The sequence below is a fragment of the Euprymna scolopes genome, chromosome 19 (genome assembly GCF_053919585.1).
Source record: "Euprymna scolopes isolate OS-2025 chromosome 19, ASM5391958v1, whole genome shotgun sequence".
NCBI lineage: Eukaryota > Metazoa > Mollusca > Cephalopoda > Sepiida > Sepiolidae > Euprymna > Euprymna scolopes.
Window position 1 is genome coordinate 144616793 of NC_136500.1, and position 72089 is coordinate 144688881.

General features: G+C 34.0%; 1 long non-coding RNA gene across 1 annotated transcript; it reads left to right on the plus strand.

The window, feature by feature from the left end:
* Positions 1 to 25257: 25257 nt before the first annotated feature.
* LOC145240029 (uncharacterized) lies at positions 25258 to 45441 on the plus strand. Its single transcript, XR_013862473.1, has 2 exons — positions 25258 to 25506; positions 38567 to 45441. It is a non-coding gene; the product is annotated as an uncharacterized LOC145240029 (long non-coding RNA).
* Positions 45442 to 72089: the final 26648 nt, after the last annotated feature.

A 72089-nucleotide genomic window follows, 5' to 3' on the forward strand; every position in this document is an offset into this window, starting at 1 on the left:
ATTTTTCAGCATTTTTCTACACTACTACAAAATTAAATGCTCAATTTTCTGTTCAAGATGGGAATCTAATTTTTGGTATATGTTCTTATCACATCAAATCCCAACTATCATCACCAGTGCCATGTTGATTTTCTGAAAAAATTTGCAAATCGACCTGCCCTACTGTGTCATCCCCAGCTAATAACAGTTGTCTCCAGTGGAGGCTATTGATGCTTTAGCAGGATGTCCGGTGGTGAGGAGACGAGAGAGGATAGGTGTTGCTTGGCTGAAGATCTGGTTCGTACTGCCTGACGTTCCCTCAGAACTTTAGGGAGAAAATGAATTAATGCGCCCTGTTAGCTGAGAGGCCAACCTGTGGTCGAAGAATTTAGAGGGGGGCATTGATTCAATAAGAAAATAGTTCTCTGTGACTGCTACAAATATAATCAACAAGAAAGTAGAATTTATTTTAAGAATTTACCAACAACAACGATTGAAATAATAAATGAATATTTTTAGTTGTTGAAATATAATCTGCAAAAAACGACATTTATTTTCAAGAGTTAAACAACAGGTGAAATAATACAAAAATATTTTTCATATTGTTTTAATATAATCGGCAAAAAATAGAATTTTTTAGGGTTAAACAACGAGTGAAAAAATTAAAATATTTTCATGTTATTGAAAAAATCAAGGTTTAATAGAAATTATTTATAAGGTTTTTACAGCAACGAGTGAAATAAAAATATTTTGTATGCTGATTAAATGTAATCAGCAAAAATAGGATATATTTTTAAAAGTTACACAACAATAAATGAAATAATAAATATATTGTCATGTTTTTGAAATATAATCGGCAACAAATATAATTTATTTTTAAGAATTAAACGATAACGAGTGAAATAATATAAAAACTATTATAATAATCGGCAAAGAATAGGATTTATTTTTAAAAGTAGAAATTATTTTAAGAGTTAAACTCCACCGCGTGTAATAATCTAAAAATAGTTTTATGTTGTTAAAATATAAAAAGCAAAAAGTGGAAAAAAAATACCAAAACAAATAGTGTTGAAATTATCAATTCTTGAAATGACGTCAATATTTTTTTCTATTTTTACAGGATTAAAAAATTAATTTAATAAAATTTATCAATTCTTACACTTTTCAATCTTATATTTTATAGTAATTAAGCTTTTACTGAAAATCACCTACAATTGGCTCAACATTAAATCTCTCACATTTTAAGCAAAGAAAATATAAAATTGAATCGGTTACATGTCCTGTTTTACAACTAAATGGCCACAAAGGGGGTCTGTATGATACGTTAATTTGTGCGAAAAATTATGATTTTTCTTTGCAATTACTGGCAAATCATTATGCCCCATTTTGATTCCTCTTCAAGGCTTCATTTTCTCTCCCTTACTTTTATATGTTCCATTTAAGTGGATCCTCGTTTTACGTTACATCTATGAGGAAAATTATTTCCACTCGAAAATCTTTAGTATTTAACTTTTATAAATTCTATGTTTGCAGAATTTATCAGATTCATAAAATATAATAAAAAAACAACGTTTTTTTTAAGTTAACCGGGTAAATTATTTTTTCCCTAAATAATTATATTTTAATACTTAAAACTGGGTAAAGCAGCTTCACCTTATAAAAAATAATCAAGTTTTTAAATCTACTTCAATTAACATTAATGCAATCTTCTAATCAAGGGGTCTGCGTATGAATTTGTAAGATAGATTTTTCTTAAATTTACATATAATTTTATTAATACAGACATATATTTAAATATGTAATGCATGTAAACATCAAATAAATAAACGTTGCTGAAGTTACTGAATTATTGAAATGATGACGTCCATATTTTATCTCGTTTTAAAAACGATAAAGAAAAAGCACAAGCGACAATCTTTAAAATGTTTATTGCATTTCAATCTTATCTTTGCATAGTTTAAACGGTGTTAAGCGTTAACCAAGTTGATAAATTATATTACAAGTTGTAAACGCTTGTTTACTTTACACTAATTAAAAGAAATCAAGTTACAATGCTAATTAATATTCTAACAATATTCCTCAATAGATTTGTCAACGATAATGATATTGCAAATAGTAGTTTCTTCATTATTTGACTTCATTTATTTAAAAGCTAATTGCTGATATTTTCCCGGTGAAATATAGTTTTATCGTTTTTATTTAGTCATTTGATTATTAAATATTATAAACAAGTTAATTAAATCTCCCTTTTCACCTCTTTCCATGTTTGCTATAAATCCATAAGTGCCACACCTAGAAGCTTTGACTGTTTTTTGGGTGTTTGGATTTCGATCCTGGCCATACTGATGAGCTGTGAAACAACGAAAAAGTACTTATATGGATTACTATATATATATATATATATATATATATATATATATATATATATATATATATATATATATATATATATATATATATATATAACGCATTGTTTCTCTTTGGGGAACTGTCTAACGCATTGTTTCTCTTTGGGGAACTGTGAATCTTTTCTCTCATTTTTTTCTCTTTTCCCCCCTCGTTGTGCCATCATTTTAATCGTTTTTTAAACGTTAATAAACTTTATTTTAGTGTTCCCGTAATTTTTGGCACATTCAATAGTTCCCCATCAGAACTCTTTACTTTCGACATAGTATTATTTTTATGCTATCGATTTTCTCCTGATGAGATGATAGCTGAAAGAGCTCTCGAGAGACTTTCGCCCATTATATTTAAAACTTTATTTAAATTCTGTACCTCTAAACATATATATATGTATATATATATATATATATATATATATATAAGAGCAAATAGTTAATAAAACATGTTAAAAAACACTTTGAAAAGAGTTAAAAACATATTTAATCTGAAAAGGAAACACTTAATAAGTGGATAGTCCTTAATCCGCGGAGTTTCGAAGAAATACTTTCCATCTCATCAGAGGGTAGGAATTAGCAAAATGCGGAATCGAATTTTGCATACAAAAGTATTTGATGAAACTGCAAGTAAGTCAAAGATCTTACTTGATAACAAAAAGTGAAGCAGAGGGAATATGGTGAAGAAAAGGGTGATTTCACGTGAATGGATAGTCTGGTGAAAGGTTACTTTATAAATATTAATTCTTTAATATTTATAATATACTCTAGTTTTACCATCTTGGATCATTTTGGTAAATTTAATTTTAATTTCTATTTCATATATATATATATATATATATATATATATATATATATATATATATATATTAGCGCTTTATACTAAATAAAAAAATCAAGGTATTATTCAGTTTATTTTAATTACAAATAAACAGCAAATTGAATGAAAATGCAAAAATGAAAAAACAAAAAAAATGAATTTCATTTTTTTTTTTTTTTTTTTTGCAGATGTTCCTGCCAGAAGTCCTTTAACGAATTGAAATTGATCAATTTTTTGTTTAGGATTTATTGGTGAAAAGATGTATTCTTGTAAAGTATGTGAATATTCTTGTTCTGTTAAATCAAATTTGGTGAAACATATTAGAACTCACACTGGAGAAAAGCCATATTCTTGTAAACAATGTAAATATTCTTGTTCTCAAAAACAAAACTTAGTGAGACATATGAGGATTCACACTGGAGAAAAACCATATTCATGTGAAGTATGTGGATCTTCTTTTTGTGATGAATCAGGTCTAGTGGCACATGTGAAAACTCACACTGGCGAAAAACCATATTCTTGTGAAGTATGTGATCATTCTTTTGCTCAGTACGAGCAGTTAGTGAGGCATATAAGAACTCACACTGCCTTATTCTTGTGAAATATGTGAATATTCTTTTGCTCTTAATGACAGTTTAATTAAACATATGAGAACTCACACTGGGGAAAAGCCATATTCTTGTGGCGTATGTGGATATTCTTGTACTCTTAAATACAATTTAATGAAACACATGAGAACTCACAATAAGCAAAAGCCATAATCTTGTTAAGTGTGTGAATATTCTTGTTCTGATAGGTTATGTGAAACATCTGAGGTTTCACACATGAGAAACTCTGGGCAACAATTGTGAAAACCAAGCAATATCTGATAACCTCTTAGAACCCAAGCCTTCAGATAGTATGTGCACCAATAAACAAGATCCAGCGGAACAACCTTCATAGAGAATGAAAACTCTCAAGAAACAGAAACAGATCTGTATATTGTCAGCAAAATAAACCCTAAATCCCAAAAGCAAAACAATGGGAGTTTGGAAGTTCAAACAAATCACCATGCCTTTGGCAGAATGAAATTTTCAAACGATTCCTATGGTGTCATGAAAGCAAAACGAACATCAATGTAAAATATTGCATCAAAGAAGAATCACTGTAAGCATCGCAAATCTATTATTCTCAGACGGAATTATTGTGACATAACACGCTACTAAAACATTCTAAACGTTTGAAAATGGTAACAATTTTTTGTAGTCACTTTCTTGTACAATATATTCTTTTAATAGAAACACGCTGTTTTAATCTTTCAGAGTGACTGTTTTATAGGACTCCAAACTGCCCACAAGGTATTTAAACTAACAACATAGAATTCAACATCAACTTTACTATGAAGTATTAGACCAAGCAGACAGTGCTTAAAAATACTAACGACAAATTATCTAGAGAGTTTCTAGGACCTAAATGTTGAATATAACACCACAAGATTCTGTAACAGTATGTTTTCTAGCAATGCTTTAAAAAATAAGATTGTTCAATAGATAAAAAAATCCATATTTTTTCGTTGAACTAAATTGACTTCTCAATTTTTGTTTATTTAATTTTGTGTTTTCTCTCAAAAAGACAAATGTTGTGACCAATAACATTGATTTCAACTTTTTAAATAATGTCATAGTAATTGCGTGACAACGGTGTGATTTTTTACATCGTATTCATGATTAAAACAAGTTTAGATGAAAATACTTTTACACGTTCAAACTCGTATTTAATTTTTCCTCTGAAAAAAGAAACAATAAGAAACATTGGATGAATTTAAATCAGCAATAGCATAACTATTGAAATACCGATTTATAAACAACAGGAGAACACGAAAAAAGATGTCAAAAATTGATACTGGAACAGCAAGAGTAAACAATAATTCAAAGAAAACTCATATGTGATATGTTCTTCGGGGATGATGGAGCACCGATAAAACACTCAGAATAAACATTGCAATCTTAAAAAAAGAACAATGTTCTTTGCCAAGATGTAAGAAAACATTGCAAGCCTTCATACACTTCTTTGCAAATGTATACAGAGAGTTTGGCATGACTATAACCCTAAAAAAAGAATAATTTTCTCGGTCAAGGTGTAAACATGCTTGCATCTTGCCCGAGACCATCATCATCAACAGGGATTTATGAGTTCACAATTTCTAGTGATATATTACTGGACGCTGAACTCCAAAACCTACTGGAAATGTGACAACGGCCATAGATACTGACCAAAAGTGTACTGCACATATATCCTCATCTTGCTGTTCTATTACATTGTATAAGGAACCTTCTAACTTAGCAACTGAATAAGACTCGTCTTGTTCATTTTTACCAACGTAAGACTCATTTGAGTTTTTTTACTTCATTATTTTTAAATCTATTGTTTAACTGTTTCTTCAGATTGGTGTTTACTTATTTCTCAATAGATTGGAAATTAAAGTTAATTGATTTGCTTCCATGCTGAAAACAATCATAATTTTAATTTGCCATTCATGGGCCATCATGTAAAACTTTTCTAAGTATTAACCTTTTTTCTAAGCGTTTTACATATAGGATCGTAGCATTCAAGAATATTTTATCAAAATGAAGATTAAAATCTAATTGGAGACATTTTCTGAAACATTTTAAAGATATTGGAATTTCCCTTGGGTGGCATGTAATCCTTGTCGATAGGTATCATTCAATAACTTGAGTGCTATTTCTTCTGCCCGTCACACCAATAATTTCCTGGGTAAGTTTGACACTGTTGTCCAAACTTCCAACTTCACAACTTCAGTATATGTAACGTACCTTCTCTCAACTCCAAACGAACTTCTGCTAAATCAACTTATTTCTTTAAAATCCAACTTCAAAATGAACCTCCCTCTAAAATATCAACCCTCTTTTATCTCCATCAGGAGCATCTCATTTGCATATCAGGTGGTCACATTGCAGGCATATAAAGAGATAAGACAGCCATTTTTGTTTCTTTCTTCTTCATTCATTTCGTTCCACAACCGACCCATTGAATTATGCCCACGTGCTAGTTAGGTAAGTCACGCGTTTCCCTAAGATATGTAAATAAATATGGTCGCTGTTATATATATATATATATATATATATATATATATATATATATATATATATATATATATATATATATATAACAAGGACATTTACTGCATGATTGTTTGAAGGACTTCCGTTTTCTGCGGACTGGAAAAGGCACTTCCTGTAATGGCGTCCTGACGAAATAAACATGCTTGCTTTCTCAGATTTCTATCTTTTTGTGTCATCGCTTTCTCCAGTCATCCTGGTTTCTACTCATGTGCCTCTATCAACTAAGCACCTCTTCCTATGGTAAGACGCTTCATTTTATCTTCATCTAGCTTGTAACTTTAATATTAAGACACATTTACAACCACGTGTTCGAACAACATAACATGGTATCAGACGTGGCCTAACATATCCACACTATCGTCTACATACACTTACATACTACAAGCAGAATGGACTCTCACTTTATTCCGCCACCTCCGCCAAATTTCTCATCTGAAAATCTTTCTGAAGAATGGAAGGAATTCAAACAAGACCTGAAAATATACCTAACTGCCACGGAAAAGGTAGAAAAAAGTGACGAGGTAAAAACAAGCATTCTTCTTCAATGCCTCGGAAAACAGGGCCGGAAAATATACAGAAGCTTTGCTTTTCAGTCCGAGGAAGACAGCCTCAATTTTTTCAACAGTCTTCGAAAAAATCGAAGAACATTGTAATCCCCAGAAAAGTGTAACTCTCTCCCGTTTCCAATTTCATACGGTGCGTCAGGATGATGGAGAACCATTCGACGAGTTTGTCACCAAAATAAAAAACATTAAGCCAGGAATGTGAATTTGGCAAACTCGCTGACAGCCTAATATGGGACCTAATAATAATAGGCACGAACGAACCCCGTCTGCAGGAAAAACGTCTTGCAGAATCCAACGTGACCTTGGAAAAAGCCATAAAAGCAGGTCGAACCACCGAGCGAACCAAACAAAGAATGGGTATTTGCGCATTTCAAGCTATATTAATTGTCATATACATACGTGCAGACAAACATACGCAATAACGCCCACACACGTACACATATTCACGTTTGCGTACATACACTCACATTCATGTGTATACACACACACGCTAACGCACACACACATACTCACATACGCACACACGTACGCACACATGGCCGACGTCACTTCCCCTTTCAAAGGAAATCCACGCATGCGCAAAAGACCAACGGAAACACCTATAAAAGCAAGAACAATGAGCAGCTTCTCCCTTTTTCAGACCAGCCTCCTAGCTGGACGGTCTACAGACCGACAGTGTGCCTTTTCAGGATGCACGCACGCGCGTACCTCACTCCACTTGCTACTATATGGGACAACAAGCTAACAAACAGTACGTACACTTTATACACTTTCTATCTCCATAACCTGGATTGACTTTCTCACTCTATCTCCCCTTCGGCTTTGTTCATCAACACAGACATGTGCGCGACTCTCTACTGAGCTTAACCCTCTCTTTCTACAGACCGGTTTGCAACTTCATGTTTCTCTATTGCCTTCCCCTTTCCTTCCACGTGCGTAGTCGTCAACGGCCGAATGAACATGTGTACACCAAAGACTTTAATTTCTCAACAGAAAATAAGCAACATGTTTATTTTATTCCCACATTTGAATTCTTTGTTTCCTTCATTCAATTCGTTTCATTATTTTTTCTTGTAGCGAGTTAGGGTATTTATACCCTGGTCTGCAACATGAAATGGTGACCCCCTTATTTTAAAATTAAATGGATGAGTTTGAACGAAACACTCATGCACGCACTCACTCTCTCTCTACAACAAACTTTCCTTCTCACCAGCTAACAACGAGGATTGCACGGCAAACTATAGACTCTTTCTCGCCAGTTAACAGCAAGAGACGCATGCCAAACTAAACACGTGTAGTACCCTTTTCTTTCATTTGTTTCTTCACGAAATAAATCCTAGTTTGTTTAATTCAATTTAGCACGTACTTCGTCTCTTTCTAAATTCAATTCATTTTCCCTATTTTTCACCACCACCACAAATTGGTGACACCCGAACGCGAGAGGAACACGCATTTCCTTCTATACCCTAGACCGCTACAAAATGGTGACACCCGAACGCGAGAGGAACACGCATTTCCTTCTATAACCTTGACCGCTACAAAATGGTGACACCCGAATGCGAGAGGAACACGCATTTCCTTCTATACCCTAGACCGCTACAAAATGGTGACCCCCGAATGCGAGAGGAACACGCATTTCCTTCTATACCCTAGACTGCTACAAAATGGTGACACACAAATGTGAGAGGAACACGCATTTCCTCCTATGCCACAAGTTCACAACAAACCACCGACCGCGACGAGACATGAAACGAACAAGCATGGCGACCCTACCTTTTTGTAATTAATTGTTTTGAGCGATATGCGCGTTTTATTTGATAAAGAAAAAAACGAACTTTTCCACAAAGAAAAACAAGTGAACCACTACCGACAGGAATAACTACTACAAACAACAATGACTAAACCCCTCGTCAGACTCGGCAGAAAACAAACACGGAGCTGTCGACTTCATACCGAATTTAAAAAAGAAAATTCGAGCTCGACAAACATTTTTCATGGTTTCCTGACATTATCCTGCAGCAAACGCGAGGAGCAAAATCACATAGGCCCATACACATTCTCTTCCGCACAGCAGATGCAACAAGAAAGAAACAATTCCAGGACATCCCTATCAACACATAGGAAGAAGTTGAATCAACAATACGAGTTGAGATGCACCATGCACGCTGATAAACTCACAACTTGGAAGTTATGTTAACAGCCGGCGACCACTCTCACAAATGCACAACAAGTGCCCGTACAGACAATGTACACACTCTACTGCAGATTCACTTGCAAGGATACCGTCAACTTGACACACAACGTCGATAACGAAACAAAAATCTTCCTTCCAAACGAACAATTCCCTTCACTGTCCAAGCAACTCGTTGCACATGTCAGCGCACCAAAAAACAACCAAACAAATATCAAGAGTAAACGCCATTCCACGTGTAAGTGAATACTTTTTTTTACGAACACACTCCGTTATTGACGTTTTTTTAAACAACCACACCAACAGCAAAAAAAAAACAAAAAAAACAGGACGAAAGGTAAATTGCCAAAAACATTACTTACAAAGAAAAAAATATGTATATATATAAATATATATACACTGCATATATTTTTTTCCTAGGAAGGGGAGTATTGCTCAAGCCTTTCCTAGTCTCACACAAAAACACGCGTTCACATTTCAAGCTATATTAATTGTCATATGCATACGCGCCCACGCCCACACACGTACATATATTCACGTTCGTGTACATACACTCACATTCACGTGTATGCACACACATGCTAACGCACACACATGTACTCACATACGCACACACGTACACACACATGGGTGACGTCACTTCCCCTTTCAAAGGAAATCCACGCATGCGCAAAAGACCAACAGAAACACCTATAAAAGCAAGAACAATAAGCAGCTTCTCCTTTTTTCAGACCAGCCTCCTAGCTGGACGGTCTACAGACCGACAGCGTGCCTTTTCGGCATGCGTGCGCATGTGCGTACCTCACACCACTTGCTACTATGTGTGACAACAAGCTAACAAACAGTACGTACACTTTATACGCTTTCTATCTCCATAACCTGGATTGACTTTCTCACTCTATCTCCCCTTCGGCTTTGGTCCATCAACACAGACATGTGCGCGACTCTCTACTGAGCTTAACCCTCTCTTTCTACAGGCCAGCTTGCCACTTCGCGTTTCTCTATTGCATTCCCCTTTCCTTCCACGCGCGTAGTCGTCAACGGCCGAATGAACACGTGGACACCCAAGACTTTCATTTCTCAACAGGAAATAAACGACATGTTTATTTTATTCCAGCATTTGAGTTCTTTGTTTCCTTCATTCAATTCGTTTCATTATTTTTTATTGTAGCGAGTTAGGGTATTTATACCCTGGTCTACAACATGATATTCTACAAAGGGACGTAAAGTCGGTACATTTGACTAAAAAGAACCCAGAAAAAAAATATATAGAACAAGCACCCAGAAGCGAGTACAACCCGTCAGACCCTAACTTCAGTAACGAAAAAGTAAAAAACTGTAAGTACTGCATAATCATACTCCGAAACCGCAAACATCTACTGCTAATACCTCGGTCAACTCAACCGAGCAGAATCATCGACGAAGAACAGAAGCAGCAAACCCAGCAACCCCAGAAGCAGGTCGTCGATCAAGATCAGGACGACTAATACATCAACCTAGATGGATGCAGGACTACACAAGTTAGAACCCGGCTTTCATCATCAAAGAACTGGGAAAGGGGGGTACGTTATATATATATATATATATATATATATATATATATATATATATATATATATATATATATATATATATATATAACAAAGACATTTACTGCATGATTGTTTGAAGAACTTCCGTTTACTGCGGATCGGAAGAGGCACTTCCTGTAATGGCGTCCTAACGAAATAAACATGCTTGCTTTCTCAGATTTCTATCTCTTCGTGTCATCTCTTTCTGCAGTCATCCTTGTTTCTACTTATGTGCTTCTATCAACTAAGCACCTCTTCTTATGGTAAGAGGCTTCATTTTATCTTCACCTAGCTTGTAACTTTAATATTAAGACACATTTACAACCACGTGTTCGAACAACATAACAGCCAACGAGGGAGGAAATGAGATATACCACGCGACGCGGTATCTAGAAAAAATAAACCATGCACAAGATGCGGTAGACATCACAAAAATAGAACAGAAAACTTCTATACCTTCAAGAAAACGTGTAGAAGATGCAATAGCTTACACCACTATGAACAATACTGCCTAACAAACCTACAAGGTCGGAAAAACCCACAAGAGGCACAGAACTGCAGCGGAACGAGACAGGGTAGCGAACCAAACAGATACAAAAAACACGTTTACCAAAAAAAAAAAAATAAAAAAAAAAGAAAGAAACTCAACATCGAAAGAAGACGAAGATGATGAATCGTACGAAAATACCGAATTATTCTTATATACTATTGGTGCAGAAAATGATAACCGAGATGAGATATTCGCGAATATCGACTGCGAGGGCGCAGGAAATAAAAAACACAAATTAGGGATGAAAGTCGACACAGGCGCAAACGGAAACATCCTACCCGTCCGGATATTTAAAAGAATGTACGAAAATAAATATGGCGACCGAACATTAAATAAACTAAAAAATGGTCCAAGGGAGATAACTCCTGGATATCGAAAACAAGAGTTAACTACCTTGTGGGCTGCGAACGGAACAAAAATTATCCACCATGGATCGATCATCCTAAAAATAAAACATAAAAACTCGGCGACGATAAGAGCAAAGTTTTTCATATGTGACAGTGACACCACAATATTAGGTCTTAGGCCAAGCATCCGACTAGGTCTAGTAACCGTCAACTGCAGCATAACCAAAGGGCACTCACCAAAACAAGTACAAAATATAGAAGACCTCACTGAGGAATACCCTGACAGATTCCAAGGGATAGGGAAATTCCCAGGCGTCCAAAAAATACATCTCATTGAAGATACAATACCGGTAGTACAACCGCCAAGAAATTCCCAGTGCACCTCAGAGATGAACTAAAACAAGAATTAAACAAAATGGAATACATGGGCGTAATAAAAAAAAAGTTACAGAGCTCACAGAATAGGTCAACGCTATCGCATGCAGCAGAAAAAAATGGAAACCTACGGATTTGTCTAGACCCCAAACCGTTAAATAAATACATAATAAGGGCACACCATAAAACGCCAACACGAGAAGAAATCTCAAATTGGTGGGTGCAAAACACTTTTCAAAACGGGATGCAAAACATGTCTACTGGGCAATACAACTTGAAGAGGAATCAAGCCTACACACCTTTTTAAACACTCCGTTTGGGAGATACCGATATTTGAGATGTCCGTTTGGCTTAAAGATGTCACAAGACATTTTCCAACAAAAAATGGACCAAATATTGGAGTCATGCAAAGGAGCCATAGGTATATCAGATGATATATGGGTGTATGGCCAAATAATACAGGAGCATGATCAAAACCTGTTAGAGACAATGGACACTGCCCAAAAATATGGCCTAGTCTTCAACAAAGAGAAATGCACCATCAGGCAAAATAAAATAAAATTTTATGGTCTCATCTGGAACGAGAATGGATCTCACCTAGACCCCGACAAATGCGATAAAATAAAATCAAAACCAGCACCAACTAACAGGGAAGAACTCCAACAATTCTTAAGTATGATACAATACCTAAGCCCCTTTATACCAGATCTCAGCACTAAAACAGCGCCACTGAGGTCATTACTCAAAAAAGGATGCAGAGTATCAGTGGAACGAGACACGTCAAGACGTTCTGAACGATAAAAGACCACATCCACGAAAATACTTTGATCCCAATGCAGACACAACTATCCAAGTGGACGCAAGCATAATAGGACTGGGTGCAACACTCATTAACAAAAACAAAGTTGTTGCCTTCGCAAGCAAGAGTCTGGCCGAAACAGAATCATGTTATGCAAACATAGAACGTGAACTACTAGCAGTAATATTCGGATGTGAGAGATTCCACACATACATATATGGAAAAAATAATAGTGGAAACCGACCACAAGCCACTAGAAAATATTCAGAATAAGAATATAGCGCAGGCACCCCTATGGCTACAAAGAATGTTATTAAGATTGCAACCGTACGATGCACAAATAACATGCAAACCAGGAAAAGAAATGTGTATCCAGACTACTTGTCAAGAAACCAACCAACCATAGGTAAGGAAATCGAATTTGACTTAAACATACACACTGCTGATATTACAGCTCAAAAACAGACTGAACTACAAAATGGAGCTGAAGCAGATGATGAACTCAGAACACTTAAAGAGGTGATACTAAATGGATGGCCAGATGACGTAAATTTTACATGAAAAGGGATGTCCCCTTTTCATGTAAGTATAAAAATAGGGAATTAGTTAGATGTAAAAATGAAATAGAATAGACGAAATTCGAACCGCGTAATTCAGGTTTAGAAATAGATTACGAGAGAGAATTAGAAAATGGAATGTAAAAACAAACCATTGTTTAGCTTAGAGATAAACTAGTTTTAAGAAAAGGAATGTGCATTTGTCAATTCTGTCATGAAATTGAATTGAGGAATGCAACTATAGGATAATTTAATAAACATGTTTTTAACATATTGGAAATATAGGTTACTGGAAATATAGGTTAAAATTCCTTTTGTAAACAAAGGAAAATGTTTTGGACACGCATTTCCAGAACACGTGAAAGAAGACACATGTTTTAACATGTGTATGACGTCATGGGAAATGGGAAGTTCTCGATATAGTTAGAAACTTGAGAGTCAAGCAGAGAGAGTCTGAGGACGACAGACGACAGTCTGGAGTCCAGAGATGGACAGTCGAACGTCTTGAAGCGAGACGGTCACTTTTGAAACATAGAATGTAAAACTTTGAATTCCTGACTAAGAAAACCACCGACCGGTCGAAGAAGAAATAAACGTATCATCATGTGTTTTTATAAACGTCGTCTTTGTGTTGTAATTCTACCAAAAGGTAAAGTGAAATTGTCATTATATGTCTTATATATCCTGTGTTTTAAAATGTCTTCACATACACATGTCTCTACATCTCATATCTACAATGTGAACACGAAGACTGTCTCAACACTGTCTCCTCGCTCTAAGAGCTTCTACTACACTTCTAAGTATGAACATTTTATATATATGAATTTCTTCATAACACGAACACAGAACGCAACATCTCTCTTAATAAGACTCTCTAAGACTCACTTTTAATAAGACTTCCTAACAACGAACAATAACACCAACAAATAGAATAATAATAATAATAATAATAATAATAATAATAATAATGAAACCCCTATATAACATAAAAAGTACTCCTAAAATAATTAGAAATTACCGGTCACTGAAAGAATGCCTATCCGTACAAGATGGTATGGTCAAGGGACAATCCATAGTCATACCCAAAAGTATGCAACATATGGTACTTAAGAGAATCTATGATGCTCATCAAGGCATCGAAAAATGCCAACTTAAGGCAAAAAACAGCGTGTTCTGGAGAGGAATGTTCAAGGACATAGAAGATCTAGTAAGGACGTGGGAGATCTGCAGAGAACATCAAAGGAAAAATCAAAAACTATGATCGTCAAGGAACATACAACGCAACCGTTCCAGTACGTTGCCGCAGATATTTTTGATTTTAACAATCAACAGTTCCTACTGATCGCTGATCAATATAGCAAGATGCCCTTCGTCAAAACGCTGAAAAGCACAACAAGCCTAAATTGCATAGAATACTTCAAAGCAATATTCGCTGTTCGTGGCATACCTGAAAGTCTATACACAGACAATGCAAGATATTTTGTCTCTAACGAGTTCCACAATTTCGCCACAGAGTGGGAATTCACTCATATCACATCAAGCCCCAGGTACCCACAATCAAACGGGTTCATAGAACGAATGGTCCAAACTGTAAAAAGAACATTCACAAAAGCCAAACAATCTCAAATGGATTGTCAAATGGCCCTTCTATGCCTCAGATCAACCCCACTTGACAACCACCTGCCATCCCCGGCAGAAATCCTATACAATAGGAAAATAAGAACAAAACTTCCAACTTTGTTAAGCGCAGACAACCCAAGAGATGAGGGGATCAGACAACAATTGTGTGCAAGAAGCAAAAAAACAGCAACAACAACAATAAATGTGCAAAAGATCTCCCAGAACTAATTGTTGGAAGCAAAGTGGCAGTCCTACAGGAAGATGACACTTGGCAACCGCCGACAGTGGTCGACAAATGCACTGAACCACGCAGTTACATCGTCAAGTTGCATGGGGACGGAAGATTGCTGAGGCGCAACAGACGACATCTGCAAGAAATATATAATCCTCAAAAACGAACTGCTATAAACGTACCCATTCAAAACACTAGTTGGGATGATACAACACAAATGCCCCAACAAAGCCCTGATCACCAGAAGCAAATACTCCGTCCAATATCAACGACAGAGACACGTCACACGACAAGCAAGGACAACCAGTGGAGGCAAACCAACGGTCAGAGATACCAACCCGAAACCGACCAATAAGAACAAGGCGACCCCGCTACAAATACAAGGACTTTATAATGTACAAATAAATAAATAAAAGACACCTATCTGAGAGGAGGGATGTGACAGTAGGAACTCTTCAATTGTAAGAGTTCTCTCCCCTTGTACAGATTCTCTATGCTAGAGAGTTCATAGATGGCTGATGAATAAAGACGTGTAAAAATACACCTCGTGTCTAGTTCTCATTTACTACTAACAAGCAAGTTCGTATTACAGAAGCCAAGTCAAATCACTTGACACATTCAAATTTAAACCAATCACAGACCGGCCTAAAAGAAAGATGGCGGTTGTATGTGGAATTTCCCACAGTTCATTTTATAGTTTAGAAAAAAAACATCAATGATAAAAAACAAACAGTGTGCTGACAGAAAAGAACTCTCTAACTTTTTAAACTTCCATTTCTACTCTCCGGAAGTGAGTTACTTCCCTTGAGTCTTTCCTTCTTTTCTCTTCCTTTCTTGAAGTAACAGGTCTCGTTCCCGGGTCTGTTCTTAGTAAAATAAAGCTTCTTAAAGTTCACTCCGTGTTGAAGTTTTTCATTACAATTTATTTTACTAAGAGCAACTAAAACACAAACAATGGCGAAGTTCCTGAAACCTGAACGGCTGGATTTAGATCCCACAAAAATGGACTGCCGACACGTGGATACACTGGAAGCGGTCGTTCACGATATTCCTAGAAGTGGTTAACGGTTCACCTTTTACGGACGAGTCGTAATTAAACCTGTTGATCAACTTGGTGTCTCCGACAATATATAAATATATCTCGGACATCAACGACTATCGGACAACCATGAACGCCCTCGAGGAGGGTTTTTTTTCAACCCAAAAACGTCATCTTCTGTCGGCATTTATTGGCTACTCGTCGACAACGGACAAATGAAAGTGTGGACCAGTATCTACAGTCATTGAAAGAACTTGCCAAGGACTGTGAATTCCAGGCCGTGACGGCCATACAGGGGAGGGACGAATACATAAGGGACGCGTTCATAAACGGGATTTCATCATCCCACATAAGACAAAGACTTTTAGAAAACAAGAGACTCGACTTACACACGGAGTATGACCAAGCGCTCACGTTGGAGTCGACTCAAAAGCATCTATCTACTTACGCCCACTCAGACTCTTGACTGCGTCCATATCTGCTGCTAAAAATAAAGAGGACAAGAACAACCAGACTGAGCATGAGGAGCAACCCACAGCAGCGGCACTCCCGGGGCAGAAATGCTTCTTCTGTGGAAAACCAAAGCATAACAGGGCGAGTTGTGCCGCCAGAAACTCGATATGCAAAAACTGCAAGAAGAAGGGGCATTTCGCACGTGTCTGAAGATCTCCAACGGCGGCTGATACGAATTATGGTGAGTCTCTTCTTGCTTATTCGGTTCCTTGTTTTAATTCCTCAAAAAGCCTATCTCGTTCGTCCTTATGGGGAAAAATCAGAGGTGAACCTATGTATACTCGTCGATACCGAGAGCTCCGAAAATTTCATCCACCCTGATAAAGTTAAGAAGCTCGGGTTAGCAGTCTTGCCAAGTTTGGAGAGGATCTTAATGGCTAGTAGTTCTCATACATCTACTACTCTTGGACATTGTGTTGTATCTCTCAGTCTGAAAGGAAGGGTGTACAATAATATCAAACTGTCAATTATGGCAGACTTATGCAGTGACATTATTCTTGGGCATAAGTTTTTAAAGCGACATTCGTCAGTAGAAATACCTGCGGAGGACCCCTCCCCCTCTCTCTGTTTGTGGGCTAACCGCCATTAAAAATGTTCCTTACCCCTCTCTCTTTACAAAGCTAACCCCCGACTGTCGCCCAATAGCCGTTAAATCCAGGAGACATAGCCTACCTGATGCCGAATTTATTAAATCAGAAATAACTCGTATTCTAAAGGAAAATATTATAGAACCCTCTCAATCACCGTGGCGAGCTCAGGCTCTTGTAGTATCTCCTGAGAATCATAAGAAGAGGCTTGTTGTGGATTACTCCCAAACGATAAATCGTTTCACTCTCCTAGACGCTTATCCTCTTCCTCGAATGGAGGATATGGTAAATGAGATTGCCACTTACCAAGTGTTTAGCACTCTTGATTTAACCAGTGCCTATCATCAAGTTGCCATCAAACCGGAAGAACGAAAGTATACCGCCTTCAAAGCTTCTGGATCTCTCTACCAGTTTCGTCGGATTCCGTTCGGAGTAACCAATAGAGTAGTCAGTTTCCAACGAGTCATCGATGATATCATCAAACGAGAGGACCTCCGAGGAACCTTCGCCTACATTGACAACGTTACAGTTTGTGGAGAAAATCAGGCTGAGCATGATACCAATTTACAAACCTTTATGAAGGCAGTGGCGAAGTATGGACTAACCCTGAACGAAAACAAGTGTCACTACTCTCTTGCTTCTATATACCTGCTTGGGTACACTATAAGCAAAGGTTCAGTGAAACCAGACTCTGACAGGCTCACAGGTTTGATGGACTTGCCTATTCCTCCAAACCTTCCTTCCCTTCGTCGAGTGATGGGAATGTTTTCTCATTATTCAAAATGGATATCCAACTTCTCTGAGAAATTGCACCCCCTTACCAAAGTTACCAAGTTTCCTCTCACTAAGGAACAAACCAACACCTTTAGAGAACTGAAGAAGGAAATTGCTAAATCATACCTAGTAGCCATAGACTCTTCTCTTCCCCTTGAGGTAGAAACCGATGCTTCAGAGCATGCTATCGCTGTTTCCCTAACTCAGAACTCTCGACCAGTGGCCTTCTTTTCAATAACTTTAACCTCTGCTGATCAGAAGTATTCTAAGGAGGCCTATGCAATTGTAGAAGTGATCCGAAAATGCCGACATTTACTGCTGGGGAAGCATTTCAAATTGATCACTGTTCGAACCCAAGGGAAAGAGTAAAATAAAAAATGAGAAGATTACGAGATGGAAGCTGGAGCTTGCCTGTTTTAGCTACGATATCATTTATCGTCCAGGGAAACAGAATGCCGCTGCAGACGCTTTGTCTCGAATTTGTTCTTCTACCACCTCTGCTGACAAATTACTCTTTGCACACATTCCCGCAACAGATACAACTGACTGTCATTGATGAATACTCGCGCTTTCCTTTCGCTTTCCACTGTGCCGATGTTTCAGCTGCTACTGTCCGGAAACACTTAACTAACTTATTCTCTATATTTGGAAACCCTTCATTTATACATTCTGATCGCGGAACAGCTTTCATGTCGGAGGAACTAAAGGAGTTCTTGCTTTCTCGATGCATTGTTACTAGCCGAACAACTGCTTTCAACCCTCAAGGTAACGGACAAGTGGAAAGATATAACGGTATCATCTGGCTGACGGTAAGTCTGGCTCTGCTGTCAAGAAACCTTCACGTTACAAATTGGCAAAGAGTACTAGATGTAGCCCTCCACAGCATTCGCTCACTGCTTTCCATCTCCACTAATTGTACTTCCCATGAACGCCTCTTAAATTTCCAAAGGAAATCGGCCATAGAAGATTCTATGCCCACCTGGCTTACAAACGCTAAGTCTGTCCTTTTAAAGCGGCATGTGCATGGAAGCAAATATGAGCCCCTGGTCGAGACCGTAGATCTACTTGAAGTCAATCCGAACTATGCTCATGTTCGTTTTGATAATGGACGAGAGACGACAGTATCCTTCCGCCACTTATCGCCATTGGGTGATAGGCTGAGCAGCTTGGAGGCAGAATCAGATCCGGAGATGGAGAACCAACAGCTGCAGAATGCACCTCTGGAATCTAACCTTTCAGATCCTCAGCCTAGCGGGATCGAAAACTTTACCCTAGAGGATTCGGTTTCTACTCACCCCCCTCTCCGATGATCGACAAAAAAGATCATCAGAGGAAGACAAGGCGCTGGGTCTTCGACGCCCTACCAGAGTCCGGCGCAGCCCTCCATATTTAGCTGAAAACTATCAGCTTTAAACTTCTGTTTCTTTTCTCTTTTTTTTTCAGCCTAAACAGACACCCCCTTTGCTGAGATTCCTTGAAGCCTTGTGCCCCCTGAAAGTCATGCGGCCCCGAATTTCACTGAGCGGCGGAGAATGTGCTGACAGAAAAGATCTCTCTAACTTCTTTTAACTTCCGTTTCTACTCTCCGGAAGTGAGTTACTTCCCTTGAGTTTTTCCTTCTTTTCTCTTCAAATTCAAATAAAAGTTACAGGTCTCGTTCCCTGGGTCTGTTCTTAGTAAAATAAAGTTTATTTAAAGTTCACTCCGTATCGAAGTTTTTTCATTACAATAAGAAAAAAGCTTGCAAAGAATTCAAAATTTATACATTAAACGATAAACTTATCAGAAATTTCTGAATAAATAAAATATACAATAAAAAAAATGAACAATAAAAATGTATAAAAAATAATATAAGACTTACCTTTTGTAAAGCAAATAGATTTTTAATAACGAACTAGACAGACGACAAAATTAATTTTAATCTGTTCTGTTTATACATGTCTGCAAATGCTTATCCTTACAGGCTTCCGTATATTTTTGAAAAAAAAACCCGCAAATTTTGATTTCAACCTCTGTCATTTTAAATAATCAAATCGAAACGAATTTTTTTTGGGGGTCGATTTTTCTTTTGTAATTTTTATTATCTCAAGAGCCATATATTATATGAATACATTTTTTTTAATATTAGAAAACTGTTATATAAAAAATCGGTTTAAATTTCAGAACACCTAAAAAAATCCTCTAATATATTTAACGAAACCTACTTTTAATATGTAAGTTTATTTAATAATGAATAAATATCGAAAATTTCAGGTAAATATGACTATTATTTGATTTTTGCTAGATTTTTAAAACATAGGTGTGTCAACGGCTTAAAACACCTTACTACATAGGAACGTTGTTTTAATGCGTCGATAATGTAAACACGATTTTTGTCTCGCATTTTCATTATTTTTGTAAGCTGTAAAAAAAATTTTTAAAATATTAGCAGTTTATTTGAAGCTTCTTCCTTTAAATATTAAAAAAGGTTAGGATGATAATAATAAATTAATGGCGCTTATGTCAACGGATCATCAAATTTAAGGGTGACCAAATTTTGGGTGCGTCACCAAAATCCGTTTTTCATGGTAACAAAAAGGAAAGAAAAAAAGGGGGAAAAAGCATTTATGGCAAATTTCTCGGAAAAGAATAACTAATGGAAATGAGCAAAAGAAATACAAACCCGAATAAGTTTAAAATGATCCAAGTTTATTAAAACAAAAAGTTATCAATTGTCTTTATGTCCCAAGGCTGGGGTTAAAAACCCCTTAAGGAAACATTTAAAAATACATTTTAAAAATACGAAAAAAAAGACGTCAATCCTTACTTGCAAGAAAGGCTGAAAGAAAAGAACATATAAAAAACGGAAAAGAGTTCTTGTTTAGAATTCAGTCCTTTTAACAAAATGTTCAGTCTTTATTTGACAAAATGTTCTTTTTTTTTTCTTTTCCGAAAGGACAAACAAAAGTTTCTTTGACCTAAAATGGGAGAAAGAAATAATTTCCTTTGTGAAGGCTCATGTGCCTTTTAATTCAAAGGAGAGAGAAGACCATAAAGCCGCTTTGGTAGGCTTTATGTGTACAAATACGGGGTAAATTTTTGAATTATGGAAGGAATTTCTGAAGGACACTTCGGTTGAAAAAACTTTCAAAGAGGGGATTTCCTTTCTAGGGGCGATATTCTGCTCGTCTCGGCAGCGAAATTAAACTTTATTCTTCTTAGCAAAGAACTCCTCAACACACGGTAGTTTCCTTCGTTAGTCCTTTGAGAATAATAATTTACCAGTTGTAAGACTCGATTGTCTTTTAATAACCGGTATTAATCTTCCAGTCGTAAGACTTTTTTGTCTTATAATGACTGAGAATAAAATAACGTTAATAGTTTAGTACCAACAAATGAAGTTCTAAACAAACGTCTTTCTCCAAAGGAGGAGAGAAAAAGCCGTAGAATTTAACGTCAAGAATCCTTTTTGACGGAGCTGAATAGCGTCCTTCTTCTTGGCCGGCTAGATTCGAACTGACGAAAACGGGCAAAAACCCTTTCCTCCTCCTCCTCCTCCTCCTCCTCCTCCTCCTCCTCGTCCTCCTCCTCGTCCTCCTCCTCCACCTCCTGAGGGTAGGAGTGGAGCTGGCTGCTACAAAGCGAACTATACCGATGCTGATGATGATGGAAGTGACCTGCCGGTCAAGGAATGCGTTCCTTGACCCAAATGCGGAGATGTTGAATGGGTATAAATAAAAAATAAATAAAAATTATTTCTCTATCAAAAATTTCAACAAGGGAGATAACCAGCAAAAATATAGCAAAAATAAGCATATTTTGCAAGATATAATTTGAGACGCTGAAATAATCAGTAGAACAATGAAAGAATGTTAAATGAGTAAAAAAAAAAAAAAAAAAGATTACACGATTACTGTAGCAGAGTTCCGGAAATTGCTGAAGCAATTTACGAAAAGGAAATAAGTTAGCAAAGTTAATCAACGAACTTAAAAATATAACCATGTTAAGTAGCAAAACAAACTTATTAATTAACGTATTACACAAAACAAAAGTAAACAACCTGTTACAATGAAACTATGTTAATTAATCAACAACAAAAATTAAATAAACTTGTTCATTAATCAAGAAGATGTTGTCCAATTAGCCAAATAAAAATGATTCCCTTATTTAAGACCCCCCAAAGAACACTTTCTCTTGTGCAAAATCTTTGAACGTTGTTATTTTGCCTAATCATAGACAGAAATGACTGATTACCTAAAATAAAGAAAAACAAATTTCTCATTTTTTAATTTTTATTTTCGTTTTTTTTTTTAAAAATTACATTGACGGTTTAAATACTTCAAAATCTACTTCCAAAAAGTTTTCTATTTTCGTTGTTTTGTGTACGTTAATTATTATGCGCCCCAAATTATACCTTGCAAAATGAAACTAGAGAATATTAGAAATAAATTAATTAAATTAAACTTTAATCACTGATGGTTTAAGTACTTCAAAATATCTTCAAAAAAGTTTTAATCATCCTGACGCTGACTGATTACCTAAAATAAAGAAAAACGAATTTCTTTTTGTGTGTGTAATCATTTTTTTTTTTCGTTTAACCTTTTTTTCATTGTTCCACTGATTATTTCAGCGTCCCAAATTATATCTTGGAAAATATGCTTATTTTTGCTATGTTTATGCTGGTTATCTCCCTTAGATTTGATGATCCATTGACATAAGCGCCAATTTAATTACAGTTACATCGTGATTGCGCAAGCCTTTTCTAGTCTCACACAAAAACATGCGTTCATATCTCAAGCTATATTACTTGTCATATACATACGCGCACACAAACATACGCACGCACGTCCACACACGTACATATATTCACGTTCGCGTATATACACTCACATTCACGTGTATACACACACACACGCTAACGTACACACATGTACTCGCATACGCGCACACGTATGCATAAAAGAACAACGTCACTTCCCTTTTCAAAGGAAATCCATACATGTGCAAAAGACCACCGGAAACACCTATAAAAGAAAGAGCAATAAGCAGCTTCTCCCTTTTTCCGACCTACCTTCCGAGGTGGTTGGTCGGCGCACCAGCCACCACTGTTTTGGCAGGCGCGCGCACGCGCGTACCTCACACCACTTGCTACTATATGGGACAAAAAGCTATCAGACCGTACGTACACTTTATATGCTTTCTCTCTCCATGAACTGGATTGACATTCTCACTCTTTCTCTCTATATATATACAACTTGTCCCAGAGAACACCACCGCGTAGCTGACTGCTAACATGGCGCACAGTTTTACTGATGTCAACCCTCTATCCTTTTCTTTGTCTACACGATGGACTGCCATTTCTCGTTCCATTACATTACTCACTTCTCTTCCCATGCGCGAACAAACGATAGTGAGATGAACACACATTTCCTTTTTCTTTCTACACCACCAGTCCCGCAACAAACGATGGTTACACCCGCGCGGACATGAACATGTGTTATATCTAAAACATTCATTCTTTCAACAGTAAATAAATGACACGTTTATCTTATCCATCAATTGAGTCTTTGTTTCCTTCAATTCCATTCGTTTCATTATTTTCTTTTGTAACGGGATTAGGATTCATATATCCTAGTCCTCTACATGTTACATACAGTGGGGGGGGTATAACTGTGGCGCACATTGGAGGTACCTAGTTTTCAGAAAAGCTCTGTGCGATAAATAAATCTACTTCTCTGCACCCCCTTTTTTAAATAGTATTTGTGGATGGGTATGCTGACAACGAATATCAGTTAACTTTGACAAATACCCCATCCCCAAATGGTGTTTATTCCGAAAGCCGTTCTTTACATTTGTGGAGGCAAAATTAATGTAAAAAAACAAAAACATTTACTGATAATTTCTCACTTTTACAAAAAAATTTTATTTACATTCGCTGATGAATTTTTTTTTGTTTTTTATTATTCATGAAAAGAGTTAAGCCACCGCAAGTTAATAAATAAATTATAAATGTTTGTAAAAGTGAGAAATTATCAATAAATGGTTTAGTTACTAAATAAAAAATTAAAAATGTTACATGCGCATGCGTAAGCCTTTTCTAAGGGAATGACTATTAAATAAATATTCTGGCCGCCATGGAACTCAACGCCCAATGAGTACTATTATTCGTATTGTTTAATGTTTTAAATTTTTAATTATTCAATAAGTTTTTTTTAATTATAAAATAAAACACATTTTATCCTTTCAAATTTCTGGATATATACGGGTGACGACCCAACGTGTCCATTTTTTTTTTTATATAACTAGTTTGGAGGCTACTTGCACAACTAAACGGTAATCTGGACCCCCCCCCCAAAAAAAAAAACGGGTTTGTATTACTGTACACATAGATTCGAAAAAGTTGTCAAAAAACAAATATATAACAAATAAATGTTATCAAAGGCAAGATAAGTTACTTTTCTACCAAACTGGATATGTTTTCAGTGTTTTTATTTAATGTAACATGTTTATTTAGCTCGAAAAACATACTGTGTTTACCGATGTATTGGAAAATTCAAGATGGCAGCCGACTCTCTCTTTAACACGGTAAGTTTGGGAAAAGGTGCTATAAATATAAAACTAGACAAAATACTGTTAGAAACTCGCTCAATATATGTTACCGTGACATAGGTTGACATATATTCGGTGGGTTTTTAATAGTATTTTGTCTAGTTTATTATTTATAACACCTTTTCCCAAACTTATTGTGTTAAAGAGAAAGTCGGGCGCCATTTTGAATTTCCCAATACATCGGTAAACACTGTATGTTTTTCGAGCTGAATAAACATGTTACATTGAATAAAAACACGAAAAATATATCCAGTTTGGAATAAAAGTAACTTATCTTATCTTTGATAACATTTCTTTGTTATATATTTGTTTTTTGTCAACTTTTTCGAATCTATGTGTACAGTAATACAAACCCAAAAAAAACTACTCAACGAGAACACGACTGTTTATGTTTTAATAATTTTTTTTTTATTTAAAAATAAATAAACAAATTTCAATTGTTTAAAACATTAAAAAGAAGTTGATTAAAAATTAAAAGAAAAAGAAAATTTAATAAAGAAACCCCAACAAGTCTGAAATATTGTCAAATCAATAACCTAAACTTGGCACGAAAACAATTTAATACACTTTAACGCATGAACAGACATTTTTACACGAGGAACGAAATAATGATTACACCGTTTTACGATGATTAAGTTCTTTGTTCTTTAGCGGTTGATTTTCTTTTTAAGTAATTTCACGTTTAAATCGTGTTTTTCATCATTTAATTTTGATTTTTTTTCTCGTGTATTTTATTTCTTAATGAATTGGACACACAAAACAAAAGTTGTATCAATTTACTAAAGAAATCCTAACAAACAAAACAAATTTTCTGTTTTGAACACAAAAGAAATAGAATTTATCCCGTTTTTTGTTTTATATTGAATTCCTGGAAAGAAAGGTAAGTTTGTATCATTTTCATTTTTACACTTAAATTTTTTTCAATAACTTTAAAAATAATCTTCAACATTAAAATAAATTTATTTTTATTGCAATCCATTAATATATATATATATATATATATATATATATATATATATATATATATATATATATATATATATATATATTGATTCTGCCATGTTTTATAATCAATAATTAAAAAAGTATTAATCTCCTATAAAAAAAAAAAATCTAAAAAGATATTATTCAATCTGACATTGACTTTGTTTTAATTTGGCAACCTCGCTGTTCTGCGAAACTGTTAACATGGCGGTGTATGCGAAAAATCTCCCCGGCAATGTTTTAAGTCAAACATCAATGTCATTGACAAAAAAATAAAATAAAATTAATAATAAAAAAAAAGAACACCTCGTTTTTTATTTAAAATAAATTTTAATAAAAAAAAAAACGATGTGTTTTTTTCACTCATATTACAAATTTCATTTGATCTTTTCAACAAACTTTTACATACTTAAAAATAGACTTTATGGATCTTTTATAATATTTTTTTTAATTTATTGAACAAAAAGATTTTTTTTTTTTTACATTTCTCATGTATTTTAATTAAGAATTTAAAAAAAAAACGTATCCAATACATGAGTGGCGAAGTCACAAATGAAAAAAAAAGTTGATTGAAAAAAATTTCATTTTCAAAAACAAAAAATAAAAATAATTGGAAAAATCTTAAAAAAAAAAAAAAACGGGGAGGATTTTTCATCATATATTTTGGTTAAATAAATTAAAAAATTATATATTATAAAAAGGTGTACAAAGTGTATTTTTTATGTATGTAAAGGTTTGTTAAAATGTTCAAATAAAGTTTGTAATGTAAGCCAACAAAAACATCTCTTTTTAATTAAAAAAACAAACTAGCAATGATGTTTTACTTAAAACATTGCTGGGGACGAATTTTTTTGCATACACCGCCATGTTCACAGTCTAGCAGAACAACAGGGATGCCAAAGTAAAACAAACCAGAACAACGTATTTAATTGTTTTATAATTTAAAAAAACTCTGTCTACACTTACATATTATATCGCTTGAGAATATAAAGTTTGAATTTTTAAAGTTTTATCCAATATTACATATTTTACAATAGGGATCAATTTCATTTATAAAGTTTACATGAACTAAGTCCATATTTATTGGCGGTCACTTATTATCAGTAAGTCAATGTAGAAAAAAAATATTGGCAAATCGGTGAAAGTGCACTGGGGGACCACCCGAAGATTTACCTTTAAAAAGTTGATTACGAGGAGGTTGAAAATGAGAAAATGCCTTTCGGAATAAACACCCCCAACCTCCCCATGTTAAGAACAGCTTTCGGAATAAATACCCTTTGCAGATTGAACAACCAGTGCGGCAACCGTGCATTGATCGTCTTCGGGTGGTCCCCCAGTGCACTTTCACTGGCAAATCTTTACAATTTAAACCTAGCATAATTTATCCCCTAAAAAATAAAAATTGACTTTATTTTTGTTATTCCATTTCAATAACCTTTAAAATATCTGCTAAAGGAGTGAAGTAATAATAAGACATATATAATATTTAAGAGTGAGGATCACTTTCCTATATAAATTTAATGTAAAATGAGCACTCACTTCATGACCAGTTAGCAGTCAATGATACGAGTAATTGTTAAAAGTTTCTTATTTTTGTGGAGAGGAGGGTTCATATCAGTTTTTACTTTCTTACTTTGTTTTTGGATAGTGGTCACATCCAATGCATTGTTAACTATTCTGTACTTTCACTTAACAAGTTAATAAACAAAAAAGACTGTAAGAAATCGTTGGACATAACAAACTTTGCAAAAGGTGTCACGCTCATAGTTATTGAGTGGATTTTACTATTATTTCATTTAATTTTCAATTTTTGAAAGATTATCTGGACTTCCCAGATGACCGTTTATTTTTTTTTCTACTTCTAACATGACTCGATACTAATTTTCTCTAAGTAAATACATTATAATACAACATTGTCCTTTGTATTTAAGAAATTGTTTGGTGAAAGTACACATTAGTTAGCAAATACCTCATTTCTCATGTTAAGAATAGCTTTCTAAATAATAACATTATTATTAATGAGGAGAGGAATTGTTTTATTTAAAACTATAAAAAATAGAATGTACAGGGTAAAATGATAAAATTGTTGCCCTAAAGAAAACAACTCCACAGCTTTATTTTAAAACTTTTATTGAAAAAAATCAGTTCAGGTAACTTGATTATGTAGTAGAAATAACATCTATTCAATGTAGTCTACTTCAACCTCAGTCACCACCCCAATACGGGTCCGAAACTTGGAGCATGCCCTTTCTACAAGTGCCAGTGGAAGGTTGGTTCAGGCCTGCTTTGGTATAGTGAGAGGTCATGTTGGTGATATTCTCAATGTATGACCTAACAAAATAATCCAGCTGGTTCAGGTCAGGGGAGGAGGCATGCCAGTGAGAGAAGTGTACAAAGTCGTAGCATTCCTTCTGAAGTCAAGCCTGAGTCTCTTTGGACTTGTGGGCTGAGACCGAGTTCTGCTGCCACACCCAGGGTTTGCCAGCAGCCACCTGATTGCACCAGGGGATCACCACACACTTCAGCACATTCAGGTACATTTTGGTGTTGACTTTCAAGTCGACTTCAAAGATGTGAGGTGGCATGATGTGACCCTCACTTAAAACTAGATAAGTACAGATTACTTTTTAGTGTGTCACAATGATCAAGGGGTCATTGGGTACCTGGATAATAGAAGAAATATAAAGACATGTTATTCACACGTAGCGAAGATACACATAGTAACACTGCATGCATTACAAGAAAATAATAATCCTCTAGAAACCATACCAAAGCCCATACCTGTGGGTTCTCCCATGTAATGAGCTGTGATGTCGAGTGTTGAACAATCCAAATTGGCATTTTGATGATTCTGGCAATTGTCCTGCTGTCATACCTTGGATAATAAAGAGCATGAGTTGTACAGTGGCGCATCACTGATCTTGCTCGTTGAACCTTGTGTCACTTTCAGACATGATAGATGGCTCCTATCGCTCTCGGAATTTGTACACAACTGGCCTACTAGTAAATAATTTGTAGCAAAAAAAGAAAACCAGTTTGCATCAAATGGAAATGCAATCATGCCATCTTTTCTACGGCGACAATTTTATTGTTCTACCTTGTATGAGTATAAAAATCTCCCCTTTCCAAATTTAAAATTGAAATAAAAATAACATAATTTTTTTATAAGACAAACATATAATATAATATGAAAAAAAATATGATATAAATATAATATGAAAAAAAATATGATATAAATATAATATGAAAAAAAATATTATATAAATATAATATGAAATAAAAATATTGTATAAATATAATATGAAACAAAAATATAATATAAATATAATATGAAACAAAAATATGATATAAATATAATATGAAACAAAAATATGATATAAATATAATATGGAACAAAAATATAATATGAAACAAAAATATAATATGAAACAAAAATATAATATAATATGAAACAAAAATATGATATAAATATAATATGAAACAGAAATATCATATAATATAATATGAAACAAATCTATAATATAAATATAATATGAACCAAAAATATGATATAATATGAAACAAAAATATAATATGAAACAAAAATATAATATAATATGAAACAAAAATATGATATAATATAATATAAAATAAAAAATATGATATAATATAATATGAAATAAAAATATAATATAAATATAATATGAAATAAAAAATATGATATAAATATAATATGAAATAAAAAATATGATATAAATATAATATGAAATAAAAATATAATATAAATATAATATGAAATAAAAAAATATGATATAAATATAATATGAAATAAAAAATATAATATAAATATAATATGAAATAAAAAATATGATATAAATATAATATGAAATAAAAAATATGATATAATATAATATGAAATAAAAATATAATATAAATATAATATGAAATAAAAATATGATATAAATATAATATGAAATAAAAAATATGATATAAATATAATATGAAATAAAAAATATGATATAATATAATATGAAACAGAAATATGATATAAATATAATATGAAACAAATATAATATAAATATAATATGAAACAAAAGTATAATATAATATGAAACAAAAATATGATATAATATAATATGAAATAAAATATAATATGAAACAAAAATATGATATAAATATATGAAACAAAAATATGATATGAATATAAAATGAAACAAAAATATAATATGAATATAATATGAAACAAAAATATGATATGAATATAAAATGAAACAAAAATATAATATGAATATAATATGAAACAAAAATATGACATAAATATAAAATGAAACAAAAATATGATATAAATATAATATGAAACAAAAATATGATATAAATATAATATGAAACAAAAATATAATGAATATAATATGAAACAAAAATATAATATGAATATAATATGAAACAAAAATATAATATAAATATAATATGAAACAAAAATATAATATAAATATAATATGAAACAAAAATATAATATGAAACAAAAATATGATATGAATATAATATGAAACAAAAATATAATATGAATATAATATGAAACAAAAATATAATATGAATATAATATGAAACAAAAATATAATATGAATATAATATGAAACAAAAATATAATATGAATATAATATGAAACAAAAATATAATATAAATATAATATGAAACAAAAATATAATATAAATATAATATGAAACAAAAATATAATATGAAACAAAAATATGATATAAATATAAAATGAAACAAAAATATAATATGAATATAATATGAAACAAAAATATAATATGAATATAATATGAAACAAAAATATGATATGAATATAATGTGAAACAAAAATATAATATAAATATAATATGAAACAAGAATATAATATAAATATATGAAACAAAAATATAATATAATATGCAACAAAAATATGATATAATATGAAATGAAAATATGATATAAATATAATATGAAATAAAAATATGATATAAATGTAATATGAAACAAAAATATGATATGATATAATATGAAAAAAAATAAAATATAAATATATGAAACAAGAATATAATATAAATATATGAAACAAAAAAAAACATAAATATAATATGAAACAAAAATAAAATATTAATATCATATGAAACAAAAATATAATATAAATATAATATGAAACAAAAATATGATATAAATATAATATGAAACAAAAATATCATATTGTGTCTGTACAAATAATTAACAAGGACACGGAAAGTAAAGGTATGATTATAATATATTAGGAAGAGAAGTTGTATACATATTTACATGTCTTCAGATATACTTCAGTTGGAGATATTCCGGCAGGTGGCGTGTTGCATGTCTAACTGGAGGCAACATAGGTGTCTTGCCTATTTGGCGGTCGTTGCAGAACTCCCCTGGTATTGGTGATTTACACTTTTATATATCTCACTCACCCACCTTTATTAATTAGTGGGTGTCTCCACAACAGATATAAATATAATATGAAACAAAAATATGATATAAATATAATATGAAACAAAAAATAAGTAGGTGGCAGGTTTAAAAAAATTTTAAATATCAAATATGAATTTGAATATCAAAATTTAAGAAAACAATGTTTTTCAGTATGTTTTGTTTATTAAATTGTTAGGTAAAGGTACAGAATAGTTAACAGCATGTGGGCTCTTATCTCTTAAACAAATGTAAAAATGACAAATCAAAAATCCTCTCCACCAACTGCTGAAAAAATTTAGACCTGCAACCAGTTACATGTCTGGTGTATCACTAACTATCAATGCAGTAGGTGTTCATTTTATGTTAAATTTATATAGGAAAGTGATCCCCTACTCTAAAATCTTGCATATGTATTTTAATTCCTTCACTGATTAATATTTTAACGTCTGTGTAAATGTAATAGTCAAGAAAAAGTAGATTTTGAATTTTTTTATGCCTGGTTTGTTAGTAAAATTATATTAGAATTTTTTTTCATTTCGATTTTTTGTATATTAGTAACATATTTTTATTTGGTATATGTTTATAACCGTATACTTTTTAGTTTCTAAAATTCGAAACTATTGTGTACCTGTATAATTAGTTTTGGTACAGTTGCATAAGGACCGAAAATTTCAGCTTCAGATTAAAGATGTGTTCAACAATCAACGGTGAATTGTGAAAATCAGTTCCCTGTGTATTTAACACATGTGCAAATCTAAGTCACTACATTTTTTTAATGTGATTTATTTTACTAGAAATTTAAATTTTATTTACATTACAAATATATTTGTTCTTCTGTGTTCACCTTGAGAAAAATCATAGCAGTGGGCCAACGTATGATTCAAAATCCAGAAATGTGACTACCACCGACAATCATCAAAGATAGGGATTCGCTTGCTACTACTTGATTCGAGCTGCTTTTATACAGCCTCTAATCCCCCCTCCATTTGCATGTGTGCAGCATGATCTTGCACAACTTTACAAGACCACAGATCAATAAACTACAGTCGCTATCTTTGATCTCTCCTTCTTGCCTAATCCTGCTCGAAGCACATATGCGGTAAGACTTATGTTTTCCTTTCTCTTAACTTTAGAAAACATGCGCCCCTTATCTCTAGATTAAATTTCGTACTCCTGCATCCACTGTGGCGGTCGTCTTTCCCTCCTTGGCTTCTGATGTGCCTTGCTTTATACTGTTTCACTTTCAACTGACCTGATGTTGAGAACATGTCTTGGTACCCTGTACACCACAATGTTGTTACTCGTATTACTCTTGGTCACGTGTCCTCTGCTCCACTGTGTGGTATATCGTGCCCATGTGGCTTCACCCATTCTTCATCCCAGATTTTGATGGTCCCTGCTGTCTCTGTCTGTCTCCCTAATTGCTACCTCAACCCTGGGATGCATCCAGGAGTACATGAATACCGACAGGTGTGGAACTGTTTCTTGCATTTGTCCCAATCTAGGTGGCATATTGTATGAGTAGACAGCTTGCTCGGGCAAGGTTCTCTCCCTCATTGCCACTGCCTTTATTGTCCAGTGGTTTCTTTCCACAATCCCATTGCAACTGGGTTTATAGGCAGCTCTGAAGAATTGATGAGTATTTCATTTCTTCAGTACATCCACAACTGCTACCAATCAAAATGCTGTACAGTTGTATGTTAGCAGCTCTTCCACAAGACCTCACTCCAGAAACACCATGTTGAGAGCTGCTACTATTTAATGGGCTGTTCTATCTCTCAGCCTTCTCCATAGGGCGAAGTGCCCGGGGCCTGAAGTTGATCATTGTCATGTAAAGCCCACCCCTGTAATAGGTGGCATCAACTGCCAATCTTTCCTTGGTCCCAGTCACACCTAGTTCTCCAGCTACATGCATGCTTGGAGCAGAGTCAGTTGACTGACACCTGTCGCAAGTCCTAACCACTTGCTTTACTTGTATTTTGGCGACATTTGGGTCAACTTTTCTTACCAGGTAAAACATCCTTTCTAATACCATATGGTGCAGATTGTGCAACTCTTGCACTCCAGATTTCTCCAGATCAGATACTGCAGCAACATCCTCTTTTTTTGGCATCCACTCTGTTGTTACACACCCAGCCGGTCTAAACCTCACACCATTGCTGCTGACTGTAAAACCTCCAAATCGATATATTACATCCATTCCAACCATCACTTGGATGCCAGGTGTTAGTTGGTTGGTGAAAACTGCATGAACCTTTATCTAATGACCCTCAATTTTAATCGTGATGATCGTCCTCTCTTGACACTTTACTAGTGACTCATTGAATGCCACTACTTCACCCTTCCTTTTCCATCCTCCAACCAGGCTTGTGTGCACCATAGTAGTGGTACAGACAGTGTCAATCAAGGCTATGACTTCTTGTCCTTGCACCATGATCTATTGCTTGGGCATCCACTGCAAGCGTGCCATTATTTCCAAGTCAAGGAAACTGCTGGCGCTTTGGCTCCTCCTGGACTCATGCAGTTCATTGCCATATGACGACTTTGGTTACACCTGTGGCACCCCGTCCTTTCCAAGAACTTCTGTAATCTCTCTGCAGATGTGGGCCCCTACGTTTGAAACATGCACAGTGTAGTCTCGGAAGGCTTTTGCTCAAATACTTCTACATTGTTGCCACCATTCCTATGGACCTAGAGGGTTGGGTGCTCACTAAAATTTTTGCAGCTTGCTCACCTTCAGGTCTTGATTTGCTGCAACCGCTTGGAAATCCACTTTGGGAACCCGGGAACAAATGCCATCTTGGCCACATGACTCAGTGCCTGCCCCCTAATTCCTGCTAGCTCCACCAATATTTTAATCTCATTAGCATACATATCAATGTATTCCTCATCTCTTTTAATCTGTTGAATGCCTCGAACAGGCCCTCGGCAAATGCCTGGATCAATCTGACTTTTATTGCATCAGCATCATCTTGTTACTGCTCGCTCAGCTCCAAGTATAGGGCTAGTGCATCCCTCTCCAGGAGCAACCATATCACTGTGGAAACATCGCCTTTTTGGAGTTTCGCCACTATGTTCACTTCGCCTTCTCCACTAAACAGCTTTATCATATTGTTCAGGCTGGTGGCCATAGACGAAATAGCTTGTCTTCTTTGTTCAACTCAAGAAAAATCGTAGCAGTGGGCCAATAAATGCATGTCTCGAAATTCAACAATGACTAGCACCAAAAATCGTCAAAGATACAGATTTGCTCGCTACTTCTTGTCCAACCCTGTCCAATGCATACACATAATGGGACTTCTGTTTTCCTTTTTCTTAATTTTACACAACCATATTCATTATTAACTGAAATGTTTTCCATTTTACGAATACACAAAAATATTCTGCTTCAGCAACTTTGTCCCAAAATAAGATTAGTTAACACAATCCTTGACTTTAACATAAAAAAAAAACATAACATAGCGAGCGCTGAGTTTCAGGATTCACCCCTGATACTTAAATGTTTATTAATAGTCTGACAATTTATGTAGTGATTTCACTACATATGTCCTTTTCTGTTTGGAAAACACCTAACCGTTGAATCACTATTAATCAGTGTTATGAGATTTTATTTAAATTTTTATTTTATAGACAATTTATATGATTTCACTACACATTATTTTTTCACACTGTATGTTCTTTTTCTCTTTTGTACTGCATAATATTTTTTTGCCATCTGGCTTTTTTCTGTTTGGAAAACACCTTCTGAATAACTATTAATCCGTTTGTTCATCCTTGTAACAGAAGCTGGGAAACAAAATGCGGCTTCTAATACCCTTACTAGTATAGCTTTGTGTCCCAAAATACGACTAGGTAACACAGCCCTTGACTTGAACGTAGTAGAGTATAATAGAGCGAGTTTCACTTTTACTTTTACAAGTTTCGATTTTACTTTAATTTTTATTCATAGCCCAACAATTTATGTAGTGATCTAAATTACATAATCTTTTACACTGCATGTTATTTTTCTGTTTGTTACTACACAGTTTTTTTGCCATAGGTTTTTTTTGTTTGGAAACACCTATGCTAATAATCTATTCATTCTTGTCACAAAAACTGGTTCACAAAATGCAGCTTGTAATCCCATTTAAGCATTAAAGTTTTAATAATATAAATGGTTGCTGTTATAAATAATCTAATTTTAAGCTGAATTGGATGTAAACTGATATGTCTACTAAAAATTAGTTTGGAATAATAGGATTGGCAAATTGAGAAATATAAAAGAAATACAAAATGCAGTTGCTGCAGCAAGAAAAAACGTCAGCATCAATCTACATGCATTTATTGTATTGTCATAAAACCTAAATTGTTACGTTAAATGTTTATTTGTTTTTTAATATTCTGTCCTCATAATGTTGCGGTCTGAGAGTGACAATTATTATAGTATAAGAGGCATCAATAAGGGGAGTAGCGAGGTTCTCTTCGCATTACATTTTAATTTCTGCATTTCACTATAGTAAGGGAATCAGAAAACAGGAAGGGAATTCCAAAATCTTGCAATCCGAGCATAACAAGTATTAGTGTATAAGGCTTTGCTGCATATAGAAGCATCAATAAGTAAATGGGTGTGCAAACGCCTGAGAATAAAAATATGTTTACGTTGATATTAACAAGATGTGAACAGATATTTAAAGATAAAACATTTAAGACATTTGTACTCTTTTTCATTCCAAACGAAACGTATCACAACCTAGAGGTAAGGTATTCCAATTATAGTACTCAAAAAACTTCAACCTGAACTAGCGCCCATACTTACAAAACTATTTAAACGTTGTCTTAAGGTGAATTGCTTCCCATCTCCCTGGAAAATTTCATCAGTATGCCCTGTATTTAAGAATTCAGGTGATCGCTCATCTCCCTCTCAGTACAGGCCAATAAGTCTCCTGTGCGTCATGAGTAAGTTGCTGGAATCTGTGTTAAATACAGAAGTAATCAACCATCTCAACAAAAATAACCTTCTTAGTGACACTCAATATGGTTTCCGTTCTGCTAGATCTACAGCAGATGTGCTTACAGTTATATCTCATAGGATTAGCAAATCTCTCGACGGAGGCAACCTTTCTAGGGCAATTGCTCTTGACATATCTAAGGCCTTTGATAGGGTATGGCATAAAGGTTTACTTCATAAGATCTCTAGCTATGGTATAGCTGGAAATGTCTTCTCAATTATTAAATCATTTCTTTCTGATAGGTTCATAAGAGTAGTAGTTGAGGGGCAAAAATCAGAAGCTCACAGTATTAATGCCGGTGTCCCTCAGGGATCCATCCTGGGCCCAACTCTTTTCCTGATCTACATTAATGATCTTCCAAATCACATCCTTACATCATTTGTAGACATTTATGCTGACGACACTACCATTTATGGTAGCACATCTAAGACAGTAAACGACCAAGTTCTCTCCAATTCTCTATCCTCTGATCTTGAGCATGTAGTACAATGGGGAAAGAAGTGGCTGGTTACTTTTAATGCATCTAAAACCAAGCTTCTCTCTTTACATCATCAACATTCTGATCCCCATCTGGCATCAATTGAAATGAATGGCTCTCGTCTTCAGGAGGCCTCAAGTTTTGACAAGCTTCTGGGCTTGACCATTACTCCTGATCTTAAATGGAACATGTATATCAAATCTGTTGCCAAGGCCGCTGGAAAAATGGTGGGATCTTTCTATCGATCCAGTAGATATCTCACTGCTGATGCAATTCTCTATTTATATAAGAGCCAGGTACGTCCAAGGATGGAATACTGTTTCCACATCTGGGCAGGAGCTGCTAGAAAGGACTTGTCCTGCCTTGATAGAGTTCAAAATAGACTTCATAGCCTCGTAGGAGATGTCCTTTTCTCTTCCTTGCAACCTCTATCTCACAGAAGAGATGTTGCGAGTTTGTCTCTGATGTATCGTTATTTTCATAGAAAGTGTTCGACTGAGCTTCAATCTATGGTCCCCCCTCGCAAAACTTTCACAAGAAACACTCGTCTAGCTGTAAACACTATCAATAATCCCCCCCACTCTTTATCTGTGCCTAAACCTAAACGTAGATTCCATGAACAAAGTTTTTTTATTAGAACTGCACGCCTGTGGAATTGTCTTCCGTTTTCCTGCTTTCCGGCTGACTACAATATGGTTGTCTTCAAGTCTAATGTAAATAAGTTCTTGATGAGCCGTTCCATATAAGTTATCAAATTTAACAAATTATCATTACTAATGATTATTATATTGTCAAATTTCTACTGTACACTCTTTAACCCTTGTCCTTGAGTGGCCTATTGGCCTTGATAATGTGGTGATACCTATGAAAAAAAAAAAGAAAAAGTCCAATGTGAACAAGTTCTAATTGAATCGTCCCCCTAAGTAATCCAAGTTACAAAATTCCCACTGTTTACTATGCTGAAATCACAATGACTAATGTATACCTATTAACCCTTATCCTTGAGTGGCCTCTGGGCCTTGATAAGTGGTGACACCCATGTAAAAAAAAAAAAAAAAAGAGACTACTATTTTGGACTATTACAAACAGGGGAGTTGCAAGATGTTTCTTCACATTATATTTAAACTATTGCATTTCAGTACAGCCAGAGAAGCAGAAAACAGGGAGAAAAATTCCAAAGTCAGGATCTAATGTAATGTAAATGTCTAGGATACTCTCGGTGTAATTAATTTTCTAGCAATATTGAGAAAACCGTTTTTAAAAAGGTCTATCCCTAACCTTAATTTCCTCAAATTATTTCCTCATGCATATTATAAAAATTCGATATTTAAATTAAATATTTAAAGTATTAACAACTATATAAGTTAAAAGTCTGTTTTTACAAATAATTTTTTTATTTAGATGAATTAGAGGTGAACAGATATATTTCCTCAAATAAACCTTAGATCGAATAATATGATTGAGAAATTGACAAATATATAAGACAAAAAACAGCAAAATAAATAAACATTAAAATGTATAGAATTCACTGTAGCGTTTTTAACCAAATCAGTGTCCTTTGTACAATAAACAATCACATATCAAAAAGATATTGTCAATATTTTTATTATTTTGTATATTCATATATCACTTATATGTACGGCACAATCACATTAACACACCTGTTCTTACCAGATAACCGAAGTTAAGCAATGTTGAGCCTGGCTAGTACCAGATGGGTGACTATTTGGGAAGGCTAGGCACTGTATGTACCGTCTAGGAAGGTTGGGCATGCGGCCAGCACCCTCACCCCGAAAAAAGATTTCAGTTGCTACAAAAGCATCTACAAAGTTGTAGATGGCCTGTGCCCCTCCAGGGGCTCAAGGCTATAGATGGATATATCACATACTGGCTCTGTTTCAAGTTAGAAAATACTTGGTTACTTTTGTGTCAAGTTGTGTGAAAATATCCAATCATTTTTTTTTAATGTGTCTCATATGTCTTTTTTAGATTTATCCAATAATATTGACAATGATAAACAAACTAATATGAATTTCATTATTTTTTTACAGATGTTCCTGATCGGACACTATTATTCAATATTAATGGAGTATCATTTCCTTTAAATATTATTCTATGAACAGCTTCATCTTTATTTGATTGACTACCGCGACAGCTGTTGGAAGATTTATTATACTGGGAATTACTATGTAACGAATTTTGTGAAACAGTGACAAAAACATAGAAGGTAATATCAATTTTTAGTTAAATATTCAAATAAATAAAAAGACAATATTTTCTACAGAGCTGGAAACAATAAAAAATTAAGAAAAGTCTTGTTGTAAAGAAACACACTATGAATACATTTTTGAGGTAGCAATTTAAAAAGATCTCTCGGTTGAAATATATGAGACTTAGTAAATGGTAGGCATATGATAGTAAAAACATATGAGTAAAACATAACTCACACTGGAGAAAAGCAACATTCTTGTCAAGTTTGTTGATAATGCTCAATCATCAGATTTAGTTCAACATTTAATGATTTATACTTTATAATTTAGTAAAAGTTATACAAGACAATAGAAATTAAAAAAAAATAATAATGTTCCTATAATGTGTGTAGGTATTATTGGCCTGGAAGATCAGTTATTGAGACATATGAGAAGTCACATTAGGGAAATGCTATATTCATATGAAGTGTGTAGATAATTGTTTTGTCAAATTCAATTCAGTAAAACATATAAAGACTCATACATGAGAAAATTAATTTTTGTAAATTTTGTTGATATTCTTGTTCTAAAGCATTAGATTTAAGTAAACATCATGATTGCTGCTTGAGAAATGCAAAATTCTTTTGAGGTGTGAGGATTTCTTGATTTTCATAAATAAACGTGACAAAAATGAAAACAGACATGGTGGAAAAGCCACATTCTTGTGAAGTGTGTGGTTATTCCTGTTCTGAAAAATCAAGCTTAGTAAGACATATAAGAACACACACAGGGGAAAAACCACATTCTTGTGAAGTGTGTGGTTATTCCTGTTCTGAAAAATCAAATATAGTAAAACATATGAGAATTCACACTGGGGAAAAGCTACATACTTGTGAAGTGTGTGGATATTCTTGTTTTGAAAAATCAACGTTAGTGAGGCATGTGAGAACTCACACTGGGGAAAAGCCATATACTTGTGAAGTGTGTGGATATTCTTGTTCTCGAAAATCATCCTTAGTGATACATATAAGAACTCACACTGGGGAAAAGCCATATACTTGTGAAGTGTGTAGTTATTCTTGCTCTGAAAAATCAAAGTTAGTAATACATATGAGAAGTCATACTGGGAAAAGGCCATATTCTTGTGAAGTGTGTGGACATTCTTGTATCAAAAAATCAGACTTAGTTATACATATGAGATGTCACACTGGGGAAAAGCCACATTCTTGTGAGGTGTGTGGATATTCTTGTTCAGTAAAATCAAATATAGTGAAACACATGAGAACTCACACTGGGGAAAAGCCACATACCTGTGAAGTGTGTGGATATTCTTTTTCTGAAAAATCAAAGTTAGTGATACATATCAGAAGTCACACTGGGGAAAAGCCACATTCTTGTGAAGTATGTGGATATTCTTGTTCTGTAAAATCCTCTCTACTGATACATATGAGAACTCACACTAGAAGAAAACAATATTCTTGTGAAGTGTGTGGTTATTCAAGTTCTAAAAAATCAGACTTAGTAAGACATATGAAGATTCACACATAGGACAGTACATCAAAAGCTCAACAGATATGAAAATGAAAATAATGAAGGACCACAATGAATGTCTACTCAAGCAAACCTCAATCACAAATGCTTAATAAAAACTGGAAATTACAGCCGAATTGTATGATGAACCACCAACACAGATTGCAAGAAAAAATACACAGAAAACGAGATAGACGCAAGAATACAAGGATGGGAACACAATAAAAGAACAGGAAACTTTCTGGAAGAGTGTAACCAGGAGTATATAGACAGGCATGATTCACTCCTATGGCTCAAAAGTAGGAGACTTTCCTTTGATAAGTAAAGACTGATTACAGCCAGTTAAGAGCAGGGCTTGCTCACAAATTGTTTTTTTTAAATGGCTGGTGTACAAGCATATGGCCAGTGCAGATTTTACTACTCAGCGATTTAGAACCCAAGCCACCTAATATCTTGATGCCCAATCTTATTGGTGAAGTGTCTTTACACAGTCCACCACAACAAAGTATGTAAATACCGTCATTGGAAGAAATGTGGAGAGATGTAACTTGTCATATCATTGCACATCTGGGAACATGAACCGTTACCGATAACATTAAATGGAAAAGTGACGGCGTTCTATGCCAAAGATATACAGGTGGGCAGATGTATAAAATACAAGACCATCAAGCCCGACAGCATATGGATATTCTTGTTCAGAAAAAAATCATCGTTAGTGAAACTTGAGAACTCACACTGGTGAAAAATATTTTTGCATAATATGTGAATATTCTTGTTCTTTTTAATCAAGTTTAGTGATACATATGAAAAAAACACACACAATTAGTAAAAGATATACAAAATATTGCAAAATATTTTATAGCCTTTTTTTCCTAAGAATTTGCATGTGTTTATATAAGAATTTAAAGCTAGACATTGAACACACTTGAAAGGACTCGTGATTGGTGAAACAAGATTATAACAATATGAGTAAGTAAAAAATTGTGTAAAAACGACACATTGTCTCTGAAATATAAAAATTGTTTTAAGAGAAAATGAACTAATCTAAAGAAATAGAAGACCAGACTGTTGTAAAAAAAACAGATGCAAGTCATAAAAGCAACGTCTCTGATAAAAGCAACGTCTAGTATATATTTTAAGTTTAATGAAGTAAAATATATGCTCCGCTTGATTTGATATAACTGCTGTAAAATAAAAGCTGAAAAACTATATTCCTGTTTACTGTGTCAATATTCCAGTTCTCATGAATAAAGTGTTGTGAAAATAACTAATAATTGCCAAAAGCCATATTCTTTTAAAGCATGTGTGTACCATGAAAAGAAGGGAATATCTGCCTCACAAATATACCATGCATATCAAGCCTTCATAGCAAGGATGGAGCAGTACATCAAAAGCATACCAGATATGGAACTGGTGCAGGATAACTTTGAAAGTCTACCTATACAAAGCTCAATCAGAAAGTTTGATGAAAACTTTGGGGACGTCAAACTGGAAAATACTGCGGAGATGTACGACAAACCAGCAACATGGATTTCGAGAGGAAAGAAAACAGATGAAAAAATAACAAAATATTAGAATAAAAAATGATTTGAAACAAAGATTATTCTGGATTTCAATAGCGCAACTAGCCTAATATAAAAATCGCAAGAAATACTTGGAAAGACTCAATGGAAGACAAATCTGTAACGAAATACATTTGGGAGCAATGTCCATTCTTAGGAGAACACTTTCATATAAATGCAAATCGCAATTTAATCAATTGTTAACTCCAGAAGGAATCCCTTTGATCTTTTAAAACTCACTGAAGTAAATTAAAAAAAAGAAAACATCAAAAATTATCTGGCAAATATATCCGGGGAACCATGTTCTGGATATATATTTGTCTATGAAATATTATTGGCTGGAGTGTATATTAAAAAAGATCAAGCAGGATGAAATGTTTTCGTATCAACAACCAATTGTTGATTAGCAAGATTATCACTAAGATTTATACAAAGAGGTAGAGGATTTTAATCTTGGTTTTCATTAATTACCAATAATAATTTACACTAAGCAAAAATAATTAAGAGTCTTAGTGGATCTTAGATATGATTCTGTTATAAAAGCAAACCTGAAATGCCAGAGCCAAGAATAACTGCCAGATTGTAAAAGTAGTATCGCAAAATTTCGATATAGAATATCTATCAATCTTCTGTCTATAGAAACCCATATCATAGCAAATCTAAAGACTAGTTACTGCTATGGAATCCACAGGAGCATGTCTACTGATACGCGGTACAAATTTCACAGCCACAAGTGAAACACTACACTATTAAACAATACAGATGAATATATTGTGTCACTAACAAACATCGTTACATATTGTGACTCCTGGTTTATTAGCAAGTTGCCAGAGTTGAGCAAAATAAACAAAGAATGTTGGAATGCAAGTTGATCAAAATAAAATTCATACAAATAGTTTTTAAATGCGATGTAGGAGAATGAAACAAAGAAACAAGTTATCATATAATCATCTAGTTAGGGCGAAAGTCAGTCCGAGTTCGCATTGTCAGATTGGATATAGATTTTGTTTCTGCAATTCATGTAAGCAGATGGACCAATTAAAAACGATGTATAAAACACAGAATTGAGCACAACTGAGACAGAAATAAAGCTATATGCAAATATAACTTGGTTTTATAGTGTTATGTTCATAGAGAGCTGCTAAAAACAGTCTATGCTACCTTGACAGAGTACAAAATAGACTTCATAGCTTAGTGTGGGGGTGCTCTTTTCTCTTCCCTGCAACCTGTCTCCCACAGAAGAGATGTTGCGAGCCTGTCTTTGTTTTATCATTATTTCCATGGCAGGTGCTCGACTGAGCTCCAATCTCTGGTCCCCACTCGCCAATCACGAAAAACACTCCTCTAGCTCAAACCACTGTCAATAATTTTCCCCACTCTTTATCTGTGCCTAAATCAAAATATAGATTCCATGAACAAAGCTTCTTTCTTAGAACTGCACGACTGTGGAGCTCTCTTCCGTTTGTCTGTTTTCCACCTGATAACAACTTGGATGTCTTTAAGTCCAACATAAACAAATTCCTGTGATAACCCACCCCCTTAACTAAGACACTTTATCAAATCTCCCTTGCTAACAATTACTATGATATTATCCCATTGATTACTGTACACGCAATAACTCTTATCCCCGAGTGGCTTCCACGCCTTGATAAGTTAGTGACTACCATATAAAAAAAAAAGATATTCCATCTGCATGACAACCACCAAGACATCGAGCATATCTTATTTGTACCGGTTGTGAGCAGTGTTACGAAAGCACACAAAAACCGCAGACACTGTATACTAACAAAACAAAAATAGAACACTATATACATCAAGAAACACATTTACATGAACATGGTAACATAGACGCTTAAGATGTATATATGCACGGCATATGTGTGTGTACACACCAGTAGATTACGACACATGCTTTTCTTTAGCCGTCTTCTATACAATTCTCATATATACTTCAAAATAAGAATGAGCAGAATGCAAAAGGAACTGTTTTAGAATCCAGAATCAGTTGCTGATTTACAAGATTATTATTGAGGTTTGTAGAAAAAGACAGCAGTGATTGGATTAATTACTAAAACACATGTTTTTTTCTTTGAACAATAGCAATCCCTTACATCAACACCGTAAAAGGTATCTTCCAAATCTTCATTCCCCGTACTCTATTGTCTGCAGGTAAATTGGCTATTGAATAATTGCTTGAGTGCTTACAACTTACAAGATCGCCAACAAGACTAGAACAAAAGAGTAAGCCACCTGCTCTTATACTATTTACTATTTTTCTTAATTCAAGAAGTTGTCATCAATCATGACCAACAGAAACATTAAAATAGATGCCAAATTTAGAATACTCCGAATATTATATGGTTGTGGGTGGAGGACAATCATCAACAGCACAAAAAACAAAGACTTGAGGCAATTGAAACTTGATTTCTTAGGATAATTTGGAGCAGAAACAAAACAAACCAGGAGGTCTTTAATAAGAACAATATGCAAACGACAAATGAGATTCATAGGCCACGTCTACAGAAAAGGCGGAATAGAACATATTAGCTTGACAGGAATGATCATGGGTAGAAGAAGCAGAGGACAATGGTGAGAAACGTTGACAGGCTAAATACCTGAGCAACACCAAAAATGATGAGTAACCATTCATGAATGCCTCGAGATAGAGATAGATGGAGTGCTGAGCCATCAATGCTTGTATCAGGCCAGACACCACGTGATGATGAAAGTTGTGTGCAATCGTTATGAATTAACTTCATCATAGAATATCCAAGTGATGTGACTTAATTTGCTGAAATAGTATTTTTCTGTACATTTAAACTTCATCATATCGCCAACATGCACAGTCAGTCACATGATTTACATGAAATATTAAATATTCAAATTAATGTGCAAATAAGAATAAATTTATCATTTACAAGCAAGCAAAATGCTGATTAGAACAAAAAATATCAGAAATCTAAGCATTGTTTGGGTTAATTACAAAAACGCATATGATAATATGCCTCACTCGTGTCTATTAAATCTGCCACTCACTAAATAAGCGAACGCTTACAACCTAAGACAAGATCGCCTACAAGACCAGAACAAAAGTGTCAACTATCTGCTCAATTAAATACCAAGGAGAAGGTTTTGTCTATAATACTTTGGATAAAAAAGAATACAACTCTTGGACATCACATAATGAATGAGAGATAATGATCAGGAAAATATATTAAATTCTTTAATCGAATTCCGACATTGGAATATCACTTAAAATTATCAATCAATTGACAAATGGTGTTTTTTCTTATAGATGTTGCATTATTGGGAATGTTGTCCTGCATGATGCCATTTGCCAATATACGATGTATAATGACAACTTATACTTAATCTGAAGAGAAAATAGTTTTCACCTAAGAAAACATTCAGATTAAAATTATCTCAACGAATCAATAAATGACTTGAAAACAAAGTAAACTTGCAAGTAAGTAATATAATTATTGTGGTAGGGGCAACTGTCTTAATTAAAAATATTACAAATTATACAGAACCAGACCAAACTGTACAAAATAATTTGTAGATAAACTATGTTATATGTAGTGTGTTTTTGCCTTTAAAATTAATAAATATTTGTTACACACATAATATTGAATAGAAACTCTCATGAAATTTGTGATCGTTTTTATATTTTGAGTTATTATTTGATGTACTGGAGACATAAATGTTCAGTGATTTTTTAATTTTTACAGTTTTCTACTTTTTTATTTTCTTCATGGACTCTGGATCAACTCCGAAAAAGAGAACATAAATTAATAAGTCATGCATATAAAGTAACCTCATTTAACACTGGCGTCAGTAACTTAACAATTAAAATTTGTGTATGACTGATAGTTTTGATTTGGGAGTTTATGACTGTTTGATTTGAGAGTTTATGACTTTTTGATTTGGGAGTATATGACTGATTTGGGAGTTTATGACTGCTTGATTTGGGAGTTTATGACTGTTTGATTTGGGAGTTTATGACTATTTGATTTGAGAGTTTATGACTGATTTGGGAGTTTATGACTGATTTGAGAGTTTATGACTGATTTGGGAATTTATGACTGCGTGATTTGGGAGTTATGTTTGATTTGGGAGTTTATGACTGATTGATTTGGGAGTTAGAAAATCTTTGTAAAACATGTTCAAGACATTCAAAAATTTTCTTATAATCCTATATGTTATTTTACTGTAGATAAACCCTAAACAGATTTGTTGCAATGATTTTGGAAAGCAAATATTCCGATTTCTATTTTATACAGTGCATAAGCATTGTAATGCTATGTGCTGGATTTTCATCGGTTAACACCTTGTTTAGAATCATTGGAATATTTCTATTTTTATCAGCGTCAACCTCATCTAACATTTGCAGCGTTTTGTGAAATTTAATTTTCTTCATTTATGAGTTCAGTTTTCAGCTATTTTCTGTTGACTAACTGTTGGAGACGCCCCTCCATGGGATTAATGGGGTATCTCATGACGTTATTTCCCGTAAGGAGTACTGGTGGCCAGAGTCATAGGTTGGTACGCGGCTAAGCAAGTCGTGTGTAAACGCCCAATAGTTGAGGAATGGTATCGCTCAACCCGCCTTGCCTGTAATATATGCGAATACATGTTTGGTTTTAAGTGTCCTGTGTTCCTTTCGTTTTTATTACCCTTTAACGCCATAACATTAACAGATAAGTAATAAAATTTGGTTTTCCCATATTATTTTGTTATCAAATCCATAAAATGTTATTAGTTATTAATAAATAATGTTTTCTCGAATGTTTTTTGAAAGTATGTTAGCAAATTAAGTGCTTATAATAAAGTTAAGTTTATAATAATATTTTTTCCTTGTATTTTCTTTGTATTCGTAATTGCATTAAAGGTGTGTTATGGTAAGATTTAAAGTTTCCAAACTATGTGTGCCAGATTGAGAATTGATTATTGAAATATGCTGTACTATAATTTATTATTATTATTATTATTATTATTATTATTATTATCGTACAAAAAGGGCATTTTCTTAATTCAGCTTGAGTTCTGCATTCTATAGACATTTCAGTGTGGCTGTCATGCTGTTATCATGCGAGGTTTGGTCGCATTTGTGAGTTACGATGTCATCTGATGCTTTTGACTCCTGAAATATCTAAAAAATATAGTTGAATTTACTCAAAAACTAAGCATTTGTAGCAAATAAGTTTGCATTTGTGGCGAATGCTGTGATTATTTTGTTTTTTGTTAATTTCTAGTTGGTGATATACATTCGAGAGGTTTACTTTGCTGTTTAACTAACCGTTTAAGTTTGCAATTGTCTGGGGTCAGCATTGTATGTTTTATCATTTGGATCGATTCGTTTGCCTTCCTGAGTTCGATGCAAATATGTACGCCACCTGGTTTACTTTTTTTAGAGACGCGTTAGTTCTGTCTCCACGTGGTATTCCATAGTGTCTTTGCACTACTAACGTTAATGTGGAATAAATGCACATCCATAATTTTTTTCCGTTAAAGACTGGGAAACTCATCAGGAATTGTGAGGTAACAAGGAATAAAAATATGAAAGCTATCATACCTTTTCTTTCGACAGAGTTGGCACGAAATAAATTCTGCAGTCCAAGTAAAGGACTTTTACTGTCAACCACAAATATTTTACCTTTATAAGACTTGTCACAAAATTCTATAGAGGCATCAATAAATCCTCAAACAGGTTTTGCCTATCTGGACGTATATGTGAATATCCGACTTGAAATGTTGTGTACAAGTGGTTTGTATTTTAAATAATGGTATACACGCCTAGCAATTATATGGATACTAGCACCAGTGTCCAAAACGAGACTTTTTACGTTTCCAGTGGCATTGAGACTTACTGAAAACAGATTCGTTAGTAGATGTACGAGGGGATGCAGGAGGATTAATGAAGTGAATTTCTATTATCATCTTGGTATTGCATACTCTCACATATTGGTTTATATTGTGTCATTTTTACATTTTAGCTCGGGCTGGACAAGTTGGGTGTATTGAAACGTATTCATAATAGTGGCAGACCAGCTGTCTGCTATTTTTGTTTGTCCACCGTGTATCCGAGTATTTGAGGAGTCATGGCTGTTATTTATACAACCTTACACCATATACCGTTACAAAAATAAAGGAAAGTATGATAACGGTTCAGAGAGGAAATCACCAAGTAACTAGAAACTCTTCTTTTCTAAAACGCATAACACTTAGGGATGAAACCCCTGACTCCGAATCTGACTCTGTAGGTGAGTACAATCCATACACCGCAGAAGACCTGGAAACGCCGAAAACACAAATAGCTGACCAAGTACCGAGACGAAATCAATTTCGGAAAAGACTGCTCACAGCCAAACTCAAAGACTTCATAATGTAAGTTAAAAAAATAAATAAAATAAAATAAAAAAAGTAAAATAAGACAGGCCCTCCCACGAAGATGGGGAGGGATGTGATGCCCACAAGTAAAGGGACATAACTCTAAGAGTTATCTACCTTTAGGCATGTGCGCTCTCTAATAAAAGTAAGCTCGGACGGCAGTTCTCTATGTCTGCGTTGTCTTTTAACTATAATCTGTGCACTGGATAAAGCAGGGGAGGTTAGGGCAGTAGCCCTTGATATATTTAAGGCAACATGAGTTGAAATAGATCCATCGAGATTATATAGGTATGGCACGATGGTCTTCTGATGAAAATAAAATCCTATGAGATTACTGGACGAATGCGTAGCATATTTAGATCCTTCTTAAATGAGAGAAGAATCCAGATTGTCCTCGATGGGCGTATGTCCAAAAAATTTTATATAAATGCGGGTGTGCCACAAGGATCGATTCTTGGACCTTTGTTATTTCTGATATTCATAAATGACTTGCCTGATAAAATTGTCTCTGAGATGGGTATACTTGCCGACGATACTACGTTCTATAGCCTGCACGTGTGGAAAACTAATGAGCACATATCGAAGGTAATGGCCAAAACACTAGAGGAAGACCTGTAGAGGAAGTCTGTAGTGGAATAGGGGCAAAAATGGATGGTATCGTTCAATGCTGCCAATACAAAGCTCGTTTCTTTTAATAATTACATGAAACCTTACCAGCCACCCATAGCTATGGCTAGAGATACTTTACCTGAGAGAACTTTGTTTAAGCTCCTTGGAAACTCCAGGAAACATGAGTTGGAATTGATACATCGAGATTATGGCTAAAGCTGCGGCAAAGAAGTGGGCTCTCTCTATCGTGCTAAAAAGTTACTTACGCCTGAAAGTATCCTGTACCTCTACAAAGCCACCATTCGCCCGTGTATCGAGTATTGCTGTCACATTTGGGCTGGTGCCTCTGCTACTAGTCTCTCGCCCTGGACAGGATCCAAAAGAGAGTCGCCAACTTAATAGGTCCCGAATTGTCATCTAAACTTCAGCCACTGTCCCACCGACGAAATATTGCATTACTCTGCCTGTTTTACAAGTATTTTAATGATGGATGCTCTCACGAACTACAAGCCCTTGTAATCCTTCGACGAAAATACCCCCGATAAACCCCAGCAGCAAACTCCCACCCCTATACAGTTGAGATCCCTAGATGTAAGAAAGCCTTTTACTCTAATAGCTTCTTCCCCAGAACTGCAAGACTTTAGAATTCTCTTCCGCTTTTCTGTTTCCCCAACTGTACTGACATACAGAAGTTCAAGGGTAATGTGAACAAACATCTTGCTGCTAAACTCCATATATACAAAACTCCACATATAGTACCCCTACAACTTAGGTCCTTGATAGTACATCAAGTGGCAACGTGCCTTGTTTGGGGTGAAAATGTAAAAATAAAAAAAATACTCAAATCTACTCCCCCCCAAAAAACAACTTTAATCGTGTTAGCAGATAAAAAAATTGCCACCATCTTGTTTGTAATTAAACGAAAAATTACCTCGCTTTTGAACTCTTGTATGTTTTGCGATCATTTCCTTCAAATTCATTTTTTTTTAATAAATAATTTCCTACCTTATCGATTTTCGTGAGATTTTCATATAATCCTCTTAAAAATACGAGAAATATGTAGATACCATTGTTTTCATGTGAAATTCAGTATTACGATTTCCCAAATTTCGTCCTAATAGTGTAGAAGCGCCAAACCTTTTCAGTATTACTTATTTTCAACTAAAACGTGCAACCCGGTCTCGTTGTGGTTTAATTGCAAACATTTTTAGGTCAATATGAGATTTTCACCTTTGTGCTGTTTCTTATTTTTCTAACACACACACGCACATACACACACACACAAACATTAAAAATTTATAAATTCATTTGCGCGGGAATTACAGCATTCACACACACCAAACCTCTCGAGTTAAAAAGCAGGACGCTTGAGAAATGGCCGACATAGCTGGAAGCATTTTTTTTTTGTCAAAAATTTGCCAGATTTTAAAAAAAAACTTATTTTGCACGTCTCTGAGAGCCACTAAAGAAATATAAAAGGCACAATGAACTTCTCTCGCCAGAGAAAGAGATAACTGACACTAACAGCAACACTCGCTGATTGAAATTCAGTACTTGCTTTTCTCGCACGTCAAAGAACATTGCTTGACTCTCTGTTTCTCTCACTTCGCCACAACACACATGGCTTTTTCTCTCACCCTTTCAAGTCTTCACATTCTTTCTCCCTTCCTTCTTTCATACAGACTGCCACCTTGGCGCACACTAAAAAGTTTGTTTTTTTTAACGAAAATAAACAACAGTTTATTTAAAATTATTTGGTAGTGTATTTCTTTTTATTTATTTCTGGGGATTTATGCAAGTCCCCAACAATTGGTAAACCCCGACGTTGCCTTACACCTTACAGTGGCTTTTACTCCCACCTGGGCGGTTCTTTTTCCGTTACGCATATATATATATATATATATATATATATATATATATATATATATTGAGGGGATTAGACCTAGAGTCTAAAGAGCAGAGTTTATTTTAATGTACTAGAAAATGTATTAATACTATTAAAAGAAAACAGTGCTCGTTGTAATGTGCATATATAATAAGCTCAATAGGCATAGATATCCTAGAGCTATTTTAATATTAAGTAAAACGATTCATAATTTTGAATTAAAAATCAGTTTCAAAAGGAAAAACAAAAAAAATCAATTTTTGTTTGTTTTTAATTAATTTATGTTCTATTTAATAATTAGTAAATTTCTAAGTTGTGTGTATGAAAATAATATCAACAAATTATAAACTATTATACATGTTTGTATATACCAAACTAAACTAAGCTAAAAAAAAAAACCGATTGATCATTTCGGTCGGTTATCATAATGTGACATAATCCCTCATTGGGGAGCTTTAGAACCCCCTAGGAGCCTAGGAGGGGCCGAGTAACTGTGTTAGATAGCTAATCGTTTCCTGGTGACGCCCGATAACCTGAGGATTTAAAATGGAGAATATAAATATATATATATTATTTCATATCAAAATAGATATTATTTGAAACCAGAGAAATATATTTTGCAGCTAAAGTTGATGACAGGAAACTTGAAGCATAACATTGTCTGGCCTTGGTGAAGTCAAAGTCGGATGTCAGAACTGACATCTGACCTTAGTGGGTCGGTAGAATTAGTATGTCTGTAGAATTCAGATCCCAGATTCTGGAATTGCACACATGCAAAAACCTGAAGCTTTTCGATTTTGTAGCTAAATCTTATTGGCTGGAGAAACTTCCACCCCCCATCCATATACCTCACTATATATACGACTGTCGCACGAAAATTAGTCAGAAGAGAAAACAGAGAAAGAAGAAGAGTTTTTCGAGAGCTTGCTTGTTGATTTTAGGGAGAACAGATCGTATAGAGACGTGACCACTTTACTTCCTCATCCACCCATCTGACACTGTCTGTGAAGAGATGTGAGACTTTGAAAAAATTACTAAGAACTGAATGATATTTGTAAAAACATTTGTACATAAGTTTGTGAAATCAATTCTGTAGACTAGAGTTTCATGTGTTTGTTTTTCTTCCTGCCTGTGGCTTCGATATTCGCTTTCAGCATACAGGATTCAATGTAATAACTCTCAGAGAAGAACTAGCCGATACAAGCCGAGATTTTCAGATAAACAGGGGTCCTAGCCAGCTTCAACAGTAAGGGGTTACAGTTTGGTGCCGTGACCAGGATATCGACCCGAAAAAAGGGTGAGATTTAATATTTCTCATTTTTTTTTTTTGTTACCGCAGAAGAAAAGAAAAAGACGGAGTTGGGATTGCATTATAATCCTACATTATCGGTGACAGGAGAAAAGGCGTACTGAGAAAAAGACAGACAGACTGACACATTTTAAAAAACGGAAGTAGAGACAGAGCTGAAGAATATAGGAAAATGCCTGGAAAAAAACGTTTGGAAAAAGACTAAGTCAGAAAAAGAACTCGTACACATGAAAAGGACATTTTAAAAAAACTTTAAACTAAAGAAACTCCAGTTTAAAAAAAAACGTTTGAACATTTTGAGAAAAGAAGGAAAATGTAGAGAGAGAAAGAGAGAGACTTTTGACACTCAACAAGTGCGCGCCGCGAAGCATCGAGAAAGAAGAGAGAGAGAAAAAAAGACACAACACAGTTGAGGTAAGCGGGCCTTTTTCTTTCTGTCGTCTGTGCAAATTGGCCTAGAGAGAGAGAGAGGGATAGAGAGAGAGAGAAAGATCATATGCGTGTGTGCAATGGCTGTGCGTAGGGATAATCGGCATGGATAGTTGTATATTTTTTTTTATTGGATTAAAAGGCTTGAGAGAGAAGAAAGAGAAAGTTTTTTTTTTAATGCTAAATCAATTGACGCTTAAATGTTTTTTTCTTTATTGAATTAAAAGCTTGAAAGGAAAAAGGAGGAAGTGGAAAAAGTTTTTATTGTTTTTGCTTAAAAAAAGTTTTTTTGGTGATTGCATAATCATTTTTTTCTTTTTTTGTTATTTTTTAGTGTTTATAATTTTTCTCTCTTGTGAAGTTATTTGATATTGCGTATATTTGAATATTTTAATATCATGGGGGCGTAGAGAGATAATCCAGAATAATGATGAGATAAATAAATCCTTGCGAGAATGTCTAGTTAAGATGTAAGAAGGAATTCTTAATTGTGATCCCGGCATAAAAGGGGATCGCGTTTCCAATTAAAGATAAAAGTCTAAAGTTAAACTGTAAAAGTAAAAACGGGCAAAACTAATGAAAAAATATTATTATTAGCGGCAGAAAGTTCAGCTAAAGTTTTTAATTTTTTAGAGATAAATATTAGTTTTCTGGAATTAATTCAAGGACACTTCATGGCTTTAAGTCTTTATGTAAATAATAATAATAATAATAATAATAATAATAATAAACTTTTTATCAAAAATTTTCATAATTATCTGCCCTCAAAAATTTGTAAAAACTGGGTTATCATAGGTTTAAGACGTTTCCGATTACGTTTTAATTGCACTTGAAAGTATACATTTTACTAAAAAAAAAATACATAATTATCTCCTTCCAATTATATTCCGGAAAGGCAGACATTTTTTTTTCTTTTCTTTTTGTCTGCATGGGACTGCACAACAAACAGATGTGTACTGATTTTTTTTTTTTGTTAGTATTGGAGTATGAGGCTGCAGTCTAAAAAAGCAGGAGTAAGCAAGGGAGATAATCACTGTTTAACATTATACAACTTCCATTTTTCATTATTTATTCCTTGTATAAAGATGATATCCTAAGTATTCTTACTCATTTTCTTGTCTATTAGTTTTTTATGTGTGTGTTGGGTTTCGCTGTTGTCTTCATTGAAAATATTTTAATAGTCAATTTGTGTTTATTAGTGTTTTTGTTTTTAAAAATTTACGTTTTTCACGTACTTAGTAATTTCTTCAGTTATAAACGAGAATTAAAGAAAAAATTTTAACCAGTATTTCTCTTCCAATTTCCACGGGATCTTAAATGAATTTTGTCATTTATTTTTAGGGTTTTCAACTAATTATTTTTTTATATTTCTATTTGCTCGATTCTTTTTAATTATTTTAATATGTTAACTATTATTGTACAAAGTGTTTATTATTATTATTATTTGTTCAGCATGAGTTTTTCTTTAAAAGAGTACTTCTTAGTGTTAACATGGGTAAATATGAATCTTATTTCATTTCTTCAATGTTCATTTTATGGTTGGGTTAATGCTGCAATCAAAGGGTAGAAAACTCACAAAGAGTGGACACAGAGACCGCTCCAACACCGCAGCATGCATGGGACATTCCACCAATCGTTTTGACATCTACGTTCATTTTTCTCCAAGACCGACACCGGTCTGCATGTAAAATAGTCCTAGAACATCCTGTATCAATAAGCACCAAACATCGCGTCTCGTCAACATGGATGCTTATCACCGGGAGCGTCGTGCTCGCATCTTGGTGGTGAAGGAGACTGGCGCTTATGCATCCTCCCCGTGCTCGTTTTCCGAGCCCAGTGTCCACTCTCACTGCAACGGTAACACCGTGTTCCACGTTTTCGACAGTCTTTTGCAAAGTGGCCTTTCGTATTGCACTTGAACAGGTCACACTAACAGGATTATTCTGGGCCCTGTGGTTGTTGGGTGAGTGTGTGGCCGCAACCATGTCCTGATTGTGTTACTCAGTCGTCGTCAAAATTCTTGCTCTCGACATTAGTTCCCCCATGGTCAGGACTTTGATGTTCGGCATCTGTTGAAGAGAAATTGAGATAGCGTCAGGGAACCCAATGATGAAAGTCAATTTTGTGAATCTCTCTAAGCCATCTCCTGTGAATCCGGCCAATCCAACCAACTGTCTGATTTTGTTGGCGTAAACATCCACATGTTCGCCAGCTCATCTAACCATAGTTATTTTTCTGTATGCTGCAAACGCGTTGTCGGTAAATGCCTCCTTTAATCAGGCCTCAATCTGGTCTATTTCTCTTTGATCGTCCTCCTCCATTTCCATGTAGAGGGACAGTGCATCACCTTCCAGATATAAAGGTAGCAGACTCGCTACATCATCCACCTGCTGAAGTTGTACAAGTCTCACTTTTTTCAGCCATGCTACAACGTCTCCCTCGCCAGAGAACGGCTTGATAATATCGCTGCCTATCCACACCGTCGCCATAGTCGAGCCGAAATAGCTTGAAACAAAAATGTAGTAGGCAAAAAAACACAAAAAAAATACAACTAAAAACATTTATAGATCTTGTTGGATATATATATGCATTCAATATATAAATTCGTGGATCAATATGCACAGTTTATTTCAGACTCCAATGTTTCTGTGATGCTTTTTGAATAGTTTGCTATTTTCGCAACACTTTATTTACGAGGAATATTAAAATAGTGGATAAGAATATAACCTTTTGGTTATGTTACATCAGTCACATAAAATCAAGTGGCTTCCTCTTAGAACAAATATTTGATTTCATCACGATTAAAATATATACCAGTGGGTTTTTAAATGTTGCTTTTAAGTAATTGTATCTGCTTTTTGCAACAACTTGGTTTTCGAGAGATGACGTTTAGTTAATTCTTTAGATTTGTTAGTCCATTTTCTCTTAAAACAATAGGTGTAATGTTTTTTCTTTTAGAGATCATGTTTTTAAAATTCTTTACTTACAGATATTGTATTATAATCTATCTGTTCACTTGTAACACTACTCATTTAGCATAGTTTCATTAAGCATGAGTCTTTTCGAGTGTGTTTTACATAATAATATTTAGCTTGAAGTTCTCACATGAATAAATATGTATGCTTGGAATAGGACTATGCACATATTTTGCAAGAATATAGCATTTACTTATTGTTTTTTAAACTTGATTAAAAAGAACAAGAATATTCACATAAGTCTGCTTTTTCACTACAAGAATATCCGCATACTTTACAAGAATGTGGCATTTTCCCAGTGTGAGATTTTATGTTTCACTAGCGTTGATTTTCTTAGCACAAGAATATACACACATTTTTTAAGAATGTGTCATTTCCTGCTTTTTTAAATTTTACTTCAGTAAGTTTTAAGAGATCAAGGGGCTCCCTCCTGGTGCTAACACTTGATTCAGTTATGATTTAAATTTATATCCGAGGGCTCTTTTAAGAATAGATGCTGTTCACTTTAAGGCTGCTATATGTATTTCGTTACAGCTTGGTCTTCCAGTGATTGCTTCCATGTATTTCTGAAGATTCTTTTTTATTAAGTCAGAAACTATGTCGCTTTTAGATCATTTTTAGGTCATGATTTTGTTATCTATTCCCGTTCAGCTCAATAGAGTTCATTTGGGATTGTGGCATCGATAATAAGCGCAGTTCTTTCTTGCTTGTTCCATATAACAATATCTGGCTTGATGACTTTGTCTTTTATGTATCTGCCCGCCTGTATGTCTTTGTCATAAAACAAGATCACTTTTCCGTTTGATGTTATCGGTGGTTGTTCATGTTCCCAGATATTCGTTGATCTGTCAAGTTGCATCTCTCCACACATCATCCAATGGAGGTACTTACATACTTTTTTGTGATGGGCAGTGTAAAAGCCACCTGTCAATAAGATTCGGCATGCAGACATAAGGTGGCTTGGGCTACTTTTTAAAAATCTATTTGTGAGTAAACCCTGATCTTGACTGACTACAATGAGTCTTTCTTCATCAAATGGAAGTTCTCCATACTTGAGCGATTGGAGTGAAGCATCCCTGTCTATATACTCCTGTTTAAGCTCCCCTAATTCGATTTTGGTGTATTTCTTTCCCTTTTTTCTGGCAATCGCTGTTGATGGTTAATTATGTACCTCTTGTTGGTGTAGAGGTTCATGGTGTTTTCTCACTATTTACATTGTCATATCTCTTGAGTTCTTGATATACTGCCCCATGCTAACTATGGTGACTCGATATGCATGGTTTATTTTAGTGAGACTGAGGCCACCTTCTTTTTGTGATAGGTATATCCTGTTACTACATTGGTTTCAGTATATCATTTTATGTAAGATTAGGAATTTCCTGGTCTTTCAGTGTGAGTTTTCATATGTCTCACTAAGTTTGATTTTTGAGAACAAGCATATCCACATACTTCACAAGAATGTGGCTTTTCCCCAGTGTGGGTTCTTATATGTATTATTAAGGATGGTTTTCGGGAAAAAGAATAGCCGCACACTTCACAAATATGTGGCTTTTCCCCAGTGTGAGTTCTCATATGTCTCACTAAATTGGATTTTTCATGACAAGAATATCCACACACTTCACAAGAATGTGGCTTTTCACCAGTGTGAATTCTCATATGAGACAATAAGTCTGATTTCCGTGAACATGAATACTCACACACTTCACAAGAATGTGGTTTTTCCCCAGTGTGAGTTCTCATATGTATCATTAAGTATGATTTTTCGGAACAAGAATATCCACACACTTCACAAGTATGTGGCTTTTCCCCAGTGTGAGTTCGCATATGATACAGTAAATTATATTTTCGAGAACAGGAATACCCACACACTTCACAAGAATGTGGTTTTTCCCCAGTGTGAGTTCTCATATGTATCACTAAGTATGATTTTTGAGCACAAGAATATCCACACACTTCACAAGTATGTGGCTTTTCCCCAGTGTGTGTTCTCATATGTACCACTAAGTCTGATTTTTGAGAAAAAGAGTATCCACACACATCACAAGAATGTGGCTTTTCTCCAGTGTGAGTTCGCATATGTCTTACTAATTTTGATTTTTGAGAACAAAAATATCCACACACTTCACAAGTATGTGGCTTTTTTTCAGTGTGAGTTCTCATATGTTTCAACAACGATGACTTTTTAGAAAAAGAAACTCCACATACGGTACAAGAATGTGGATTTTCCCCAGTGTGAGTTCTCATGTTTTGTTGATTTTTCAGAACAAGTATATCCACACTACACAAGAATGTGGATTTCTCCAGTGTGAATTTTATGTTTAACTAAATCTGATCTTTGGGAAAAAATAATAACTGATTTTTTTCAGATAAGAATATCCCCACCCTTTACAGAAAAGTTGCATTTTTTTTTCAATTTTCCTCCAAGCTAAAGGTGGGGCATCCCATCAAATGCAAAACATTTAAACACTGTTTCATATATTAGAACTGAGAAGTCTGTTTTTGAACTTTCCTTTTACTGCATTTTTCTTCACTGTGTTCTCATTTTTTCAAAAGAAAATATCAACACATTTCACAAATTTGTGGCCTTTTCCCTTTTTTAAAAATGTTCTTCCTTTGAGGAAGGTATTGGGCAGCCAAATCAGCTGCCAACATTGTCCTGCTTTTTATTGAACCTAACTGAGAGCTTTTTTAGTATCCTCGTTGTTCCCTTAAGTGCAATTGTCTGGATCTCTTTTGCACTTGTTTCACCAGGAATATTAGGTAATGTGAGTCTTCATATGTTTAACTAAATGCCTTTTTTAAAGAACATGTCTTTTTTTTAGTGTGAATTCTCATATTGGTCGGTAGATGTGATTAAAAAGATAATCACAAACTTGACAAGAATGTGGCTTTTCCCTACTCTGTATTCTGTTTCAATAGGATTGATGTTTATAAGCGTAGTTATTCACAAAAATCTATATATAGTATTTATTTTTGCTTTTTTAGTTCTAATTCATAGATGTTGAAGCAAATCTGGTTTAATGCAAAGAGAAGTACCCGTTACTTCACAGGAATATGGTATTTATAAGTTACTTTTCTACGAGGTATTTCTTACTGCTATAATTTCTGGTACTGTAGAAAATAATGTATTTTTAAAAGACATATATTGTTATTTAAAAGTCTTTTACTTTTCTGCAATTTGTGATTCGATCTCTTGTTACCTTTTGATTTATTTTAACATTAAATACATATTTCACAAATAAATTTTCCATTCAAGATATCTTGTTTTCACAACGATTGCACGCAATTCGTTAAATAGTTCAGTATAATAAGTCGTCCCACAGATTTCACTGTAATCTTCCAAATAAGGCAATAACGGTTTATAGGACCATATTTCAAGAAAATGATATTCCATTAAAATTCAACAATAGCATTCAATCAGGAGCATCTGCAAAAAATTAATAAAATTCAATATTTTTAATATTTCATTCACATATAAGCATTCTTTTTATTTATTATAATTAGTGTTTAATGGATTAAACCTTATCTAAAAATATCATGTGGGACACATTAGAAAAATAATGAAATATTTTCTAGTGCTTTTTTAATGTATTTTTGTATGATAAATACAAATCTCATATCAAAAATTTTATATAATGACGCATTCACTAGATAATTGTAACTAACATCTTCCTCTATACAAATTTACTAAGAAAGACGATCAACAAAACTGTTTTTAAACGTTAGAATGAGACGTCTTGTCTTCATGTCTATATTTAAGCAATTTGGACATCATTTCTACATTAGTGACCCCGGAATATGCAACTCTCTTCATTTTTTGTTAACGTTTTCTTAGCAACTTTTCGTTAAAAATGTAAACTTTCAATTCCGTTAACACTTTAAATGGGAAAGTTTAAAAGGAAAATGTTTCAAGGAAATGATGTTCCATCAAAATTCAATCAGTAGAATCTGCAAAAAATTAAATAAAATTCATTATTTTTAATATTTGTATTCACATATAAGTATTCTGTTTGTTTATTCTTATTAGTATTCATTGGATTGAACCTTATCTAAAGTTATCATGTTGAACACATTAGAAAAATAACCAAATATTTTCTAACTTTACACAGAACAAGTTCATGTTGCTTAAAATATAGTTTAGTGAAATAATATCTACAGTGTTTTATTATTTTCCTCGTGCTGAGAAATAAAACACATACATATATATGTATATATATGTATATATATATATGTATATATATGTATGTATATGTATGTATGTATATATATATGTATATATATGTATATATATGCATATATATGTATGTATGTATATATATATGTATATATATGTATATATATATATGTATATATATGTATATATATATATGTATATATATATGTATATATATATGTATATATATATAGTTGTAATTATATTCAGCTGTTGTATGACTTTGTGGTGAGACATGAAATATCTATATTTATATGTACATATAATGTGGTGAGAAAGTAGAAACGTGTATATATATATATATATATATATATATATATATATATATATATATATATATATATATATATATATATATATATATATGTTTGTATTATTTCAGCCTCATGAGTATTTGCTTAAATTATTACAAGGTTGTTTCTATAATAAACACTAAAACTCAGCTACAGTTGCAGCGATAATCTAGAAACAATAATTAAGAAACACAATAATAGAATACTTAACAGCAACCATAATTACAATAATATTAGTAACATCAAAAATTGCAATTGCATGAATAAGGCAGAATGCCCACTAGAACAACAATGCTTACCGTCTGGAGTTGTTTCAAAGCCACTATTGCACAATTAGAAAAATTAAGCGATAAAAAATACTATATTGGGCTTGCTGAAACCTTTACAGATAATTTTAGAATCCACAAATGCTCTTTTAATAACCCCACCCCTCCGAACAAAATTTCTTTAACTACCCACTACTTAAGTCTGGTTCAAAATAATCTCACACCCACCATAAAATGGGAAATTCTCAAAAAATCCAATACTCGTAAATCTCTATATTCCCCTTGCCTTCTTTGTCTGAATGATTTTTTATTACTCACTTTAGGAGTAGAGACAAAATATTAAATATTAGAAACGAATCGTCAATTGTTTGCAGCCATTATAAATCCAACTTCTGTAAATTCACACGATACTGAAGTTAATTTGCTACACACTATTTCCCCTAAGCAGATTATCTTAACTCTAAACTTTAATCCATAATTATAATTATATTTACCTTACTCTGATTTTATAAATTAAACCACCCAACCTATATTAATTAAAACTGTAAATGTTCATAAAACTAAGTAAAAAAAATCCATCTTTTTTTTACTCCCCCTAAACTTGACTCAAACTCTGTTACTACTTAATAAATTTATAATTGTTTCCTCTTCATTTTATTACTCTTGATAATTATAAATCTATAAGTGGTTCCCCTATTATTTGAGAAAAGAAAGACTTTAAATTAATTTTATGTACGCATCTTGATTAAATCTGCCCCGACTACGGCCACCAACATAGAGTTTTTGTAGACACTTTAATCCATTTCGAACTTTGTTTTCCTTTTTATGACACGCAAAACTATACACATCCTATCCTGATTATCACCCCTTCTTACTTTGATATATTTTTCTCCTTCTTGACATCATCAATCTCCTTTCTTTCCTACTCTATTTTTTAATTTTTAATTTATTTAAATATACTTTTTCTCTCTCCCCATCCCTTCTTCTTTCTTTCTCTCTCTCTCTCTCTCTCATCTACTTCTCTATCCGTTACTCCAACTCTTGGTTTTTAATATCCATATGTAATCAAAAAATTTTCTTATAATTTATTTTGGCGTAAATTTTTTGTTGACATAGTCTGACTAATTTGTTTATCCCAGCTACAGAAACAATCTTGTAATGATTTAAGCAAATACTCCTGAGATTGAAATAATAAAAAATCTATTTAGCTCTTCCAACTGATCGAGTACTTTTTCCCTGTTTTTACTAAATATACTTCTTTCTATGTATATATGTGTGTGTGTGTGTCCTAATGTACCAATGGGAGTAAATTACAATAAGTCCATTAAAACATATTTATTGCATACACGAATATACAAAATTATAAAATAAGTAACAACCTTTTTTCTTATTTATTTGTTTATTGTTTTGTTTTGTTATATATCAATCTGCCAATTGTATTATCCCATCTAAGGTTTGTTTTGTTATATATCAATCTGCCAATTGTATTATCCCATCTAAGGTTTGTTTTAAGAGATATACTCATTAACTCCAAAATTATATGAATATAACATTATTTGCAGCTACAGGGATTTAACTTATCGTTCGTTAATCTTTCTGTATTTAATGTTTCATCTGTCTTTATATATAGGCACAAACTAGTTTTTAGTTTACTAATTTTCAAATACATTAGCAAATAATTTGAGAACATAACAAAAACGTCTTAAAAGTGTGTTTTTTCACACAGTAAGAAAATTACTTTTAACTAAGCATATTCCAGACATCTGCAAAGCCTACATAAGCATATGCCTTAAGCCACATAACTATCAGAACTATCTTCGTCTTAGACAAGGTTTAAAAAGAGTCTAAAATCTAATATCTCCTGTAGCTACGTCCAGGCTCCACCCCTGTCTCATCACTCCACTGTTGCATCCATATATCTGCTCTACAAATAATTTAATAAAGTATGTTGTGTTGAACTTATTGTGATTGTACACCCTCAACGTACATGTTTCCAATTAACTCGACAATAACCAAAATCACACCCCTTCCCTGTATATGCCGGTATATGCTGGAAACCCCTTTACTTTAATAGTCGTCGCTCTCTGTTTGCTGAATTTTGGAATCTCCTCACTTTTTCATGTTTCCCTGACTGTAGTTAAGTACAGTAGTTTAAATGTAATGTGAACAGACATTTTGCTATTCCCTTGTTAGACAGGAGACAATAGTAGTTACTTGCGTCCATGTGGTAACATCAATTATTTGGGGTAAAACTAAGTAAATAAAAGCCTCTTGAATGATTTATCTTTAAATATCCATTCACCCCAAGTTCATATATAAAAACATTTTTATCACAGGCGTTTAACTTATCAGCGTGTTGAATGCTTGATCTTTAAATATTACTAAGATTAATAATTTAAATTACTATAAAAAGATGGTAAATATTTAATCTAACCGTATAATAATATAGTAGCCTTGGAGTTTTTGGTGCCAAATAGAATGCCCCTTACGTCCAAGTAGCATTGTGACTTTTGAGGTGAAGGAACAATAAAAAATTATTAGTTCACTCTTAATTAACTATTTGACACCACCAGCATTTAACTTATCAGCATGTTTAATGTTTGATCTTTAACTATTAGTAAGACTAAATATTTAAATTACTTGTAGCAGACAGAATTGCAAGAAACATCAGCAGAAGCAAATTACTACAGCTTAAGATTTTGAATATACTTCTTTATTGGCTTGTTCCAATGAGAAGCCAGCTCTCAGTCACATGACTGAGTTTATAAAAGATTATTCTCTCTTTCTTCCCGGACTTTGGACTTAAAATATTTCCATATGACATGGACCAATCCCTAACAACTTTCTTGGGATGCCACACAACTCACCCTAGCTTTTGAGCTCAAAGTTCGACTAAGAGAGAGAATGGATCGAGCATGCCTGCCAAACTTCAAAATGGTACATAAATAAACTCTCACCTTCCTTCAGAGCTCTCTCTAGTCTACTCATACACAGGTAGGACTAAGACAGAGAGACAATGAATCCAACATGACTTCAATATGGTACATAAATGAACTCTCACCTTCCTACATCGCTGTTTCTTATATTTTGTGATTGTCTATACACATGGGCTCAGGTTTCTACTACTTACCTTGAAACACACATGAATTCTTTTTCTTTAAAAATGCCTTTTTAACCTTTAATCGGTGTCTCCACACAAAAACACTTTCAGCAACAAACCTCTTTCTCTATACAAATTTATTACGACAGATGATCAATAAAAGAGTTTTTAAATGTTAGAATGAGACATCTTTTCTACATTAGTGACTCCGAAATATGCTGCTTTCCTCAATCTTTTGTTAACTTTGTTTTTCTTAGTCACTTTTTTAAATCCCGTTAATACTTTAAACTTAAAACGCTGAAAAAATTCCAAATAGAAACTTGTCCCACATACTAAATGGTAAAAAGAAGAACACATTTTACGGGAAATAACGAAACACGTTTCCTGAAAAAAAAACAAAAAAACAAAGAACATATCTATATTGATGTTAGCATTTTCATTGTTAGGACAACCACAGTTGTTTTTCTTATGAAAAAATATCCATTTATATTCAAATTAACTTAACTTATTTTGTGATTGTCTATAGAGCAAGCTTCTATTACTTAGAAACACACATACATGGACTCTTTTTCTTTAAAAAGGCCTTTTTAATCTTTTATCAATGTCTCCATACAGAAGCTCTTTGTACAACTAACCTCTTTCTCTATAAAAATTTACTAAGAAAGACGATCAATAAAGCTGTTTTTAAATTTTAGAATGAGACGTCTTGTCTTCATGTCTATATTTTAGTGACCCCGATATCATTTCTACATTGGTGACCCTGGAATATGCAGCTTTCTTCATTTTTTTTTATTAACGTTGTTCTTCTTAGCCACTTTTTTTAAAGTAAACGCTGCGAAAAAGGTAGGCTCTCTCTACCGTGCTAGAAAACTACTTACACCTGAAAGTATCCTGTACCTGTATAAGGCCACCATTCGCCCATGTATGGAGTATTGTTGTCACATTTGGGCTGGTGCATCTGCTACTAGTCTCTCACTCCTAGACAAGGTTCAAAAGAGAGTCGCCAAACTGATAGGCCCTGAACTGGCATCTAAGCTTCAGCCTCTGTCCCACCGACGAAACGTTGCATCCCTCTGCCTTTTCTACAAGTATTTTAATGGTGAATGCTCTGACGAACTGCAGACACTTGTGCCGCCACGACGTAGACATCCTCGACAAACCTGACAGGCAGCTAAATCCCACCCCACACAGTAGAGATCCATAGATGTAAAAGATCTTTCTACTCCAGTAGTTTCTTCCCCAGAACCGCTAGACTCTGGAATTCCATTCCAGGTTCCTGCTTCCCTAACTGTACTGACATGCAGAAGTTCAAGTGTAACGTAAACCGACATCTTGCTGCCCAAATCCCAATATAGTGCCCCAGTAGTTGCTGCCCCTGATAGTAGCCCCCTACACCAAAGTGGCAATGTGTCTTGCTTGGGATGAAAATGTAATAAAAAAATTTTTAAAAAACCCAAAAAAACTTTCAATTTCGTTAACACTTTAAAGTTAAAAAGCTGAAACAATTTCAAACAAACCCTTATCACACACACAAAATGCTAAAATTGTGGCTGAACACATTTTACAGGAAATAACGAAACATGTTTCCATGAAACAACAACGAACACATGTAGAAAGATGCTAGCATTTCCCTTGCTTAGGACAATTACGGTTTGGTTTTTATTCAGTTTAGCTTAACGCAAATTATTTTTAACCAGAGGCATTAAACTTATCAGCATTTAATATTTTATTTTTAAATATGGCAAAGATTATAAATGTTTAATTTAGCTGATAACACCTAAGTGCATTTCCTTGCATTATACGTCTTAGTTTTGTTTTTCTGATAGTATTTGTTTTTTTAATTCATTTTTCGCTTTTTATGTTACATACATCAAACGACCAGCGTTTCCCATATCCACTCCTGTTCGAAAATGTAACCCAATATTGCATACCATTACAACAAACACATTCATATTTATTAAAACTATTATTGTACACTTACTCATATATAAAATAAGCATGTTAAATGATAAACCTGTGAATTTTTAAAATTTCTTTTATATTATTTAAAGAATAGTGACTTAAATAAGTTTCTAGACTTGTTTCGTATCGAGAATACACACATGAAACTCTTGTCCCTTTCAAAGTATTCTCTTCCGGCTGCAATAACTTCTGGAAGGCCCCATTAAAGTCCTTTTGCATCTCAATGATCTCCTGTCCCAACTTCTTTCCTCTCCTCAACTGTCGAATAACAGCTTCTAAGGGAGCAAAGTCTGGACTATAGGATAATAGAGGAACTGCCATCTTGGTCAAACAGTCTATGACAAGGAGAGAGTTGTGGACAAGTGCATTTTTCTAGTGGAAATGCCACTGACTCGATTTAAAGAGTGCTGGCCTCTTCTGATGGAATGTTCCTAAACTCACTTAAAACCTCAACAGTATTCCTAGTTTACTGTCTGTTCAGCGAGAATTCAGTGCATGTAAATCATGCCCATGTTGTCACAAAAGGGATCAAAGGTTTCTGTGCGGATTTGCTCTGTTTGGCCTTCTTGGATTTGACAGAGCCAGCATGCTTCTACTGCAAACTGTCTCTTGGTTTCAGCCTTCATCGCATATCATCAGAGCATCAAGAACTGCAGTATCTGAATTAATAATCTCGACCATCTACCTGCTATCATGACAACATCTTTTTTTCTGATCTTTGAGTAGCTGTTGCCAGTCAACTCTGGTGTTCTGACTTACTCCTCCCACACCTCTCATCATCCGCCACAGACTCACTGCCTTCCTTGAATCTCTTACATTACTCAAAAATTGATGCTTAATTCCTGCAAGATGGTTCACAGCAGCCTGAATATTTCCATAGTTTCTGAGGAATTTTTTCTAAGTTTAAAACAAAATATTTTGTATATCATTCTTCTAGACTGCATTTTTGAAATTGACGCTATGCCACTGAGAATTGTGTATGCTTTATTTAGCATGCCTTAAGGAAATGCTGAAATATGTTGAAATTAAATTTTTGGCAATAGTTTTAATTTTTTTAAGAGTTATTTATTAAAGAACAGTCAAAACTTTTGAGCAAGATTAAGACAAAGTAAAAATTGATATATTATTGCAAGAGTAATAATTTGCCGTTTGGAATAGTATGCATCTATGTTTGATCTTTGTTATTACCGTTCATATATTCCTGCATATCTGCTGCTATTTCACACTTACTTTTGTAATGTCACTCAACCGTTTATCGCATAATTAAAAATTAAAAACAGGTTCTTATTCTGTAAAAGATACTCTAAATCTCCCAAAAATATTTTTTAACTGTTTTCAACGTTTCTGTATAACTTTATATATTTTCCAGAAAATATTTGAAGCAACCTTTCATCAATTCAAAAGTTAGCTTACTACTGATAAAAAGAGTTAATCTTGAAACGCTCAGGCTTAAGGACTTGAATTGAACAAAAAAAATTTTAAGCCCTGTGCTAAAGAAGAAACGTGATATATAGAACAATTCAAATGGATATTTTTCAAATATAACTCAATCCTTACACAAAGTAATTATGAATAAGTATGAGATATATACTTTTTAGATTAAAATATAACCCTTGGTATTTTAAGAGATGGGTTACTTAACAAAGTAATTGCCAACAAATCTTATTAGAACATTTAAAATGGATTTTTGTCAAATGAAACTAAATCTTCATACTGTTATATTTTGTTAAATATTTATTTTCTTAGATTTAAGTATAAACTGTAGTGTAACAAATGTTGACAAAAATAGTTAATTATGAATAATAAATTGATACAAACATAGTTCACTATTTATGTATTATATCCCGGATATCACCATTAAATTCAGTTTCAGCCACCAAAAATGGCCGAAGCATTGTAAAAAGATTTTAAAGTCACCTTCTTTTCTTTGATTATTTTATCAAAATCATCAAATATGTTTTTATGGACTAAAGCTCCGCTGAAGTTCGATGGTGTATTTTACTAACAATGAACGTGTGTATGGTCGTTTTGGGATGCCTTTCCGTTTCTTACTTTATAAACAATATTGAGACATAAGGGGATACAATGTGTGAGGGGGACATACTAACAGGGGCATCTTAAGTGGGTTGTTTTCTCACATTTAAATTTCTGTGTGTTCCTGAAGCCAAGAATACAAGGAGCAGAGGGAAAATAACAAAGGATTTTTATTAATTACTTTTCCTTTCGTGGTTAAGGGAAGAAGTGAACAATAAACACACAAGTAAAATATTTTAAACAAACAAATAAAACGTAATAAATAAAAATACACGAGCTTTGCCTGTGAATCGAGAATTAAGTAATCCTCTACCAGGCCAATGACGCCAAATTAAGACTTACTATTTTGGCAATTTCTTAACATATTCATCTGTAACCATTCATAAACTCAGGTAAGTGTTTGTGGTTCTCTTTGGTTCGATTTCTGAGGGCTAAGCTAAAACTTATTATACAAGGTATTTTTTTTTATTACATTATCACCCCAAAAAAGGCACATTGCCACTTTGGTGTAGGAGGCTACTATCAGGGGCAGCAACTACTGGGGCACTATGTTGGGATTTGAGCAGCAAGATGTCGGTTCACGTTACACTTGAACTTCTGCATGTACAGTTAGGGAAGCAGGAACCTGGAATGGAATTCCGAAGTCTAGCAGCTCTGGGGAAGAAACTACTGGAGTAGAAAGATCTTTTACATTTTCTAATAATATAGGCTTCCTTTTAACTCTAAGGGTTAGAAAATTCTTTTAGTACTCTTTTAGCATTTTTCATTTTTTTTTTATGCTGCCAGAGAACTGTATTATTCATATTAATATATATCACATATTAAAGATTAGGTATTGCGAATAACTTTCCTTTATGAATTCAATGTAAACAGTTTTATCCACTTTCTTACAATCACTAATGTAAGCATGTTTTTTGGTGTAATAATTAACATATATGCTGGTAGAAAAAATATTTACATTCATTTTACGTTAATAACTTAGATTTTATAGTACAAAACATTTTTTTAATAAATTTAATTTAAAATTATCATATATTTCAACATCATCAATGTGTTCAGCATCAGTTTATTCATCGGTTTATTAAATTATCAAATGAAAGCATATTTACAGAATAGTTAACAACGCTCTCTCATTATGTTTAAAATAAATTCATAAAGAGTGACGTTAATATTTAGAAAAGCATTCTAAAAATGTGGAGAGGGAACTTTGAATAAAAAATTTCTGTAAGAATTTGTAAAATAGAAAACATTTCAATTATAATAAATATATTTGTAATGAAGATAAAATTCAAAATTCCAGTAAAAGAAATACGCAGCGAACTGATTTTCTCAATTCAACGTTGACTACTGAAAACATTTCAATTATAATAAATATATTTGTAATGTAGGCACAGCCAAAAACGGAAGGAGACAGAAGAAGTATTTTTTGACGGTGTTTCTCTTTAAAAATCTACCAAAAATCAAGTAATTATCTAATCAATATGATTTTTTCACCGATTATTAAGTGAAGAACAAACTTTATAATGGTGTTTTTTTAATTTTCCATACTCCTTACAAATATGCTTAAAACTGCGTAAAATATATTGTATTATGGAGAGCGTGAGAATTGTAAATAAAACTGCACACTTGTCAAATTTGAAGGTTGAAATAAAAACAAAACTATTTTGGCAACTTTTACTATCTAAACCTGAATAGTTTGTCCCCTAAAAATGTCAAAACTACCCTCTTTTGTATATTATTATTCATCGGACTACTGTTCTCATCTTGCGTGTGATTTTCACATTTCGGTCGATATAACCTCCAACCTTCTTCAGGTGTATCTTGTCGAACTCGGGAATTTGGATGGAATTTCGAGCAGAACCCTTTATTTACTTCACGGGGGTAGCGTGCTCTTGTTCTATCAGCCATGACTAGATAGAGGTCCTAAGTAATTTGCAAATGCATATTTCGGTCGCCCACACTGAGGATTGAACCTTCAACCTTCAGGAGAATATCACTTTTACAATAGATTTTTCCCAGTACTCAAACCACTGCACCACGGGTCCTTCCTGAAGAAGGTTGAAGGTTATATCGACCGAAACGTTGTGAGAAAATCACACTCAAGATGAAAACAGTAGTCCAATGAATAATAATACATATAACCAATCCTCATCTCAAAAATTCAGAAACGTCATACCCTCTTTTGGCTATTATATTTCAACAGACCTTAAATAAAATTGGGGGGGGGCGAGTATTACATTACAAGAAGAAAAATAGCTGATATAAAACGAATCTGTGGGATGTTCCAATCATTGCTAAAAATCGAAAACTAGACAAATGTCACAGTTACGCTTTTTGATAAGTTTTTTTATGCCAGACGATTGTGTACAGTATTTTTAGTTTATTAAATTGTTAAGTAAAAGTATAGTTAACAGCACATGAGATCTAATCCCCATCGAAAGAAAACATAAGAAAGCAAAAACTGCTTCTACTCCATCTTCTCAAAAAAAAAATTGAAACTGAACGATCATAGGTATCACTGAATTAGCATATTTGTATTTCATGCCCCATAGATCTGGGATTTCCAAAAGCGCAAAAAGAAGAAGCACCCCCACCTAATCGGTGTATGGGAAAAATGACTTCTTTAAAAATAAGATTTTCTCTCAAATCTGTCCCGCTAACAGAAAGATAAGTCTTTAAATATTTGTTGAAAAAATTAATAGGACCACAAACTAAAACCTTTATTGTGCCACTGAATGAAATCAAAGATCCAAGTGAAACTAGAGAAGAAGTGATTACATTTATAAATTTATTGCTTCAATTAAATGAACTCTGTCCTATTTTACAATGGCTATATATCTTTTTCTAAAGTTGTTGAAAAAAGGATTTATTTTAAAAACAATTTTTTTAGTTCATTGAAAATATATATATATATATATATATATATATATATATATATATATAAATTTTATTTTCTTTTTTATTGCTTGTACTTTTATCTGTACTTTTATATCCATTTTTATGATTGCGGACTGTTGTCCAAAACGCGGTGAAAACCTTACATTTTTATAAAAAATCAATTTAGTATAACACCGTTCAAACAGTGGGCCAAATTTTTGCACTTTTGGAAATCCCCGATCTATGGGGCTTTTGGAAATCTCCGATCTAAAAATACAAATGTGCCTCTCATTTTACATACAATGTCTATAGCATCAGACCTGATGGAATGGTTAATTGTAGGTAGAGACCACTTCGTACCCACCCTCCAAAAAATTTCAGCAAAAATCTAAAAGCTAATCATGGTTCTCCCCAAAAAGGTGTTTCTGTCATTGTGCATAGAAATCACTTTTTCCAAAGCTACTAATAGATGTACTTAGACAAAAGCCACTTTCAGGACTGCCAGCAACCACTGTAAAAGAGTAATAAAAAATGCAAGAGAGTTATATGCTCAGTCCGTTTAATCCAAAGTAGCTGAGCAGCGGCTTGGTTCCCACCAGTTTTGGCAAATAGCAAACAGAATCCTGAACAGAAGCGTGCGTTCTATCCCAACCATCATCAATGGATCTGAGGTCATCTCATCAGCATCAGACAAAGCCAAACTATTTGCCGAGAACTTTGTGGTTTATTCTACCCTTTGCGAATAAGGCCATCAACCACCTCCCATATTCCCACCTGTAGTAGACAACATGTTATGAAACATACAAATATCTATGCATGATGTCGCCAACCTAATCAAGAACCTTGATTCCAGTAAAGCAACTGGCTCTGATGGCATTCCAATTATAGTGCTGAAAAAGCTTCAACCAGAACTTGGCCCCATACTTACAAAACTGTTTAAGCGTTGTCTTAAGGAGAAGTGCTTCCCAACACCTTGAAAAACCTCATCAGTATGCCCTGTATTTAAGAATTCAGGTGAACGATCATCTCCCTCTCAGTGCAGACAAATAAGTCAACTGTGTGTCATGAATAAGTTGCTGGAATCCATATTAAATAAAGAAGTAGTCAACCACCCCAGCAGAAATAACCTTCTTAGTGACATGAAATATGGTTTCTACAGCAGATGTGCTAATGGTTATATCTCATAGGATTAGTGAATCTCTCGACAAAGGCTTCCTTTCTAGGGTAACTGCTTTTGACATATCAAAAACCTTTCATAGAGTATGGCATAAAGGCCTACTTCACAAGATTTTCGGCTACGGTATAGTTGGAAATGTCTTCTCAATCATTAAATCCTTTCTTTCTGATAGGCTCATAAAAGTAGTGGTTGATGGACAAAAATCAGAAGCGCACAATATTAATGCTGGAGTCCCTCAGGGGTCTCACTCCTGGGCCAAACTCTCTTCCTGATCTATATCAATGACCTCCCAAAAAAGATACTTAGATCATTCGTTGACATTTATGCTGATGACACAACCATCTATGGCAACACCACAAAGGCCATAAATGACCAAGTTCTCTCTGATTTACTCTCTTCTGATCTTGAGCGCGTGGTACAATGGGAAAAGAGGTGGCTGGTTACTTTTAATGCATCTAAAACCAAGCTTCTATCTTTACATCATCAATGCTCTGATCCCCATCTGGCATCAATATAAATGTATGGCGCTCATCTTGGGAAGACCATCTTTTTACAAGCTTCTGGGTTTGACCTTTACTCCTGATCTGAAATGGAACACGTACATCAAGTCTGTTGCCAAGGTAGCTGGAAAAATAGTGGGATCCTTCTATCGATCCAGTAGATATCGCACTGCTGATGCAATTCTGTATCTATATAAAAGCCAAGTACGTCCAAGGATAGAGTACAGCTGCCACATCTGAGCAAGAGCTGCTAGAAGCAGCTTATTCTGACTTG